General features: G+C 47.1%; 4 protein-coding genes and 1 long non-coding RNA gene across 7 annotated transcripts in view; 3 read left to right on the plus strand and 2 right to left on the minus strand.

The window, feature by feature from the left end:
- Positions 1-25,176, minus strand: part of LOC135819614 (uncharacterized) — a 25,605-nt gene extending 429 nt beyond the window's left edge. The window contains exons 1-4 of one of the 3 annotated variants that reach the window (XR_010553945.1): positions 24,820-25,173; positions 22,295-22,592; positions 18,877-19,008; positions 843-921 (exon numbers count right to left, since the gene is read on the minus strand). Coding sequence is in view for 2 of the 3 variants with exons in the window: in XM_065332850.1 (XP_065188922.1) it covers positions 843-921; positions 18,877-19,008; positions 22,295-22,495; positions 24,820-24,911 (504 nt within the window). In the remaining variant the exon portion in view is untranslated. Of the gene's footprint in view, positions 1-842; positions 922-18,876; positions 19,009-22,294; positions 22,593-24,819 lie in introns of all 3 variants that reach the window. The other 2 variants (XM_065332850.1, XM_065332851.1) reach the window with 2 other exon arrangements.
- Positions 976-4,381, plus strand: LOC135819017 (uncharacterized). Its single transcript, XM_065332167.1, has 4 exons — positions 976-980; positions 1,671-1,964; positions 2,240-2,330; positions 3,584-4,381. Exons 1-4 carry the CDS (start codon positions 976-978, stop codon positions 3,773-3,775), a joined length of 582 nt encoding a protein of 193 aa, XP_065188239.1. The 3' UTR covers positions 3,776-4,381.
- Positions 4,924-15,480, minus strand: LOC135819615 (uncharacterized). The gene is made up of 5 exons (XM_065332852.1): positions 15,245-15,480; positions 13,570-13,767; positions 6,514-6,648; positions 5,936-5,996; positions 4,924-5,659 (listed from the first exon to the last, which is right to left on the minus strand). Exons 1-5 carry the CDS (start codon positions 15,334-15,336, stop codon positions 5,435-5,437), a joined length of 711 nt encoding a protein of 236 aa, XP_065188924.1. The 5' UTR covers positions 15,337-15,480; the 3' UTR covers positions 4,924-5,434.
- Positions 25,177-39,491: 14,315 nt separating the features above from the next.
- LOC135818893 (uncharacterized) lies at positions 39,492-41,690 on the plus strand. The gene is made up of 2 exons (XR_010553805.1): positions 39,492-39,825; positions 40,999-41,690. It is a non-coding gene; the product is annotated as an uncharacterized LOC135818893 (long non-coding RNA).
- Positions 41,691-45,591: 3,901 nt separating this feature from the next.
- LOC135819617 (sushi, von Willebrand factor type A, EGF and pentraxin domain-containing protein 1-like) lies at positions 45,592-59,798 on the plus strand. Its single transcript, XM_065332853.1, has 8 exons — positions 45,592-45,937; positions 47,932-48,237; positions 48,991-49,173; positions 55,411-55,566; positions 55,858-56,031; positions 57,761-57,928; positions 58,592-58,786; positions 59,006-59,798. The coding sequence occupies exons 1-8, from the start codon at positions 45,697-45,699 to the stop codon at positions 59,254-59,256; spliced, it is 1,674 nt and encodes a 557-aa protein (XP_065188925.1). The 5' UTR covers positions 45,592-45,696; the 3' UTR covers positions 59,257-59,798.
- The last annotated feature ends 12,291 nt before the right edge of the window (positions 59,799-72,089 follow it).

A 72,089-nucleotide genomic window follows, 5' to 3' on the forward strand; every position in this document is an offset into this window, starting at 1 on the left:
ATGTGTTAAGCCATGTGAATCTACCCCCAATGTGTGTACTTCTGTTCAACACCAGGCAAAGCACATCGGAGTAGGTGCCAAGGCTGCATCGATGAAACAAGCCTTTTGGTTGGGTTCAGAACGAGGCAGCTGTCTTGAAGCTACACAGTTGGCCTAGTCACTGCCATAGACAAACAAGCATTTCGTACTCGGACCCCCTCCCCTCTCTCAGGGGCATAAGAGCGGCCCGGCAGGTCCGGCGGCCGCCGGAAAAATGTTTCGCCAACAAACAAACAACAAGCCTGCAAACTAGTTTTCACCAATGCAGAGGGTCAATTCCTACTTACGCAGCACAACCTGTCAGGAAATGCTCAATCACCTGATGTTCCTGAATGTCCACAAGAAACTGCTGGACAGCTAGTGCCTGAAGAGTGCCGCACCGGAATTTGTCCGTGGAAAGGAGCATCAGCTCTCCCAATTCGGACAGTTTTTTAAGCGGAATATTGTCAATTCAAAGTCATGCACTTGCTTCTGCATGCACTTCAGGAGTACGTGTATACTACAGCTGTAGTATAGCCTCAAGTCTTCCATGATACCACAGTATTTGTTCATATCAATCCTTTTACAAGTAAAATCACCCTCTTCACTCAGTAGAGATAGAGTCGAGTGAGCAGTATTCCAGGTGCCGAAAAGTGGGCTCACCACCCCTATATGACCACTTCCCCATGTCTAACCCTCAAGACAAAATGAATACTGTAGTAGTCATACTGGGCGGAGTTGAAAATGAAAAAAATGCGACCTGCACGAGCTAAAAATCCGCCGTACCATTGGAAATCGAAAAAACGTTTGGGACAATCCCTTACCTGGGCAATGTTCATTGGTGAGTACCATTCGAAGCCTTCTGTGTCGTCAAGGTCATGGCGAAAAACAAACGTCTCGCAACTGTGTGGGAGGAATTGTTTCAAACACCAACCGAACACATACCCACACATCCACATGCCGTAACATGCGCGCGCACACACACACACACACATGCACATGCACGCACACCAAACACACAATACACATACCTTTAAACATACACACAAACACACACACACATAATTATATACACACTCATACACATACTCGTGCACAAACACACACACACACACACCCACACACACACACAAATGCCTACATGCGCCCCCCCCCCCCCACACACACAGGCACACTCCACTAAGCCATGCACACATCCAGAGCCACCCACCCAAATGCGACCACAATTAGACAATAACACGGTCGAAAAAGAGAATAATTCCAGAGGCCTCATTACACGCCGAAAGCATTCGGAAACACCAATGATAATACTTCATTCCAACACGTTTTCCACCCAAGGGATGGAGAGATAGAGATATGTAAGAGAGAGAGAGAGAGAGAGAGAGAGAGAGAGAGAGAGAGAGAGAGAGAGAGAGAGAGAGAGAGAGAGAGAGAGAGAGAGAGAGAGAGAGAGCGAGAGAGAGCGAGAGAGAGAGAGAGAGAGAGAGAGAGAGAGAGAGAGAGAGAGAGAGAGAGAGGGAGAAAGGGAGAGAGAGAGACAAAGAGAGATAGGTATTGTGAAAGAGAGGGTAAAAGAGACAGAGAGAAAGAGAGAGAGAGAGAGAGAGAGAGAGAGAGAAAGAGAGAGAGAACAGAGAGAGAGAGGGACAGAGAGAGATTACGGATGCCCAGCGAACGCGAGCGCAGGCATCGTTCCGCACACTATCCAGTGTCCTGGATGGCACGTACGCCTGCTCATTGCACCACACAGCAGGAGCAGCAGCAGCAGAAGCAGTAGCAGCAGAAGCAGCAGTAGCAGCCACAGAGGATGCGACTGCCACCGACCAAGATAGTCAGACAGTGAGCAAGGAGCGTGCACTGGACGAATCGGTGCATGACCTGGGCCCTATCGTGGATGGAGCGCAAGCGAAAGAAGAGGATGGTCAACCTGGGAATACGGCTGAGCAGTAAGTGAGATTTGATTTCAGAACATGATTGAGCTGACAGCTGTCCGAATGCTAATTTATTGTGCATCGGAAGAGGTTACTTTGGGCGTAAGAGTTGTGTGTGTGTGTGTGTGTGTGTGTATGTGGTGTGTGTGATGTGCGTGTGTGTGCGTGTGTTTGCTGTTTGTGAAAATTCATGCATGGTTGCCGGCAGTTTGTGAAGTGTAAAATAATCAGATTATGGGTTTCAGACTGTCACACAGCCATTCATTTGTTCTTGAACACGTTTTTGCCAGAGGTGTGCAAGGCCCGAAGCCTTCAGAGCTATCCAAACTGCCTCACTTCGCGCCAATTATGCAGATGCCCGGGCCAGCAACTGATCTGCAGGTGAGTTACGCTGTGCTAGGTTGTACACACACCATCATGGCCACCCAGCCCCCCCCCCCCCCGCACACCCACACACACACACACACCCACAAACACACCATTGGACATTGAACGCCCATCGCCGGAGGCGATGATAGCGATGCTACAGCAGAAGCCATAGCAACCTGTGCTTGGATTGCACCATTCAACAGCTTGCAAGGCTGAAGAATTGGCCGCCACTATTCAGCCTGGTCTACACCGCACAGCTATGAAGTGGCTTTTTTTGGCCAGTGAAACACACACACACACACACACACAAACACATCCCTACCGCCATATCCGCTTCCATTTTATTTCACCTGATGATGGACAAAAAGGAAGAGACAAGCCTACCTAGTGTGGAGGATTTTCTGTGACAAATAAAAGATGGTGAAAAAGGAGAAGGACAAAATGTTACGAGTTATGACTAACTGTCCACCAACGTAACCAGATCTTATGCAGTCAGCGAGTGCGACAAAATGGCACAAAAGTGACAAGGAGTACTGAGACATTCGGCGACCTGACACCTAGCTCCAACACTCCTCCAAGGCGCAAACCAACAACCTTCCAAATTGGAAGGCTCAGGTTCAGAAAGGTCCAAGAGGGGAAGGAAAGCGCAACGAAGAAGAGCATGAGCTACGCATCACGGCAACAAAGAATGCCGAAAGTTACTATGATGACGAAACTAGTAAGACTATTGACATACCGGCCATACTACAACTCGACGGGTTCCCCTCGTAGACCTTTCCGAACCTGAGCCTTCCAAGCTGGAGGGTTGTTGGTTTGCGCCTTGGAGAAGTGTTGGAGCTAGGTGTCAGGTCGTCGAATGTCTCAGTACTCCTAGTCAGTTTTGTGCCATATTGTCGCACTCGCTGACTGTATAAGATCTGGTTACGTTGGTGGACAGTTAGTCATAGCTGGTAGCATTTTGTCCTTATCCTTTTTCACCGTAATCTAATTGGCTCACCGTCCGAGTTGAACAAATAATTATACTAAGACAACACAGGCACACAATGTTACGTGCTTGCATTGCAGGGGTCGGCACAATATACGTTTTACTGAAGTATTACCTCTGGTAAAGCTTATCCCTTTGTGAAGGTCCCTGGTTCGAGTCCTGGTAGTTACAGTCAACGTTTTAGACTTTCCCCTATTCCATTCCCTCAAAATTGAATAGTGAACATCCCTGTATTCGCAGCCATTACAAGGCTCCTGTGTGATGATCTGTATTGCCTCAGGTCGATCGTTCCCCGCTAGAAGCTGTGATTCAGTCAAGCGTGCTGCGTCTACGTGTGGAGCACACATTCAGAGAACTTTGGCCAAGCTTGGCGCAAGACATGGTGCTGGATAAGCTGCTGGAAATGTGGCATGTGGCCGAGTACGAACGTAAGAAGCGAGAGTTCCTGTTCGATGATCGGAAGCCTGACTAGCTTCTGCCAGACTCTACAGTACAGACCTTGAAACGATCCGCTCATTGTCTGTACAAGCATTGCACAGTATCCGTTTGCAGTTGCTAGTCAAGGCTGTGAAGGAACACCATCATAACAATACCCACCATCTCCTAGTGAAAAAACCCACTTGAACATCGTGATCACCAGAAATGTTCAATTTTCAAACTTGATTCATCTCCGTTTTTATAAACCGATTCCACGCAGACTATGGCGTCCCTGCTTCTTGGTCTCCTCGCTAGCCTAGATTTCCATCCAACTATCATAATTATTGAGTTAATATCAGGCAATGTTATTTAAAATACATCTTCGCCTATGTAGACAAAGTGTCTCAGGTCCTTGCTGCAAAATGGTGCTCAATACCCTAATACGGGCAGAGTGTGCTACATAAGGCAGAGCAACAGCCACCAGCATCTTTCCTGTGACTCTGAGGTTATGCGATACACGTCATATAGTACGTTTGCCACACCAAATTCTTCTATATAAGGGTTTCTGTACGCGCTTTGGGCATTTTGCCACCCCAACTGGCTCCTATAATAAATGGCGGATTTGACGTGATCGCATAACCTTTTACACAGTGCTGATCACTAAGTCTGATCATGTGAGTCGATGCCGTGGCCTACGCTGTGCTGCACCTGCAAATGTGAAGACCATGGTGTAAACAGGTGCGTAGTGTAGAGGTAGACTTCTTCAGTCATGTGACAGGATTTCATTTTACATATCCACTCGGTTTATCGCATTCCCAACTCGTCACAACCACGCGCTCTCAGCCGAACCACACAGACACCAGCAACGACACTTCCGTTCAGAGATAATACGGAGGATTAGCAAGACGAAATTCGCGTTCGCGTTCGCACTCCAAGGAAAGTCGAACTCGGTGACGGAATTCGCGTTATGAGAAGGATTAGCAAACAGAATTCGCACATGCATGATGTTGACACGATATACAAGTACAGCGTAGTAAATTTATGACTGCTCTGACACGAATCCGCGATTCGTGTTCCGACTACTTTTCCGAACGAAAACTGCGAAAGTTCGCAATCCAGTTCGCGACCTGAAAAATGTTTGCGAACGCGAACACGAATTTCGTCTTGCTAATCCTCCGTAATATGTCCACGCCTCTAGACAGCTGTTTCGCTCCCTGCCGGAGCTCATCAGTAGAGGATGATAATGATATCCACTGGGGGTAAAAAAGAAACGTGTCCCATTCCAAAGTTTTTAGAATTTCTAATAGTACTAGAATTTTTCTCTATTATAGCTTGCTATATCTTGATTACATGGCAAGTGCTGATAGAAGTACTGAAAATACATGGTTAACGTATGGTGCCTACGTAAAGGCTAAAACTCCACTCCATCCCAGGGAATAATTCAAATGCAATTTGGCGAAAACTTGAAATAGAAAACAGTGCACAAGAACAGGAGAGAATGATAATGCCACTTTCAGTAAGGGCGATCGTTGTTCAAAATATAGCTATGCCTTGCTAAAGGAGCATATGTATAACAGAGAGAAGAACATGTTATACCACCGCCAGGTAAGAAGCATTCGAAAGCTGCGGGCGGTTGAGCGCAGCATTTCAAATTTATGGGGGCATTTCAAATATTTATAATGTATATATCCACCAATACCTGCCAAGCCTGAAATCACACGGCCTGCTTGGCAGTTGGCTTCGGGTCCTTGTCTTCAAACGGTGGCGGGTCGTCCCTGAAAGAGCCCTCGAATGTGGTAGGGTCGGCAAGTATCTGCGCACGGTCACTAGGGGCAGTTATGTCCACGGATCCAGACTTTTGCTTGCGGTAAGCTCGCAGGTCAAGAATGGCGAAGATCAGATGGAGGAGCCAGCAACCTGAAACTATCCAGGATCCTATCTGTAAACACACAGACAAAATCACCAATGTGTGCAAGCTAAGTTCCACATCAGCAGAGAATGCCGACCGTTACAGGGCAATGGCGAGACTAGTTGAGAACTTGACAATACAATCTAACTACCATTCGAAGCAGGAAAGCAACACACAAACCAACTTTGGTGAATCGACTGATATTCACAAGAAAGCATTCCTTAAAGCCATCACACCGTTCTCTGGCCAGCTTTGAAGATAGGAAGTGGGGTCTCTTCAGCCCCTCCCCCTTTCAATTGGACTCACCTGAGCGATGTTCAGTGTTGGGAACCATTTGTAGCCATTTACAGGGATTGTCTTGCAATTCCTGTTGAAAGGAATTTTTGGAGCCACACCACCACATGTTGCCCAACACAAGCACAAACAAGCAGATTACAATCAGGCGACAGATTATAAAGACAGCTTTATCATAATTATTGCAATGAAGCGGGACGGGGGGTTGGAGCATTTTCTGAAACACAAGCGGAGAGAGAGGTAGATCTTATCTAGCTCATGCTGAATGACAGAGTGAACAAGCGAGGGAGAGAGAGAGAGAGAGACAGACAGAGAGAGAGAGAGAGTGACACACACACGCAGAAGCACAGACAGGCAGATATACAGACGATTGGACAGACAGACGGACAGACAGACAGACAGACAGACAGAGACGCAGAGACTTAGATTAACAGAGGAATATAGCTATCAATTTCGATAGATAGACATATTACACCTAGGTAGATAAGTTACACGGTGGATAGATACATAGATGGATACGTTTGATAGAAAAGGTAGAGAAAAAGCCAGAGAGATATACAGACGAACAGACAGTATCCAGATTCACTTACGGGTTTCCCTCGTCGATATCGCTCAGGTTGCCGCAAAACACTAATATGCCACCTGATATGATGATTGTGGCGACGAGTGCCAAAATCAGCAAAACGATAAGGAAGATCACCTCAGCAATGACTCGACTGCTATGGCTGTACAGACACAGAAAACACAACGGAATTGTCCTCTATACACATGAATCCATGTACAACTGTACATTATTATTAGTATTATTATTATTTGAAACTCGGATGTTGAGCCATAAATAAATGTGGAAGAGAAAAGGACATATGGATACGAGTTAAGAGTAACTCTCCATCACTGTAACATGATACTATATACAGTCAGAAAGTGCAATAACTAGGCACAAAACTGACAGAGTACTGAAACATTCGACGTCCTGACACCTAGCTTCAACACATCTCCGTAGCGCTAACCGACAGCCGGTCGGTTAGCGCTACGGAGATGTGTTGAAGCTAGGTGTCAGGACGTCGAATGTTTCAGTACTCTGTCAGTTTTGTGCCTAGTTATTGCACTTTCTGACTGTATATAGTATCATGTTACAGTGATGGAGAGTTACTCTTAACTCGTATCCATATGTCCTTTTCTCTTCCACATTATTATTATTATTATTTGGAAAGGATTGGGAGAACTTCATATTCAAAGGATCAGTCGGGGAAGTGAACTGCCTGAAAAGAGAAAAAAACGCCAGACCCACCAGGACTCGAACCTGGGACCCTGCTTGTCATGAGCAATGCTCTAACCACTGAGCTATGGGACCAGGCTGAACCTAGAAGGCGCTGACAAGTTTTCACTCCAAAGGCAGCTCACAACACGTGCCACACATACTGATGGCACTTGGGTCTTTTTCCCTCCCCCAGGGGACCAACCACGGTCAGTTTCTGGAAACTACCAGAGGTGAAAGAAAGTGATTAAATTTGGAAAGGATTGGGAGAACTTCAAATTCAAAGGATCAGTCGGGGAAGTGAAGAAGTTTTTTTTCTCTTTTCAGGCAGTTCACTTCCCCGACTGATCCTTTGAATTATTATTATCATTATTATTATTTGGAAAGGATTGGGAGAACTTCATATTCAAAGGATCAGTCGGGGAAGTGAACTGCCTGAAAAGAGAAAAAAACGCCAGACCCACCAGGACTCGAACCTGGGACCCTGCTTGTCATGAGCAATGCTCTAACCACTGAGCTATGGGACCAGGCTGAACCTAGAAGGCGCTGACAAGTTTTTCACTCCAAAGGCAGCTCACAACACGTGCCACACATACTGATGGCACTTGGGTCCTTTTCCCTCCCCCAGGGGACCAACCACGGTCAGTTTCTGGAAACTACCAGAGGTGAAAGAAAGTGATTAAATTTGGAAAGGATTGGGAGAACTTCATATTCAAAGGATCAGTCGGGGAAGTGAACTGCCTGAAAAGAGAAAAAAACGCCAGACCCACCAGAGGACTCGAACCTGGGACCCTGCTTGTCATGAGCAATGCTCTAACCACTGAGCTAAAAGAGTGAAAAACTTGTCAGCACCTTCTAGGTTCAGCCTGGTCCTATAGCTCAGTGGTTAGAGCATTGCTCATGACAAGCAGGGTCCCAGGTTCGAGTCCTGGTGGGTCTGGCGTTTTTTTCTCTTTTCAGGCAGTTCACTTCCCCGACTGATCCTTTGAATATGAAGTTCTCCCAATCCTTTCCAAATTTAATCACTTTCTTTCACCTCTGGTAGTTTTCAGAAACTGACCGTGGTTGGTTCTCTGGGGGAGGGAAAAAGACCCAAGTGCCATCAGTATGTGTGGCACGTGTTGTGAGCTGCCTTTGGAGTGAAAAACTTGTCAGCGCCTTCTAGGTTCAGCCTGGTCCCATAGCTCAGTGGTTAGAGCATTGCTCATGACAAGCAGGGTCCCAGGTTCGAGTCCTGGTGGGTCTGGCGTTTTTTTTCTCTTTTCAGGCAGTTCACTTCCCCGACTGATCCTTTGAATATGAAGTTCTCCCAATCCTTTCCAAATTTAATCACTTTCTTTCACCTCTGGTAGTTTCCAGAAACTGACCGTGGTTGGTCCCCTGGGGGAGGGAAAAAGACCCAAGTGCCATCAGTATGTGTGGCACGTGTTGTGAGCTGCCTTTGGAGTGAAAAACTTGTCAGCGCCTTCTAGGTTCAGCCTGGTCCCATAGCTCAGTGGTTAGAGCATTATTATTATTATTATTTTTGAAAGGATTGGGAGAACTTCAAATTCAAAGGAACAGTAGGGGAAGTGAACTGCCGGAAAAGAGAAAAAATCGCCAGACCCACCAGGACTCGAACCCGGGACCTTGCTTGGACCTTGCTGCCTTTGGAATGAAAACCTTGTCAGCGCCTTCTAGGTTCAGCCCGGTCCCATAGCTCAGTGGTTAGAGCATTGCTCATGACAAGCAAGGTCCCGGGTTCGAGTCCTGGTGGGTCTGGCGATTTTTTCTCTTTTCCGGCAGTTCACTTCCCCTACTGTTCCTTTGAATTATTATTATTATTATTATTATTTCAGAATTACAGATGGAGCGGACTCGCTCCCTTCTATTTACACTGCAACGTTCGAACACATTTTCGTAGTTAAAACAACGTTTCAGCATATAGCCCTCATCAGGTTTGCAATGATGTGCACTCTACAAAGGAGCAGCAAATATACTGTGCTGTGCTGGGTTTGCGCCAAATGTGTCAGCTACAAAGGTGGCGAAAGGGATTGGTGATATATTAATATCCAGATACGATAATTATATTCACAGTAGTGCCCAGCCAGCATTAGTGTTTACTTGCGGCCGCAAGTTGCGGATTTCAACAGCTTCTCGCAGTTTTCTGCTTGCTCTGTCGCCTGCCCTTGCCAGGACTGACACAGCCGAGAACACATTGATATATCACCAATCCCTTTCGCCACCTTTGTAGCTGACACATTTGGCGCAAACACAGCACAGCACAGTATATTTGCTGCTCCTTTGTAGAGTGCACATCATTGCAAACCTGATGAGGGCTATATGCCGAAACGTTGTTTTAACTACGAAAATGTGTTCGAACGTTGCAGTGTAAATAGAAGGGAGCGAGTCCGCTCCATCTGTAATTCTGTATGAAACTGCAGGAGGCCTCACCGCCTAATCTATTATTATTTCGTAATAAGTATTCGCATGCAACGACGCAAATCCACACAATTCAGTAGACACTTCTTTTCTATCAAACGTTTTCTTTCCCTTCTCTTCAGGATAGTACAGGGAATGTTGGAAATTTGGAAAAACACATAACTATATAGAAAAATAGAGAAAAAGTCAACACTTCAACATAGGCGATAAAATGACTAAAGTGTGAAAAAAAACTCGAAAACAAAAGCAGCAAGTTGTAGACAAACACGTTGAACACATCAAGAAGCACTTGTCACACTTTCACGAGGTGTGACACCAAACAACTGCAACGATAACACATTCTCCTTCTGTACACATAGTTCTGGATCTAGTTTACGAATATACAGAGCTTCTAACACAGCAAGATGTAACTTAGACCTTCCACGAGTTAAAACCGAAAAGACATCATCACTATACAACTCACGACAATTAGCACTTCCCGACAAATGACGCTTGATGGACGATGTCCGATCATTTAGCTCTGTCACCTTCGATGGGTGGGTGCTGGTTCTGCGCGCGTCGAGAAGGAGGTGCGCAACATTGTCTGTTCATCTTACCCGTGCGTGAAATTGTATTTAGTATTTGGAACGACGCGTGCGTTCAGTGTGAAGAAGGACGTTCTACCTACCCTTAGTAGAAGCAACCTTATCTATTTTTTCAGTGCCGAGAATGTGAAGATCGGTACGTAGGTAGAACCCTTCAACACCTGGGCGCACGCATCCGTCAACATGTGCCGTTAGGTCTTGTCCCTGTTGACGCTCGTGGTACTCGTCCTCGTCGTGGCCGTCCTCCAAAATGTGCTGTGCAGTCCGATACTGGAACGCCTTTTTCTGCGTCCAGTGTAGATGTACGCATGCGCGCCTCCGCCTCGACGGGCGGGGAGCTTGACCCATCTCAGACTAGCGTGAGGAAGCGAGGAAGACCATCCCGAAAACCGCCCAATGTGACACCGGAGCTCACGGACACCGGAAGAGTTACCAGAAGCAAGGTGAAGAGACGAAGTACTGGAGATTTGAATACGTCGGTACTGGAAGTGACAACAACGATCAACAAGAAGAAACGAGGAAGACCGAGGAGTCAAACGAAAACGACCATGAATTCAAAGGACGTTGGAGGTGTCAACAAGCCCAACGGAAGAGAACAACGGCAAACGTCGAAGGTGACAGAGCTAAATGATCGGACATCGTCCATCAAGCGTCATTTTTTTTCTTTTTTTTTCACACTTTAGTCATTTTATCGCCTATGTTGAAGTGTTGACTTTTTCTCTATTTTTCTATATAGTTATGTGTTTTTCCAAATTTCCAACATTCCCTGTACTATCCTGAAGAGAAGGGAAAGAAAACGTTTGATAGAAAAGAAGTGTCTACTGAATTGTGTGGATTTGCGTCGTTGCATGCGAATACTTATTACGAAACTGTTTTCCCACCGCCTCCAAACTACTGTTTGAATTATTATTATTATTATTATTATTATTAACTGGTTTGAGGGAAAGAGATTATTATTATTATTATTATTATTATTAAAAGCATGTCCGCGTAGGTGGCGGAGTGCCACTTTCGCTTATGCCATTCAGGATTGATGTCTGAAGAGTAATACGATACAATGAAATGACAGAAGTGACGTCAACAGAAGCCGTTGGCAACAATACCAATAGGACCAATGGAAAACTTCATCCAAAGCATAAAATAAAATAGAATATGCATACAACATGCCCGGCGGAATCACGTGGATCACGAGAATCAGTCCTGTTAGGTGGGGCGGGCTCCACGCCATGCCTGTCGGTCCGCTGCCATTGTGCGGACTGCGTCAGCATCTAGCGGCTGGTGGAGGGTAAGTCCATGCCATGATGACAGTTCCGTCTGCAAGACCGTTACCAAAGTCGTCTGAGGTCGACCCCTGAAGCGTTCAGTGCCCTCGTCGTTGGCCAAGCGAAGATACGTATCCACTGCCAACTGTGGAGGAGCAGTTGGGGCCAAACGAAAGATATGGCCAGCGAGATAATGGGGACAGCTCCGCAGCGCTTATACAGAGTGTCATTGCTTATTCGTTTAGGGTACCGCATGTCGATGATGCTCCTTAGCTGGGTCCTGTGGAATGAATCCAGTCGCGCGAGCTCCGACATTGGTAGGTCCCAAGTGCCGCAGTTGTAGGTAAGGACTGGGATGACGTAGGCGTTGTAGAGCCTCAGCCGAAGACCTTCACTGATCTGGCGCCTCCGGGTCCAGATCTTGATGAGTGAGTTGAAGGCGGCGGCCAGTTGACGCCTTCGAGCAGCATCTTTGGCGTCACCCAGGAGGGAGCCTAGTTTGCGGATAGTACGCCACGTTTCTTGGTTCCTATCGGAAAATCGGGCGACGGTGGTATGCTCTGTCTTGGAGGGATTAACGTTCAGGTTCCATCTCGCAAGAACTGTTGGAGCGTGTTGTTCAACTTCACTGAGAAACGTCTCATCCCGGCTCACAAAATCAACATCATCCGCGTATGCGATACCCAGCGGCAGGTCATTGTCCACAGCAGGGCGAGATGGCAGCTCCTGTCGTAGGTCTCGGAGAGCAGCCTCCAGGTAAAATTTACCATTTAATGGTGAAAAGCACTGGAGAGAGACTGTCCCCTTGAGGGACTCGGATATTTGTCTTGAAGGAGCTTTTCGATGCACCTTTCACACGAGGTTCAAGCCAGGTTTCAGTCAACAGTATACGGATCATTCGGAGCTCACTTTCTTTGAGGAAGGATTCAAGGATCTTCATCAGGACATCGCGGTGGACAGTGTCGAATGCTTTACTCATGTCAATTCCCAATATGTGGATGGACGTATTGAATCGCTGCGTCATACTGCATAGCCATCTATGGCACCACACCACATCACTTGTGCTGCGGCCACGGCGAAAAGCACTTTGGGATGTAGCCAGGTACTGATCAACCGCTGGCTGTATCCTCTTCAGCACAATCAGGGATAGCGTCTTTCTCAAAGCCGAGAGCAGTACGATAGGGCGCGTACTAGTAAGCGGCCCTAGTGGTTTACCGGGCTTCTGCAGCAGTATTAGGGTTCCTCTGCCAACTTCGAGTGGGTCATGTTTCTCAATAGCTCGGTTCAAGATGTCGGAAGGCATCTCAGCGACAATGGGAGGACTGTACTTGAGTAACTCTCCGGAGAGATGGTCAGGGCCTGCCGCTCTCCCGTTATTCAGGCTTTGGAAGGCCCTCCTAACTTCGGACGATGTGATACGATTGAGGAGAGGGCTGGGATCACCTAGGAATTGTGGAATGTCAGGGAGGGATTTATCATGGAATTGGCTTTGATAATGTTTGATGATGAACGCCTGGTGGTCTGCAGGGTTGATAACGACCCGCTGCTTCTCATCATGAATAATAGGCTGGCTGTACCATTTTCGCTTCAGTAGCTGGACAGCACGGAACATCTTTGCCCCACTATTATGCAGTCGCTCCACTTCCTCTACTTGACGATCCAAGGCTCTCTTGGCATTGTCAGATGCGATATCACGAATGTCATGCATTGAATTGCATGAATTTCATGCATTGTGCGATTGTGCGATTTCTTTGAACTGTACATATATGCAAGAATGCAGATTAAAACTTGCACGCGGCACAAACAAATGGTGATATGGATGCCTCTGTTATGAAGGGTGTCTGGAGGGGGGGGGGGGAGGTGGATTAAAAAAAAAACATAATTATAACTATACACCTTTAAGGAAACAGTCTGAAGGCAGCAGACACAATCACTTTCTGTCACAAGTGCACCCAACAACGAACTCGCTGGCACACACATGCACACAACATTTTTATAACCAGATTCTGGCAGTGGCCTATGCTCTGTTTGGATATTGTCTACATACAAATACCCTGCTTTGAAGAATGCTGCATTCATGACCTAATCAAGAGCGATTGTGGTTGCTGCCGCGAAACTTACTTCTCAGCTGTTGCCGCTGCAATGCTGCGAATGAAAACGATCGTCAAGAGTATGGCAAGGAGGATGGATATACAGGCATACACTACTGTAAAGGTACAGTTGGCTGCTGGTCCGGTATTAAATGTGTTCTCCTTGTCTGCCTTCGTGCCCCAAAGGAGGCATGTGCTGCCTTCGTTGACGTTCTTGCCAAACTCTACCCTGTGAAGGAGCATTTCCAAATTGCAAATGAACGCAAACGCACACATACACCCGCGTACATTCACACACGCACACGCACGCACGCACGCACGCGCACACAGACACACACACATACACATACACACACATACACACACACACATACACACACACACACACAGACACACACACACACACACCTGACCTTGACCTTTGACGCCCATCGCCGGAGGCGATGATAGCAATGCTACGGCAGAAGCCATAGCAACTTGTGCTGGGATTTCACCATTCAACAGCTTGCAAGGCTGAAGAATTGACCGTCACTATTCAGCCTGGTCTACGCCATACAGCTATTTGGAGTGACATTTTCTCCCTATTTTTGGTCTTTTCATTTTTTTCCCCGCACACACATCACACCACATACTCCGGCATGCACTGGCTGTTGGTAACCACCCAGGAGAATGAAAGAAAAGTCAGGAAGAGTCTGAGAAAGAGAAGAAAGACGTGTGTGACCATAATCGTCGGGAATCGAACCCGCAATCTATCGATTGGAAATCGCTGCACATACCACTGCACCATATGGGACACACACACATACACACACACACATACACACACACATACACATAGAAAAAAAACACACACACAGACACACACACACACACACACACACACACACACACACACACACACACACACATAAGTGATTTTACACATAAGAAGAAATATGTGCAATAATCCTGCAATCTCATTACACGATTTTCTTACAATAATGTATAGTTGTAGCGACTTCGGGGCAGTGTCAAGTTAAGTAAACAAAATCTGACAGGTTCGTCTCCACCAGTGCTTGGAGCGATTCTGAAGCTTGTTCTTTTTCGCCCAAGCCATGGAAGGGCTTCCTGGCAACTGCTCTGACTCAACACGATTGTCGGACATCAAGCAGAGCTCCATTCTACTGCTTCTTTCACCTGCATGCATCCATTCCCAAACAAAGTGAACGTGAACTGGGCTTTGCCTGTTCACCGTTGATTCAAACATTTCTCGCACGCGACCCTAAAAAAGTGACCTTTGGTCCAACCTTGAAAAAGCTCAATGTGCGAAAGGCATACATGTACTGCGGGAACCCCCTCCCGGCTCCCCCCCCCCCCTTCTACACACACACACACACACACACACACACACACACACACACACAAACACACACACACACACAAACGCACGCATCCGTACACCGCGGGTTATTACACCCACATGCACACAAAGAAAGACATGCATTTGGTCGGAACAATACACATAACAACCCCCCCAAGTAAGTTGTTCCCGGTGTCTCGTGTTGCGTCTGCCTATCAGCTTGCTCGGTGACACCACGTCGGGACATCATCTCCTTTCTCTCGTCGTGTTCACCTCTGCAATGCCCAGAATCAACTTTCGCAATCCTGAGTGGCGATATAATTCATTCGAAAGTTTATTTACGTTTCTGGAACTTTCACGGACTTACCTCGAAGATGTTATGGCGTATATAACCATCACAGAACCACCTCCAACCGCCAGGTTCAGGACAAGGCGAATTATTAACGAAACAACACCCATCCTCTACGTTCGGTTGAACGGTGGATGCAAATCACAGCCTCACAGAGATGTGCAACAGACGAAGAAGAGAACTGCAGATCCACGAAGCACCCAGGTCTTTCCCGGGTTGATGCTCATCGAGTCTCGTGTTAGATGGATCAAGTACATGTCATGAGTACAGGCTGAAGGTCTATGTGACCCCACGGCTGCAGTCATGTTGTGGTGGGACATGCTACATAGTGTGCAATACGATGGGAGGCTTATGATTTTGTATGTGTCTGTGTTGTATGTGTGCATTTCATAACTCTACAGAGAGCCGAGTCCTCCGGTGTGCTAAGACTAAGACTAAGAGTGCTCACAATGCAGGAGGTGAGCAGGATCACACGAGTCACAGAGTAGATCTACCACGGTGCTCTGCGACTCGTGTTTCACAACTCTATGATTGGAATGTTCATGTGGAAGGCTTTCGAAGGGTACGGATGTTGGTGAAGAGTCCCTTTGGGGGAACAAAACGTCAAGAGCAAGTGGGCAACACGGAACGTAAACAGCGCGAATGGACCCACACGCTCGACTTCCAATGAATGAACTCTTTCCTTGCTCTTTTCAGCGCAGACCTGACCATCCGCCTGACACGAGCAAATGGCGCTGCGTGAGCCCGAAATGAAGACACCCAGCACCGTACCGGATAGCGCTAAATTCTACTTCACCTCTCCGGATCCACTCTCACTGTGCTTGCAGGGTAAATTCCCTGCGCAGTAGCAACAGATTCGAAAAGAAAAGAAACTAAAACAAAGTGTTCGTGGATTCTATATGTACAAGGAGGCTCGTAGAATTCCATTAATTTTGGAGTTTGCAGAGGCTCATCCAATTTATATTATGTTGCGTAAATCGTCCCACTACATTCTCACTTTGCATGCTCAATGATTATGTAACTAACTAATACTTGCCTTCTAATACTTGCCTTCTAATACTTGCCTTCCATAGTTCAGCTGACAGGCTCTCCGGTGCATTCAGACTGCAGAGCTACGAGTACTGGCTCGCCAAACCACAGAGCTACACCAATGACACAGCTTTGACAGTGATTAATGACGTGTTATGACAAAAGCATTTCAAGTGACGTACATAATTACCATGTAAGTAAGAAGTACATGATTGTACGCAGAAGTCACAGGTCTAGGGCTGCGCACCGCCCGGCGCGTACTTGAGTGAAGGTCGAGTGACGGGACTGGATTTCATGGAGGACCACCGAGGTTGGCTAGTCTGTAGACGTGTACATTGTTTAGGATTCATCGTGCGAAACCCCAAACCTGGGGTTAACAATGCGGATTAGACATAGCCATTGTCACTGTAACCCTCATACAGATAATTATTATAATGTAGGCATGGGCAGTTTGGGAGTTGATCATTATTCAATTTATTGTCTGGTGTAGCTCTACGGTCCGGCACAGTGGCAGTGCAGCCCAATACACATGATGCAGATCTGCAATACATGTACCGGTTAATTAATGTCGCCGCAATCACCTCAACGTCTCTGGAAAGCACACTCCAAAACCATTCCTATGGATAATTCTCGTTGCGATGGGATAGTCCGATCCCGAGGCATCGCTATCCTGATAATCCAGTGTGTCTGTCAAGCGTACCTTTCCACAAAGATAGTAGTCTAGTAGATCGTCCTACAATCATCGCCAAAAAACGCGGCCAATGCCGATACAGTGCTACGGAGTCGGTACGCGTAAAAAAATGATCCAGAACCCCATGAATGGTGCTTGGTAGCATGCATACTTTTACCAGTGTTTGCTGTAGATGATCTACCTGCACTGCATGCAATGACCATGCAGCTACGTACAGTCTACAATTATTGTAGCTCTCCATGGTAGGTATGTGCAGTGGTACTTGTAGCGCATGGCGAGTGATTGCACGAATGCTATTAAAGTGTGAGGCTTCCACGGCGAATACTCAAAGTATTCTCATCATCAACGGGAACGAATACAGGCACATTGCAAGTGCTATAGTAAGCGGAGGCAGTGGGTGGGGAACTGCTCGACACATCGCGACACCGCGGAGTGTGTAGAAAACGTGCACCCAGTTTCACTGTCTGTTGGATTCCCACTAGTAGTAGTATGGTTGTGCTGCTGAAACCAGGGAGTAGTAAAGTACCGGTATTTTACTACTCCCTGTCCCTGCAGCACACATTATGTCATTGGCGCATTGGGCAGCCAAGCTGAATAGATGAAAAAAACAAGTCACATCACACTGCTACCAAACAATGTAAGATGCAGTGCATATGAACAGTTCAGAAGGATCCCACTCCGACTGATGTTGGACTTTGTGTGTGATACCCGCCAAGGCTACAGAACCAGACAATGTGTAGTATAAAAGAGAGAGAAAGAGAGAGAGAGGGATAGAGAAATAGATAGATAGATAGAGAGAGAGAGATAGAAAGGGAGAAAGAGAGAGAGAGAGAGAGAGAGAGAGAGAGAGAGAGAGAGAGAGAGAGAGAGAGAGGGAGATAGGAACGTACTGTACTGCAATCGGATAAAAAGCACTTGAATTACGAAGCCGCAGCCGCGTGGGAAAAGCTTGAAGCCATTATTAAAAAAAATTAAAAAAATACCCAATGCCGTATAAGAATAGACTCGGATGGAGAGCCAAGGATTAATTTATACAAAAAATTATTTAAAAAAAGTATAGCTGTACATAGCTGTACATATAATATGCTAGATAAAAAATGTAATACTTGTAAATCCATCAATTCCTGCCAAGGTCTAAATCACACCGCCTGCCTGGGTGTCGCATTCGGATCCTTGTCTTCAAAAGGTGGCGGGGGGTCGTCCCTGTAAGAGCCCTCAAATGTGCTGGGGTCGGCAAGAATATGCACACGGTCACTAGGGTCCGTTATGTCCCCGGATCCAGACTTCTGCTTGCGATAAGCTCGCAGGTCCACAATGGCAAAGATCAGATGGAAGAGCCAGCAACCCGAAACTATCCAGGATCCCATCTGTGTGAACACGAAAAACCCAATCCGCACGGATACATGCGTAAACACACATATAGCAGACACAAACACCCACACGCACACACACGCACACACGTACAATATCTGAATGAAGCAGATCAAGACAATCACAATAATTAATATAGGTGCGTTGTCCACAAACATGTGTTAAGCCATGTGAATCTACCCCCAATGTGTGTACTTCTGTTCAACACCAGGCAAAGCACATCGGAGTAGGTGCCAAGGCTGAGAGAGAGAGAGAGAGAGAGAGAGAGAGAGAGAGAGCGAGAGCGAGAGAGAGAGAGAGAGAGAGAGAGAGAGAGAGAGAGAGAGAGAGGGAGAGAGAGAGAGAGAGAGAGAGAGAGAGAGAGAGAGAGAGAGAGAGGGAGAGAGAGAAAGAAAGATAGGTATTGTGAAAGAGAGGGTAAGAGAGACAGAGAGATAGAGAGAGAGAGAGAGAGAAAGAAAGAGAGAGATTAAAGAGAGAGAGAGGGACAGCCAGGGAGATAGTGACAGAGGAAAATGAAGCCACACGGATGGTCTGGTGATAAGGAAACTCTACTTACGGTACCGTTGTAAGATCCTTAATGTTACGGCAGGATATCAGGACACCTACTGATATAACGATACTAGCAGCAAGAGCCATTATCAGGGAGCAGATGAGGAAGACAAGTCCCATTATCACTAATATTGTGTGCCTGTATTGACCCAGAGAAAACACCAGAGTTTTATAACCTGCATGTGAGTGCATAACGTCTGGTAATATGTGCAATTGCATAATCAGTTTCATATGTGCAATTGAGTCAAATTAAGAAATTGTACAAACTTCCCCACATACGTACACACCACACACATACACACATGTTGCACACTTTTCCACAGTGTGGCATTTCCCTACCCCAATCCATGCATCCAAGAAACCAAGCGCCGTCCAGTTTTACACCTTCCAATACTTAAATAAATACCCGAGGTTGTGAACAGCCACGGTGAAACCTCGCTAGTGAGCGATTCAAACGACAGGAAAATCTACGTGCACCGGACCGTTGCTATGATATTTCACCTGTGAACGAGAAAAGTGGCGTAATGTGGCTGAACAATGCAAGCGAGTTGGGGGGCCCACTTTCACGATAACCGTGCCGTGCACGTGTACGTTTACACCAGAAAGCACAAAACAAGACTTGATTTTTACGCGGTTCTTTTCACCATGATAATTATTGTATGTGTGATATGAAAACTTGAAATACCCATTAGGGATATCAGCGAATGCACTGCGCAGGTGATCACGGGCACATCGAACGCGGCCAACGAGCCGTGACTATCCACAACCGAAAAAATTCGCAAGTAAATCAGGATGGAAAAGAAGGACGGAATGGCGAAGAAGTGTCTGGGGAAGAAGATGAGCTAGAGCCGAGATACTTTGAAGCTACCCTCCACGACACTGGGTGATGGCTACGAAGGTTACTACGAATACATTCATCAATTATTACACTGTTCTCGACTTTGTCCACAGGTTTTCTGAAGCACTTTCTTCCAGCTCAAAAATGGACGAACGTCAGCTAGATTTCGTAGTACGTCGGCTGGTACCTGGCAAGATCTAACCAGGGACGTCCCCTTTTGAAGACGTCACTGAATTGGCCCGACCATGCAAACTACAGGTGCCAAGATTGGAGGAAATCCACGGAGGCATTTGCGCGAAAATACTTGGTCCGCGCGAAAATACTTGGTCCGCGGGAGCAATATTGCCGCCTGTCTTTCAGCTTTGTTTTAATGTCGCCAATGCTCACTTGGCAGCCCATTTCATCCCAATTTTGTTTTGTAAGTTAGTTTACTAGTACCTGAAAGGTCTATCTAGATTTCGAGTGGATTTTGAGAGCGACGGGTGGGTGATTCTGATTGATACAGCGCTGCATCAAATAGATTATCTTGTCACACTGCGCAGACAAAAGCACAAGAAAGTAATCGGCTACCCGGAATCAGTTCCATTTTGCAAACAAACGAGATCGCTCACCTCAGGGATCGCTCGCCCATCTGAGATCGCAGTTCCCTCACCTGCAGCTCAACGCTCGGAGTATCCTGCGCTTCGTGGAGATTTGCAAGTACTGTACGTGTCGTCGTCGTTCAAAATATATCTTGCAAAGAACGGCGACTGATTCGAACCGCACAGGCAGTCGTGCTGCCCACGCGAAGTCCTATAGCTAAGGCGACCGTCAAGATCGACTTCCCTTTAGAAAATAGCTAGGCAGTGGAGAGGAAGAAAGATAAGCTTGCGAAAGCGAGAGTGTCGATCCCGAGCAAAAAATATTTGTCACCAGCGCCGAGAGCTGCGACAAGGAGGACCAAAAAAAAGTATGACCCCCCCCCCCTTCCTTGGACAATAATTTCCTCATGGCCAGTTGTCATTCTGTACCTTACCTTCCATCATACCAAGTTTTATCATCTCAAGTGCACGCGTTAGAGTTCAAAGTCTAAGTTCAAATTGTCGAAAGATAAGCGACAATATTGCTGACGCGGACCAAGTAATTGAAATATTACTTGGGCACCATGTACCATGCACGCGAGGCGCTTTTGAAGTTTTGAATGACAGTGACAATACTACCTGTTCTCGAGTCGAGGACCTTCGCCCAAGACGTTTCTGGTCATGGCTGTCTAGACAAGGGAGTAGGGGCCCAAGTCTTGGAAACTTGCTTGGCATGGCTAGAGCAAAATCAACAAGTAAGTTACAGACGCAACCAAAGGGCACCATGTGGCCTGTTGGCAGAGAAGAACGAGTACTGTTCTTTGGTGCAAACATAGCTCCATCCAGCTACAAACGTCTTCTTCCTTTGTCATGTCTTTGCTTGGGAACGTTTACCAGTCATAGGCACCGAAGAACATTAGCTCCTGATGTCTCCTTTCCTGAATGATTCGAGCTCAGGCAAACAAGCAAACAGGCTTCTTGTCGAGTGTCGAATTTAACTTTTACTCCGGCCTGCGCTGAGCCTGACCCGCGACCTGATTTCTGCGATCGACATTTTTTCTTGTCGACCGTGCGCCTCATAGATTAATTTTTTGTGTGACGTAAGACAAGCGCGAATACGCTGCACAGTTCGTTCGCTGATATTCCTATACCCATGGCAACTGGTGGGGGAATCATACAAAAATGCAAACGTGCCTGTCCTCGAGTGCAGACGTGTGAATCCACGCAGTCACTTTTCTCATGAATCATTCACTGTAAAACTTGCAAGTGCCTGTCGTGTAAATTGCCTATAAGTCGACCGCTCGCGGGACCTTTTTAAAAATAGTGGTACCCGTCTACAGGTGGTCTTCTTATCCAGGGTAGCTTGCCTGCAAATAGCATCCCTCGGTCCCGGCTGTAGTGGTCCACTGAGCCAGGTGGTTTCATTATCAACTAGATCCAACACATTTGGGTAGATCTAAACCAGTGGCTTATATCGTGTTGAACACGGAATACATAACTGCCTTAGTAGTAGTAGTAGTAGTAGCAGCAGCAGCAGCAGCAGCAGCAGCAGTAGTAGATTTTATTATTTCACCGGGGGAGTCCCAACAGGCGTTGCCTTTTTACTGGGAACCCTAGGTGAATTTTTACCATGTTTACATACAGAGTAAGAGACGGGGCCTGACGGCAGGCAGTGGGAAGAGCATTCCATCTGTCTGGCGCCAGGCCTTTCTAACCTCCAGCTCAATACAATGCTGGCTTTCTTCCCCCGATCTTCTCTTCCGTCATACCACAACTATCATGACCGGAGGGCTTACTGTGAGGCCAGTAATGTTAACGAACATTTAATTCTAACGGTTTAACGAATTTAATCAATTCGTTAACACTTGAGTTCATTATGCACAAAACGATGTGGACCTGTACAATTATTTGCCGGTTTTGAGACGGAATCCGTTTAACTTTCACCTCGCTAACCCGCAAATAGCGGGAGAACTATAACTTTAATTGACGTTAGAATATCTGGTCTTGCAGTAAATTAGCAAGCTTACTTGTCGGCTGTGCCGGTCGCAATGCTGCGGAGGAAGATGATTGTCAGCAGTATGGCAAGAAGGATGGAAACAGACGCGAAAGCAATTGCAAAGTTACACATGGCTACCGGCCCAGTAATTAGCTTATCACCATCCGCGGACTTAGAAGTCCAAAGCAGGCATGTACCATCGGCGCCATAGCTGTGCTTGGGAAGCTCCACTCTGTGTAAGGGAACTCCAGAGTTTGTGTTCCCACACACACAAACACAAACACTCACACCCACATGCACACATACATACACACACGTGCACATATACACTACACATCACACACATGCACACACACACACACATACGCACGCGTACATACACATGCAGACATCCATACACACACACACACACACACACACACACACACACACACACACACACACACACACACACACCTCAGACCTCAGACCTGCCCATCGCGGAAGCGATGATAGCGAACAGCAATGTTAGACATAGCAACTTGTGCTGGGATTACACCATTCAACAGCTTGCAAGGCTGATGAATTGACCGCCACTAATTTTAGCCTGGTATTCACACACAAAGACACACACACACACACACACACACACACACACACACACACACACACACTACTACTACTACTACTGTAGCTTGGTTGCCACAAGGGCCACACCACTCCGAAAGGAGCCAGAGTCATTGTCAGGAGCAGAAACGGAGATGACGACTCAGGTCACTCTGTCGACGGAACTGACGGTTGCAGCGAGAACAGCGAACACCATACAACGCTCTATCAGACTTGGTGGGGGGGGGGGGGGGACACACACACACACACACACACACACACATACACACACACATACACAAGCAAGTCTGAATGCAAGCTGCAGTGTTTACATCAATGCCGCAGAGTCGTTTGCATGATCATGCCCATGCAATCAAACTTGACAAGTAAGGACACGCAAGGGACTGAGGTCAAATGTCCGGAATTCTCAGTTGCACCAATTACTATACGTCATTTTGTTCATTGCAATTTTAAAATGCGACAAAAATAATTATACATTTCTCCAATGTGCTTTATGCACCTAAGCCTTAGTCTATCCAGGGGGACACGTACATGTTGTGTACATGTGCACGTACGGTACATGTAGTCATGCAGTTAATAAAAATTAAAAATTAAATAAAGTATTTGAAACTCGGATGTTGAGCCATAAATAAATGTCGAAAGGAAAAGGACAGATGGATACGAGTTAAGATAATTATTTTTCACACATACTAGTACAGAACAACAAGGGGAATTGTGTGTTGCTGCTGCCTGCATGGGAGCTCCCGGTTTTCCCGCCGGCGGCGCCCTCCCATGTAGGGAGCAAAACACAATTCCCCAAGTAACGTCGAAGTCGCACCGACCTCTTCTTTTCAGAATAACAAGGGCGATCAAGGTCTGTTTGTTGCTACTTAAAGTGTCATGCTTTCGCACTCATCAGGCAACAGCCTCCTCCGATGTATTTTGATACATAATGTATCACGGAGTGCGTGACCCCAGTATTCCCAGTCAGCGTGTCCACACTTGTCAGGCTGAGATCACTGAAACACAGTACTGTGGGCCCGCGAGAGTGTCCGCATTTCGCATTTTGCAGGCGGCCGCATTTTCAAGTGTCTGCGCGTACTAAAATGTACATCCAAACTCAAATGTGACTGCTGCGACGAGCTGTCCTCACTACACGGGCGTCCTTTTTTCTCAGGTGTCCGCAAGGACAGGTTTGACTATAACACCATTATATATCATGAAACCATTCCAACCTTCATCAATACACTTGCTCGCCTAGCTCTCACACTTGCGCGCACACAACAGTCCCTGTTTCTGATTATGGCAAGAGTCAACATGATTTTCATGCCAATAAACTTTTTTTTTTCAAGACCATTCATTCATCATTCAGCGCAATCATTACATTGAATAACAAGTGAATGGAGCAATTGCTAGATGATAATTCTCTTCTCTTTGTTTATGCCATTGCGTGAAGTCCATAAACTAACAACAATCCTACGTAAGTCTGCCTGGAACCATAGTTATTTTTCTTTTAGATGTCTGCCTGGAACAAAAAGCAACATACAATTATCTAAGCATCTGGCTGAATGAAGCATCATCCAATCACCATGCTGAACGTTTGCCTAGATCAATGAATGATGAATGGACAGTGCTTAGAATGTCTGGTCGGGCGGAAAATGTAGCATAGATAACCCATGGGCATGCTGACGATAGGCGACACTATCCAAAATTGCATCTGTGTGCCATGAGTTCTTCATTCTTTCGTGTCCTCGATTCGCTTGTGAAGCACCAAGCATGCTTATCGTATTTCGAATTGCGACTAGCTATTACTAGCGACCTTGGGATCGCTAATAGCTAGAACACAAGCATGGCGACCCTCTCCTCTTCATCATCCCCTTCAACTCCACACCGCCGAGAAGCGACTCTGATAGTCTGGAGTTGCGTTATTGTTGAAGTATCTTCACCGCTCTGGAATGTTCATGCACTTACCTGGACGATACTATGCCGTATAGGATCATCACGGAACCAGCTCCCACGGCCAAGTTCAGCACAAGGCGAATTATTAGCGAAACAACACCCATCTCCTGCGTTCGGGCGTTCGATTCTACGCTGAAAACAAATTCCAACCTCAGAGAAGTACAATCAAGTGTGTTTCAGAAGAGCACCAGGCCGGCGAAGAGAAGAAAACTGACTGAACTACCATTTCCCGGGCTTGCGTGTGGCATTTGTTAGCAGTACTTCAAGTACTACTACTAGTACTACTGAGGACTACTACTACAGTACAGTACTAGTAAATATACTAATACTAGTAATATTACTACTACTAGTAGATCTACTGACTCTAGACTAGTAGTAGTAGTGCTAGTACTAGTATGCGTCGCAGACAAGTCGTGTAGCACGTGTGAAATCACTGAATCTCTGGTGTTTGGGTTGCTAACGCATGTGTGTAGATCTACGTGTCTACGTCATGCACATGTGCACACACTGACTACTGACACTGTACTAGTAGTACTGTAGCGGACATGGGAATCCAGTCGATTGACCGGGGCCGGCGCCCTCAGCGCGTTCAGAATCATGAACGCTGCGTGCAGTCTGCATCATGGCCAGCGCACTGGGGCCGTGCGACCGGATTTCCATGTCCACGACAGTACAGGCTAGATGTAGAGGTGCGCAACGTCCGGCGTGTACCTGAGTGGCTCGATCGGATTCCTTTCATTTCCTGTATTGCTGAATCCCTCAGATTGTGATACAGATTGTAAAGAACCACCGTAGAATCCCGCGGATAAGCCCACCCGCGTATAAACCCATGCTCGCGCATAAGCCCAGGGTTCGTTCGAACATCACAAAGCTTCAACGTACAAGCCCATTGGCCTAGGTCATACCGAGAGTCCATAAATTATGGACTATTGGCCATACCAGGTACGTAGTCATGCACATTATAGCTTTTTTCGTACATTTCAGCACAACAATCGGTTGTTTTTGTTTGCACAGCGGTTTTCAGCAATGCACTTCTCACTTCCTTGGTACTTTTCAATAGCACAACTTGGTGTCGGCGTATATGCCCATGCCCGCATATAAGCCCATGTTCTCGTATAAGCCCACTGAAATGTCCTTGTGAAACAGATAAGCCCATGGGCTTATCCGCGGGATTCTACGGCATTCGAGGTAAGAGAAAAGCCATTTTTGCCAGCTAGCTGGCGCCTCTGCGTACACCGCAGACACACCCACACACAACAGAAAGATACAGATCACAGTAGTAGTGTGTACTTTGTTCACTCACTGTGGAAGATGGAAGAGCTTAGCGTAGTGTAGTCATTGGCGGACTACATGTATGCTCGGCCAATCGTCAAATTATGCTTTTGATTATGCCACAATTATGCCAACAAATATAATTATGCTCGGTTCCGCTATGTATTCACGCTGTACATAGAGGATTGAGAAACCACGCATACACACACGGCCATGCCCAAACATTATTTTTGTCTAAACCGAAAGATTATGCCGACCTTACACGTTGGAATCCGTATAATATTATTTTGCCGGAGCATAATTTTTGACGAAATCCCAAGATTATACCAAAATAAAAAATTATGCCGGCATAATCCGCCAAGGGCTATGACAAGGAGTCGTAACTGGGGTATTTAAAAAAAACATCTGCAGGCTTTCTGACAAAGCTGTATTATGGCCTAAGCATAACTTTTGTCTAAACCGAAAGATTATGCCGACCTTACACGTTGGAATCCGTATATTATGCCGGAGCATATTTTTTTATCAAAAAGTATTCTTTCTAGACCAAAGAGTGGTATATTTGATAACATTTAATAACGATAGAAATTTTTACGATACTTCTCCAGACGTTTCGTTGTTCTGAACAACATCGTCAGTGGATAAAGAATGGAGGGCTTTGGGTGGTGGCATGGGTTAATAGTAGTAGTATTTATTATTTTACTAGGGCAATCCCCACAGACTGTGAGTCTTTTTACAGGGTACCCTAAGTAAGTGCGTGAAATAGAGCTGAATGAAGAAAGCCGTAAGTGCGTGAAATAGAGTAAAGAAAAAAGAAAACGGTGGCTGCATACTGTGCCATTATGTGTTGCAAAAGAGGCTGCGAAGAGTACTGTTGAACATTGCAAAGGAGGCTGCCTGGCGGCATGCTGCTGGAAGCGAATTCCACCTGTCAGCAGCCAGGTAAGGCAAAGCATAGAAACCGTACCGTGACGAAGCATTAGACAGGGCTAAAGCCAGGGCGGACTGTCCCCTGGTCAAGGCATTGGTATGGTTGCTATTTGATCTAAGTACAAAAAGCTCGGCAAGTACAGTAGAGGGCTGCGGCGGCCATGCACACATTTATAGACAAGGCAAAATATCTTTAGGTTATAACGGATGGCGACAGGAATAATTTTGTGGCGTTGACAAATGGTGGCGGTTGGGTGGCATGGTGGGTAGCCAAATGTTATCCTGAGGCTACGTTTGAAGCATCGAATGAGTGTGTTGTATAGGGTTGCTGATATCGTGTGAACGTAGCAGTTGCTGGCGTACTCCATGCTGGATTGGATAATGCTTAGGTAAAAGGAACGTTGTGCCTGGGTGGTGATGTGATGTCGTATTCTGCGGAATGCGGCCAGCTTACGGTTGACGTCAGCAACAACTTTCCCGACCTGCTCCTTGAAGGCAAGGTGCTGGTCGACTAGCACTCCAAGGTAACGGACACACTGGGAAGGGGATACTGGGAAGTTACCACAGATCACAGTGAAGGTAGGTGGAAATGGGGTTGTCTTCCGGCGGACGATTAATAGTTGAGTTTTGTCGGGGTTCAGTAGGAGGCCCAGTTCCGTGAGGTGTGATTTAACCGCATCGAAGCTCTCTGATAGTCGGTCCTGTATCGTGTTGATGCAGCTGCTCGATGTGTAGAGTCCTATATCGTCGGCGTAGAGTATGTTAGATGTGTGAGTTGGTGTGACGTCTGTTACGTGTCTTGTGTAGATTGTGAAAAGAACGGGGCCCAGGACAGAGCCTTGAGGTACCCCTCGACTACAGGTCACGGAGTCGCCGGATGTTTTTGTGGAGGGGTTCTCAGTGATGGTGGTGAGATGAGGTGAGGTGAGAAGGTGAAGGTGGGAAATACATGTATCTAAGTTAATGGTGAAGGTTAGGTGCGGGTCGATACAGGTGGGAAGGGGTACACCCTTCGGGTAGAAGTGTAGGTTGGTAGAAGGTGTTGGTGTGCGTAGAAGGTGGAGTGGCGTAATGGAAGTGTCGGGTTGATAAATGTGGGAGAGAGTCTAGGTAGGGTGTGGATCAGCAATAGGTGTTGGTGTATGTGGTGGGTAGAATTGGCAAGAGGTGTGTGTGTGTGTGTGTGTGTGTGTGTGTGCGTGCGTGCGAAAAAGAGTAAGGTAGTGAGTATTGGTATGCGTGGAAGGAAGATGTGACAGAAGGTGTGCGCTATAGGCAAGGGGTGCAGGAATATTTTGAGGTGGTGGGTGGGACTAAAACAGGAGGTTGTGATTCATCTAGTGATATATATAATATCAGCAATAGCAGCAGTATATACAAAGAGGTGTGTGTGTGTGTATGCGTGTGCATTTGCAAGCTTTTTGGTAGTGTAGTGTGTTGGGGGGGGGGGGGGGGGGGGGGGGGGGGGGGGGGAGAGAGCACCGGGTGCGGGTGTTCTTCTTCTATTGCGATCATTTTTGGATGGGTTGGCAGATAGTGGATGGTGGTAGGCAAGTTATGCCAAGAATCCAGTTCCCATATCTTCTTTTCTTCTGTTGATAGTTGGTTTCTTGTCGCGAATGGCATATGCCTCACGGATCCGGAGCCTCAGCTCATCCCTCTCCGTGAGCTGAGCAATCTCGTACATAATCTCTGGGGTGGCGTTCGGGTGTTCCCTAGCGTAGTGCACACCGAATGCAGACTTCTTGTCATGAGATTTTGCAGCATTTGTGTGCTCTTGGGCCCGGGTGTGCACTTACCTCCCAGTCGAGCCGACGTATCTCTCGTGACAAAGGTGGCATGTAGCTTCGTACACGGCAAATCTGCAGGTGCATTTCTTCCTGAACATAGGGCATTCGCGCATTCTGCATTTTTCCGGTTCTCCTTTTTTCTTCGTGAGTTCTTGGATGGTTGGGGGTCGAGGGTTAACGAGGCGTGCCGTTATGCCGTTTTTCTTAAGTGCCTGTGGCGGTTAAGATGGCGGTCATTAACAATGAATACAAACGAGCACAAGACAACAGCACGCCTGAGTTTGCGGAGGAAGCCAGACGCCTCATCTCAGATAAACTTGCAGGGAACGGCTACTCTGCAGAACACATCATCAAAGCGCGAGCCCGAAGAAGAAACACAAGTAAACAAACAAAAGGGAAACAACTGGTATTTAGAATACCGTACATCTCCGACAAGGTTAACGGCCAAGTACGACAGGCACTTAAGAAAAACGGCATAACGGCACGCCTCGTTAACCCTCGACCCCCAACCATCCAAGAACTCACGAAGAAAAAAGGAGAACCGGAAAAATGCAGAATGCGCGAATGCCCTATGTTCAGGAAGAAATGCACCTGCAGATTTGCCGTGTACGAAGCTACATGCCACCTTTGTCACGAGAGATACGTCGGCTTGACTGGGAGGCAAGTGCACACCCGGGCCCAAGAGCACACAAATGCTGCAAAATCTCATGACAAGAAGTCTGCATTCGGTGTGCACTACGCTAGGGAACACCCGAACGCCACCCCAGAGATTATGTACGAGATTGCTCAGCTCACGGAGAGGGATGAGCTGAGGCTCCGGATCCGTGAGGCATATGCCATTCGCGACAAGAAACCAACTATCAACAGAAGAAAAGAAGATATGGGAACTGGATTCTTGGCATAACTTGCCTACCACCATCCACTATCTGCCAACCCATCCAAAAATGATCGCAATAGAAGAAGAACACCCGCACCCGGTGCTCTCTCCCCCCCCCCCCAACACACTACACTACCAAAAAGCTTGCAAATGCACACGCATACACACACACACACACCTCTTTGTATATACTGCTGCTATTGCTGATATTATATATATCACTAGATGAATCACAACCTCCTGTTTTAGTCCCACCCACCACCTCAAAATATTCCTGCACCCCTTGCCTATAGCGCACACCTTCTGTCACATCTTCCTTCCACGCATACCAATACTCACTACCTTACTCTTTTTCGCACGCACGCACACACACACACACACACACACACACACACCTCTTGCCAATTCTACCCACCACATACACCAACACCTATTGCTGATCCACACCCTACCTAGACTCTCTCCCACATTTATCAACCCGACACTTCCATTACGCCACTCCACCTTCTACGCACACCAACACCTTCTACCAACCTACACTTCTACCCGAAGGGTGTACCCCTTCCCACCTGTATCGACCCGCACCTAACCTTCACCATTAACTTAGATACATGTATTTCCCACCTTCACCTTCTCACCTCACCTCATCTCACCACCATCACTCCCTATTAACCCATGCCACCACCCAAAGCCCTCCATTCTTTATCCACTGACGATGTTGTTCAGAACAGCGAAACGTCTGGAGAAGTATCGTAAAAATTTCTATCGTTATTAAATGTTATCAAATATACCACTCTTTGGTCTAGAAAGAATACTTTTTGATATTACAATGAGAGTGAATAATCAACGGCTTGTCCACCAACTCTTTGCATATTTTTTTGACGAAATCCCAAGATTATGCCAAATATTATGCCGGCATAATCCGCTAAGGGCTAGCGTAGTGTATACATGAGCAAGAAGAAGGGCATGCCACCTCACGCATATACATGTACACTTGTGTACGAGACCAACATGATGCAAAAAGTCAACCACTGTGGTGCATGGGGCCGCCGGATAATAAACCAGCCCGAAGCTGGCGGAAAAAACCTCAGGACCCCGGCGGAGGCACAACGCTGAGGAAAAACCGGTTAGAATAACCCCATAAGATAAATGAACAGAACGTAGCCTGCAAGACCTATCCAGAAGTGAGAATAAAGGGGAGGGCGGGTGGAAAACCACAACGAACAGAGAATGACCACGATGAAGAGAAAAGTTTAAGAACACTGCCAAAAAACCAGCTGACGCAATCCTGGTGCCGTAACTATGGTGAAAATGCTGGCAAAAAACACACATTTTTCGTTTCATTCGCTACGCTCAGCCAACGAAAATAAAACACTTATTGAAAAAAAATAAAAAGGAAGAAGATATAATTATGATAGCTATGAAAAGTATGAATGCCGCAGACATCACCACGCAACATGACAATTTGTTCAAGGTTTGGTTTTGTGTGTTTCCAAAATCGATTTTCACGCTCCGATCATCAGTGGAAATACGGGCGGGTGATGACGAGGCGGCGGATGACGACGAGGCGGATGACGATGAGACGGCTGGTGGTGATGGTGATAAAACGGACGAGGAGGAGTCAGGTGGCAGGGAAGGTGATGGAGCTGATGAGGGTGAAATTTGTAAGAAGTCAGCTGTGTACTTGCATTTGTTATCTCGCCCCGAGTGTTTGAGTGTTTATGATGATTCCCACTTCTCTGTACTGTGTCGTGCCCGTTATGTCCAGCAGTTGAAGGTCCTTGAAGCTGTTTGTATTCGTACGCATAAGCCCGATTTGTGTAAGCAAAAAGAACATGTTTTAGCACTTAGGTTATTTTCGTGAGTTTGCACCCCGTGTTCATGAGTTGTTTCTGCACTGTTCATGCCCATTTGTCACACTTACTCTTTATTACCCGTCATGTGTCACACTTCTTTGGATTTTTAACCTTTGTTTTTCCCTTGATCTCTTTAGTTCCGATTTCCACTGATGATCGGAGCGTGAAAATCGATTTTGGAAACACACAAAACCAAACCTTGAACAAATTGTCATGTTGCGTGGTGATGTCTGCGGCATTCATACTTTTCATAGCTATTATTAAACTTTAATCTCCACGTAGATTATTTGTATATAATTATGAAGTGCACTCAATCTGCGGACAGAACTGTTTCGTCCTTTGTGGACACGTCAGCGCAGCACAGAGGAAATGAGGCCGAACCTGATAGCAATGGGAATAAAAATTTCCAATCAGGCCCGAACGTACCTTGCCAGAGTGCTCAAACTGACAAGTCAGTGAGCTCTGCATAACGCAAACAGCAAAGGCACTACCCCTAATTATGAAGTACATGTACTCTAGCTCTCAGTGGACTAGTGGCAGTGCGCTATACAGCGCATACATGTACGTGTATATTATTATTTTATTATTATCATTTAAAATGCATGTGTGTACCGCTTATCCACGGCTGCAACTACCCGTAACTGTAACCATGGTAACACGGCCCTACCGCTAGTAGATCTACCGGCTACCGTACTATCGCTTGTAATCGTGCTGCAGAGGCTCGCTTCGGCTTGGATATCCGTGCAAGGGGCTTTTGGTCGCCACAGCAAGATGCATTCTTTGATGCGTGGGTTACTCACCCCTCGGCGTCTTTGCTGTCGCGACAGGAAGTCCTTGCACAGATTTCCCGGAACGAACATCAGAAGAGGCGGGCCTATCTTCAGCGCGCGTGTTGTCGATGTAGAGAGGGGGGTCATTCACTCCGCTCGTATTTTCGACAAACGGCATGTATGTGGCACGGAGTGCTCCCGTGCATTGAAGAACATTGTCCAGCTGGTGGTTTACAACTAATAATACTTGATAAGCATACATGCACATGTAGTCACCTCCAGAACCCTGCAGTGATGGCGCAGGTACGCTGCAAAATTGCATTTGTTTTTCTGAGGTGGTCAATCTCGTGCCTCCGTAGTTGCAGGGCGTCTTACTTGCGGAAGAGAATAGGCCCATCTTTTCTCGACCGATGTCGCCTTTTGTCCATGCAACCGCCTCCGATATTCATACATTGTACATTGTACATGTACATGTATGTTGGCCTATTTAATATTGGCATGTTCTGCGGATTTGTAGGCATGCTAGGCAATTTTAATAGTACTAGTATCCTGCATACAGTCTAGTATTTTGTAGGTGCGTGACTAATACTTTATCTACTATTATTGTGGACATTAAAATTAATGACCGTCTCAGCCCGTCTGGCATGGTACAATAACCGTTTATTCCTCTTTTTATTTTTTTATTAATGGATTTTTCTTTTACCTCGAATGGTTTGCACTCTGTATCACCGTTTGACCAGTATACCCCGATTCACAATCACAGCTGCATGGCCAGCGCCCTGGGGCCGCAAGACGAGCGACCGGATTTCCATGTCCACGACAGTACATGACGGTGTAGCTCAATGCAATCCAGTCGCGTCACTCAAGTACGCGCCAGGCGTTGCGCAGCCCTCGACCTGCAAACACTGGGCTGCGAAATGATGCAAGGCGCAGACTTGTTACTTGTCTTGACTTGAGTGATGTTACCGGATTTCATTGAGCAGCACTGAGTCTGTACGTTAGGCCTTGACGGATTATGCTAGTATTTTCGTTCAATATTATTATGCTTTTCGCATTGCTGAAAAAACTGCAAAATTATGCTATTTTTATGCTAAAAGTTATCATATTATGCCGCATTATGCTCACATATGCTGCTAATGTATGATGGTTCTGTGCAAAATAACAGGGGAATTTTTTTGTAGAGGGCGCTGTACTGTTGTAGCAAAAGTTCAACGGGGTCAACGCACCGTGTGACCTAGCTACGACCGTCACTGATTGTAGTGGACTGGATATGTTATCAAGGTACAAGTAGTCGTAAACCTACGACTTCCTAGTGCATCTACTTGTACTTGTACTTGTAGAACACTGTACAGCTGTATGGAATTTGATGCGAACAGGCGGATTATTCCAATTTATGCGACTCGTATTCAATTTGCCTCGAATTATGCCATTATTCGATTTTGGTAGGAATTATGCGAAAAATTATGCTAGCATAATCCATCAAAGCCTACTGTACGTGCAGGTCTGTGGCCTGTGGGTGAATGCGGTCGCGCGATCCCATGGCTATCTCCATTCTGCATGGACTTCCTCCGTTGTAACAGGCGATTCATACTACGGACTCTACTTTAAAGGGGAAGTTAAGGAAAAAATTAAAATTTCACCAGTTGTAGTCTTCGGGGTGCTGAGTCGAATGGTCGTGGTCCGAGGAAGCTGAGACGCTCTCTTCCTACTTGAATCCCAATCGAACTCACGCACTTCCACCGAAACTGGGTGACTGCGCCCTACTAGATGGGGATTTGTATGCAAAATGTCACTAAAAGCGCCATTTCGTTCTTATAAAAGCACGGATGACCGCGATTGGCCCATATGTTGTAGTCTTTTGGACGCTGAGTCGACTGGCTTTGGTCCGAAAAGGCTGCGATGCAGCGTTCCTCCTTTATTCCCAATCGAACATGGTTGAAGAAGCGGTCACGTGCTCCTGGGTGCCCAAATCACCTGGTCACCACGCCAGCAGGCGACAACTTTCACACCAAGGTTCAACTCGAGTTCAACTCGAGTGACAGGACTGCACCCAAAAAAGGTCAAACAGGCTAGTAAGTTGTACCCTGCAGGCACGGTGACCAGGTGACTCGCGTACGCAGGAGCACGTGACCGCTTGTTCAACCATGTTCGATTGGGAATAAAGGAGGAACGCTGCATCGCAGCCTTTTCGGACCAAAACCAGTCGACTCAGCGTCCAAAAGACTACAACATATGGGCCAATCGCGGTCATCCATGCTTTTATAAGAACGAAATGGCGCTTTTAGTGACATTTTGCATACAAATCCCCATCTAGTAGGGCGCAGTCACCCAGTTTCGGTGGAAGTGCGCGAGTTCGATTGGGATTCAAGTAGGAAGGGAGCGTCTCAGCTTCCTCGGACCACGACCATTCGACTCAGCACCCCGAAGACTACAACTGGTGAAATTGTAATTTTTGCCTTAACTTCCCCTTTAAAGCGATCATCATGTCTGACCTGATGTACGGATCCAATGCGTTTTCCTCGCTTCTTACTGCCAACCAATTGGATCGGCTACAAGTCATGCAGAATCGGGCGGCAAGGGCGGTTTTCAGACTCTCGCATCACACCTCCGCGCGTACCCTCCTGCTGCAATTGAACACCTACAGAGTATCCGAGATATTCAGGCAGAAGTTCATTAATCTGGTCTGGAGGTCTCGGAATGGGCACGCAAGTTCTGATCTGCAAGCCCTCCTAGTTTCTTCGTCAGCTGGCCCAACTAGGTTGCACTCCACCATGGGTCTGCGCCAACCGCCAGTTTCCACCAGGTTCGGCAAGGGTTGCCTCGCGTTCCGCGGCGCCCAGCTGTGGAACACCTTACCCAGCGATGTACGTGCCATTTCGACGCTCCGCCAGTTCCGCGCCAGCATGATCCCGCACACCCTTAGTACCTAGCGTACCAAACGTCCTGTTTGATGATCAGCTGGCTTAGTTTATCTCCACCTCTATCCTAATAACATCCGTCCCCAATTTCATTTACAGTCGTCCCTCTCTAATCCGGCACCTTTTGCAACGGCATTTTCTGCTGGATAAACAAGGGTGCTGGATTATCAAATCCTGCCCTCCAACCCGGCCCACATGTTATCATACATGTTTATGTCGTACGTCAAAATGTAGGGATTTTCTGTGTCAAACCAAGTACTTTGTGGAATGCATGTCTATAACATACACTTAGGAATATCCTATGTACTGGCATGGGATATTCCCAAGTGTATGTTGCATGTGTTGTGTATGTTACAATGGTCCCTGACAGTCTGCGATGTACAACTGCTGGATTATAAAATCGAATTATGTACAGTTTGAGTGATTTGTTGCAGAAAATCGCTGCTGGAGGCGGAATTCAAGTGCCGGATTAAAGCGCAGAAAATGAACTTAAAAAATCCGTTTTGCCAGAAAGTGTGCTGGTTTGCAAGGGTGCTGGATAAACAAGTGCCGAATTAGAGAGGGACGACTGTATTACTGCTTTCTATCTGCATTCGCCACCTTTTCATTGGGCAGATCTGCCCGTTTGGTTTGCGAATTAAAATAAACACAACAACAAGAGTATATTCAGCGGGCTTTAAACTAATCCAAGGCCCTCGACGCGTCATCAAGAGTAGTAAAATAACGATTGAGCGGGCTTTTATATAAAGGCCCTTGGCAGGAATGTCGCTGATTGGTCGTTTCCTGGACAACGAGACAGACCTCGTTCTAAGGAGCATTAGAAAGAAACAAACCGAGCATTATGTGAGGTTTGAGCGGCATACCGAGTTTCATAGTGGATAATATCGGGGAAATCCCAGGGTTTTGGCAACAATCGGCTACAATCATGATATGAGATGTTGTCTGAGATAGGTTTTTGCCTTGAAACTCTGAGTAACAACGAAACAGCCGGATTTTGCTCCTTTTGTGTACCTCTTGTGTACTACGCTCCGCCCATTCCGGGCATTAGAACACTATGCATTGTACCGGCGCATGACTTTGTGATTGTGTAGACACGTAATACCTTTTGCACTAAACGCTACATAACTATTGCTACATAAAAACGTTATGCTTGTAGCGATGTGGTCAGGTAAATGTATACAAGCCATTTGTGAAGCATGCCCAACCGAGGCCGAGCTAGGCAGTTCAAGTGACACAGATCCGGAGAAATTATTTACGAGGTTTCTTTTGCTTTTAGAATAATGGAGAGTTATTGAGGAGACATACGCGAAGTGAATATCAAACAGACGAAGAAGAGTTTTCTAGTTGTGCCAGAGGCTCTGGCGATAGCATCTCTAGCGATACTGAAGAATCCACTGATGCATTGCTAAATTTGGACCAGGATGTAGGAGCGGCTATAAACAGAAAGTAAAAAAAGAGTAAATTATCGTATCCGTTCCCGAAGGGAACTCACGACGGCCGCTAACACCCGATAAACCCTAGCAGCAGATGCAGCGCCTAACGGTGGAGGTGAGTGGGCAAGTCTCACAACCACTGGCACAAGTGCCGAAAACGACCCCATTAGCTGCATCCATGTACACACACACACACAGACACACAGAACAGAAAGAGCTCGTTCCAAAAGAACTGCCTTTGCTGAGTCCAGCTCAGAAGGCTCGAAAAGAACTAGAATTTCTCATGGACTCAGTACCAAGTCGATTGCTCAGCAGCGCCTGTATTACTTTTCCTGATGAAGCACGTACAGTTAGTTGTGGACGGTTGTAATGCCAGGCCTACAGTCAAATGCTATCAGAAAGGAAGAGTATTGTGGCAAGCCATACGTCTACACACCATCTCAAGGAGAAGATGAGAGCACAAGCAAAGGATGTAGAGTGGCAAAATATCTTCTGACCACGTGTTTTCAGGATTTCCGCAAATGGGAGGGCTCTCCTTCTGAGATCGGATCTCAGGAGCTAGCCTCACGTCTGGTGTTTCAGATGAAGATATTATTCACTGAGTGGACGCAGTGACAGCTTGTCTTCAGGCAGGAATACTATTTGCCAATATTAACTTCATGCCGACAATGAATGACTACCTGCAATAATGGTTTCATCTCTCACTACATGGATAATTAGGGGAAAGATTTGATACACTGACTATTCTGCCACAGCCCTGCATCAAAGTTGGAATGGAGAGCAATCAATGGAGAAGCGATCATGTTCTATAGTGGTAAGAAGTGGTGGAGCACGTGAGAGATAATGTGGCAACTTCAGATGCAGATCGACGATATGCATAATTTCCTGGAAGTTTGACAATGTGCAGACTTTCTTCCTTTTTTTGTCCCCAAGAGCATTATTATCCCTTGCTGAAGCATTATATTCGGCATTATAAGGCAGTTTTTGGAGCATTATGGTTAGCATTATACGAACATTTTCTGAGCATTATCCGCTGGCCCCTATCTGTCAACAGGCGAGACGATTGTTATTGGCGGTTGTTCCTAAATCTCCGCGTACAGTGATGTGTGGTAGTGCCCTTGCTGAACGGGTCAGCACCGTCGACTACATAACCAAGGATGGGACTGAGTTGCTTTCAGTTCTCGTCGACACCCTTCTCCTTACCTTGTGCAGTCTCCATCATCTTCGCTTTCTTCTCTCTCTGCAGGACGTTGGCCACGCGATCTTTGGGCTTGAACTGCGCCCTGCTGCCGCTGTCCTCCTGCAGCCAATGCTCGATCACTTCCATCTCCAGCATACAATCCTGGAACACCTGGGGGTCAAAGTTGCTGGCAGACTGGGCTTCTGTCGCTGAATCATCCTCTCCTGCGAACATATTCATGATCTTGCCGACAGTGGATTTGGACTGCCTAGTTTTCGGTGCGTTCTGCATCAGGAAATAGGAGAGCGTTCGCAAGTGCAGGTAACAGCCATAGGCCGTTTGCAAATCTCTCTTCAGCCTCGATTTCATCTGGCCGTACTCGGCGACTGCGCCAGCGGTGGAGTCCCTCAGGTTGATGGTGCACTGCAGGTTGAGGGCGTTCTGCACGCCATCCACGTAGACCTTGCCCAGCGCAAAGGCCGCCAGCCCCACGCACACAGCAGTCAGCAGGACCGCTAGGCAGGCAGCGAGGCCACATCCACCTCCACCTCCGCCACCGTACGCAACCCTTGGCTGATCACGATAAACATCCACATCCCGGACCTCCTCCCGCGAGGCCCTCCTGTGTCGCCGCGACGGGCTGGTCATCGAGCTACGTGTGTTGTTTCCTCGCAAACTGCTAAGGGGAAACCAGTGAAATTACGAATTATCTCGTCTGAACCCTGGCGACGGCACGCACGCTAGCTTTTGATTAGCGGCTAGTGGCGTAGGTAAGGCAACATATAATAATCTCTCCCGGACTGGCACACAGTGAAGCAGAATGCATGTGCCTCTTCGCTGCGCAACATGAACAACCAGGCTATGGTGCATGAAGAAATATTTCAATGAGCGATTCAACCTTCTCTTTTTTCTCTTGCGTCTTTTCTTGGCTTTACAGTCCATTCAGAAAAGGTTGAGCGCTGGCTCTGGAGAGCTCACTTGTTTGGCGATTTTGTGGTACACTGTGCAGTGCCGCGCGATTCGAAACTTGAAAAGAGGTCCAAAAAGGCACCTCAACTGGGGTTCGAATCGCAGATGTACTGTTATGCAAGTGGAGTGAACGGCCTGGATTTTCATGGTTTTTATCCAATTCAGTGCTTTGGGGGCAAAACCTGGCCGAAATCCTATTCTTGTTATGGCTTGCTTTTTGGAGAAATAGACTTCAAAAACACATTTGGAAGAGCATTCCATGGGGGATTGCCAAAAAAATGAGACGAAAACTCAAAATTTGACCCGTTTATGGCCATCAACCTTTTCCGAATGGACTGTAGCGGGAGTGTAGGCTTTCCTGCCACGCGCGCGAATGCCATGCCTGAGGCATGGTCAGTTTCTGATAGTGATACAGCTTGCATGCAGCTACATGTAGTAGTACAGCTACACGGCATGCATGTGCCCAGGGGCAGTGCAGTGTGCAGCTAGCTACTACATGACTACTGACTGTGTACTAGTCTACAGTGCTGGCAACTGAAATCCGACCCCAGTGGCGAGCCGCGCGCGCCGCCCAGGGGGTCGGATTTCAGTTGCCAGCACTGTAGTGCGCACTACGCAGCGTCAAGTACACTAGACTCGTAGACCTACGCCCAAGCAGTCCGTGCGCCAGGCCACTGAGTTGCCCGTTTTCATTTTCCTGGGTCCGATCCCGCGGGAAAAAGTCTGCACAAAACTGTGTTGGTGAAGATGATGACGACAATGGCAGTTGGGGGAGAAATTTGGCAATTGTTTTGGCCTTTCTCGCGGCCTGTCTTCGCTCCTTTGCCTTTGCAGCAATGGAAGATGATGAGTTCAATGGTGTGCTTTGACGCCGAGTAGAAAATTTGAATCGCAAACGCCATCTTGGCCTTTATTTATGGAAGAAACTGCTCTCCCCGATTTGCTGGTTTCGCCGACTGGCATCGAGAAGTAGACGAGCTGCGCTTTCCAAGAGCCGCGGACACCAAGCTCTCATGGCGGATCTTAGTAAGTACATATTGTTGTGTAGTGAGATGATAATGGTTTGAGCATTCCTGCCTGGAATAACCGATGGCACTAAGTGGAATCTAAAAATTGTTTTTTTTTAGTATTTTTACGAGCACAAGTGTTGCCTTGTTGAAAATAGCACAACAAGAAGAAAGAAGCATCCAAAGGAATACGATGTCATAAATAAATGTGTTCTCTTCCCGTTTAGTGTGCCTGTGCTTAGGATGGTACTGTTGAGGAATCCGAAAGTGCGAAATTTGTATGTCTTTATACTCTGTATATTGTAAAATTTGCATGACATTTTAGTGGGTATGGACTTGTAGTTGTATTCTCTTGAGATGTACCCTCGTTGCTGCTGCTGCATGGCTGCGGATGGACATGCTGGCCTTAATTGCCATGAAAGCTTCTCTTGGTGTCATTGTAATAATGTATTCTTTGTCGCTATTATCGATTGAAACGAACCGAATGCTGTCTCGTTTCATGTACGCCGCTGACGCAGCTCCACTGCATTCATATTTTGGTGGCTGAACCAAGAGTCCATAGCCCCAAGAGCATGCTACTTTGCACGAGGGGTGTGAAGGGGCTTGCTGCCCACATTCCGTAGCGACAAACTGGGGTACCGGCTGGGGCAGTGCGTCAACGATCTGCTGTGGTTTCCAGATTCAAAGCGCGCTTTTTTCTCATAAGAGGCTTATGAAGGTTTGTGTGCATGGTGTATCGCATGCAGACACTGCCTCGAACCTGCTGTGTTTCTGTGTGTAACCGATCCACCAGGGGTTAATTATCCGGGTTACGTCTTCTTGGCAGAACTACCGGCAGTGATGCCCAGCCATGCCAACATTCTAAAGCGATGCATGATATCACTTCTGCGACGTGATGCGCAACGATGCGATTGAGAAATTTTTCTGCAAATTGTTGGAGTGAGTGCTGCTTCACTGGAACCAAAATATGGTTCAAGTGAAGCAGCACCCACTGCAATTATAATAATAGGGACAACCAAATCCACTTCCATGGAGTTCAGTGTATTATCTGTATAACATTGGAAAAGTGTAGTATATAAAGAGCGGAGCACTTCTTTCCATTGAATTACTTTCTGTGTTTCATGCATTATTCCTACTGTCGTTAAAAACTTAAAATACTGCCTTCTCTTGTGCGATATGTGTGTCTTCTCAGGTGGATCGTGCTCCAACGCGTCTTGGCATTGTGTGAGAACAGCACGAAGAGGACCCTGGGTATTAACGCGTCTTGGCATTGTGTGGAAACAGCACGAAGAGGACCTTGGGTATTAACGCGTCTTGGCATTGTGTGAGAACAGCAATAAGAGAACCTTGGGTATTGCAGCCTTTCCGCAGAAGGAGAATGACTCGCTTCTTTGTGCTAGTGTGCAAACATCCATGTGTTCTCCCAGTACTGCTGTTAGCTCAGCCAGAGGATTATCGCAGATCTGAATGTGACAAGCGATCAGCTGTAATAGCTTTGTTGTGAATGCTTGCACTGCTGTCAACTATTATCCATTCTTACTGTGTCTCGTAGCACTTCTTGCAAAAGACATCATTCTATGCTATTGCCATACTCTTAGTCCTTGGAACTGCTGAGACCGTTTCATAGTGGGAACACTTCATCTGTGCCTGTTTGTCCATAACTGTCTTACATGTGCTGCAATGCCGCCTATATTGGCTCGGCGTGCACTTTTGAGCTCGTCCGCTACATTCCGTTTCATACACTTCTGTAGTAACGCAATGAAGATTCTCATTGACACTCCTTTACACGGCCAGCGTATGTGGATATTAGTCTGTACGTGGCTGCAATTTGGGTTTTTGTCTTTCGCCGTTCACTATTTTACCAAAATATTCCAATATTCTGCATTTGTCGGATGTGTGCACTGGTGTCCAGACGAGTTGCTTGGCATAACTCGCAGACAGGAATGCATACACGCCCAGGGTGTAGCTGAGTGGCATTATTACACCGTCCTGATGTGTTCATTGTGAGTGCTACATGCTTGCAGCTGTCCTCCATATACATGTAAATAGCGAGAAAAACAGAGGTTAGAAAATTGGTCCGTGTGGTGTTATTTGGTCTTGGACACCGGCGAGAGACCACATACTAAAAGACTAAGGCGTGTTCTTCTGGATGTTGTAGTAGGTGTTACTACGCGTGCCTGGAATACTTGATAGCACTTAACTAAAGTCCTGCGTAAAGAAAAATTCAAATTTCGACAGTCGGAGAAGACGTGATGCTGCATTGGACAGAAGCACCCAGCGAGAAAACGTTCGAAACTGAGGATAGAAGTTTGCCTTATCCGGCGATGGACGGCGTGTCAGGTCTGAACTCGAACGCAAAAGGGCCTTGTAAGGCCCACCTTGCAATGACTAGAAACTAACAATTCTCAAAAAGTTCAAAGTCCACTGACTCTGGAAAATAAAAAACACGGATAGAGTGCGATATTTTGAATCTGGCGCACGGACTGCAAGAACGCGGTTTCAGAGAGCTAGCAAAGTTCTTATTTTTCAGCGCCCCAGGCTACGAGCCTACGAGGCTACGTTCTTATTTCGCGTTCTAACGCGTCCAACATGTGAACATGACCCGTGACGCTCATGTACTGAAGTACGTACCATAATGCACTTTGCGCTACATCATGTACATGTACCGGTTGTACACTTTACCTGCACGTGTAGTATGTAGCGCTGCACTGGGTAATGTTTTCGCGAGGACCCGACATCGGCGACAAGAGTTTGTGGTTGCGGACTTGTTTTTCGTGTACTCGGACAAGATCATGAAGGAAAAATGTGGCGTTCTTAAAAATCTTGGAGTTCGTTCTTAAATCCAGGCTGGGGCGTTCTTAGATTTCCAGCCTGGACGTTCTTGGGCGTATGAGTCTACTGTAGTAGTCGCGCTAATACAAAAATAATATTGCAGGATATTAATTTTAAGAAAATTGCCCAGCATGCCTAAAAATCCGCAGAACACGCCAATATTGAACATGGAGTAGGTCAACATATGAATACAGTAGTGAAGGCAGTTACATTGATAATAGGCGGCATCAGTTGAGAAATGACGGGCCAATTCTCTTCCGCAAAATAGTAAGACGCCCGAAGATCGGATTCCGTTGAGCCCTCGCCTAGGCCCTAGGAGCATGCTGTACAGTCATGTGAAGTAGTAGGGACAAATGCCTGGCCCTGACTATTGTCACCCGGCCGATATTTCGGCCGATTATGGAATGTGAAGAAGAGGTTGGTGCGACTTCGGCGATACTAGGAGAATTGTGTGTTGCTCCCTACATGGGAGCTCGCGGTTTTCCAGCCGACTTCAATTCACACTTGACTGACTCACGACTGCCATCCAGAGCACACGAGAAATCCATCGAACCGTCCACTCGGCAAACCTGCAAGAAAGCACCACTCCCTCCTCTATACCCAGTGTCTCGGGGAATGCACCCCGGGCCCTTATCAGTTGAGCTTGGGTAGGCTGGGGAAGATTGTGCTTGAAGAGCACCACTTATATAGTGCTCACCAGGGATACAAACTTACAGAGACGCTCCGTTTCCAGCGCGAAAAGCACCTCGCCGAGTGAACACCAGATAGCAGCGTGAGTTAGTGTCGCTCATGGAGGTGCTAAACAAGCGCTGAGGACCACGGGCCATTCACACCGCTGTTGCCTTCAAACCATCTAATTCGCAAGCCCGCCCTGGGGACAACAATGTGAAGAAGAGGTTCGTACGCCATCGGCGATACTAGCTAGGGGAATCGTGCGTTGCTCCCTACATGGGAGCTCACGGTTTTCCTGCCGACTTGAATTCTCACTTGACTGACTCAGGACTGCCATCCAGAGCACACGAGAAGTCCATCGAACCGTCCACTCGGAAAACCTGCAAGAATCTTCTTCACATGCAGGAAAAAAGTTAGGTGAAGCATTCGAATCTGACGTACAGTTGATAGTAGCTAATACTATACAAGAGGAAGTATGTCATGCTAGCGGTATATTCCAGACTATACATAAGCTTAAATCCGGGGTCCGGAACTAAAAAGGGAACACGGTCATTCAGTAGATGAAGAGAGATTGCGCTCGTTCTCTCCTGGTCCGGTCCGCTGCCGTCCTGTAGTGTGCACGTTAGATTGTGCTTGAGTTCCGTTTAGCGACTCTGGCCTACATGTATCATAATCGATCTGTCCGTGGTGCCAGTAGAGCCTACAGTTGAACTGTATGCATGGAACTGCGGGGTATACATTTACAGAAGGTCGGAATACTTCAATCTTCTGATTGCCATGTAAGGATTTTCGCAGTGCAGCTGGACATGGGCGTTCGTCAGAGATTGCGATAGCGCTACAATAGTGACAACGGTGGTATCTCAATCGAATTACCTCCGATCGTGAGATAAAAAAAACGTCCACTTTGTAAGGGTTAGTTCCAAAGCCATCCTGTTACTGCATGAGCTGACAGATTGAAGAAGCAAGCTAGCGTCGCTGCTGGTGCAAAAGCGCTGTCAATCCACCTGTGCAAGCAGCCCGCACCTGCTGTCCTCTCTGGTAACTTCTTTTCCATACCAGTCCCTTCCACAATATTGCAATCACTTCCCATCAATGCAGCTGTAGGGTAAAGACCATCCCTGTAATCCAGGAACATACCAGAAACATGACATCAGCAGCAGGCAAACTTCCGACTGTATTCCTAGGTAAGTACTGTCGGAAGTTTGCCACACGCCAGAAGCACACAATACTAGTAGTACACCTATGTGTGTGTGTGTGTGTGTGTGTGTGTGTGTGTGTGTGCGTGTGTGTGCGTGTGTGTGATCGATTTCCAATCGATAGGTTGCGCCGGGTTCGATTCCCGATGATTATGGTCACACACGTCTTTCTTCTCTTTCTGAGACTCTTCCTGACTTTTCTGTCATTCTCCTGGGTGGTTACCAACAGCCAGTGCATGCCGGAGTGTGTGGTGGGATGTGTGTGCGGGAAAAAATGAAAAGACCAAAAATAGGGATTCACTGGCCAGAAAAAGTCACTTCAAATAGCTGTATGGTGTAGACCAGGCTGAATAGTGACGGTCAATTCTTCAGCCTTGCAAGCTGTTGAATGGTGCAATCCCAGCACAAGTTGCTACGGCTTCTGCCGTAGCATTGCTATCATCGCCTCCGGCGATGGGCGTCAAAAGGTCAAAAGGTGTGTGTGCGCGCTTGTGTGTGTGTGTGTGTGTGTATGTTATAAATCTCACTCCCCTCTTCAGTGGAGACTCGCGTCACCAGGCATGGCAGTGCGCGCAGTGTGTGTGTATGTGTGTGTGTGTGTGTGGCGGTCAATTCTTCAGCCTTGCAAGTTGTTGAATGGTGCAATCCCAGCACAAGCTGCTATGGCTTCTGCTGTAGCATCGCTATCATCGCCTTCGGCGATGGGCGTCCAATGGTCCAATGGTGTGTGTGTGTGTGTGTGTTTTTCGCAAGTGCACTCGTCCTCGGCTGGCTGCGCCAAAGCCTAGAACGTTCATTTACGGCTGTGGCAGGGACTACCTGCAGCTCAACGATCTAACTCGCCACAGGAAATACTGCAACTCCTGATGCTAACATTGCACGGAGCAATAGCATCATTGCACGGTGTGTATTTCATAAATTATGTATGTAGGTGTGAGAGTATATACGTGCTCGCCAGTGTGCAAAGGGGTGTGATGTACATTGTGCACAGCCATAGGGTTTGAGTGCAAGGCTTCCTGGCTCAATTAATGCATCACCGAATTGTTACGACATTCTATCCACATGACTGCGTGCATGTCCTCAGAACTCCGGGAGACTATAGGCGGTTTGTAGGAAAAAAGAATTGACACCTCTCGTCTGACACACTCGTGAGGTCTGCGTTCGCCACTAAGGTGTACAGGCATACACGGATGCGGATGCGAAGGCTAGCAGTTTGTGTTGTTCTGAACATTCAAGCGATGCTGCCGCGGATCTCTCGAATATTATACGATATTACACACTTGCCCATAAAGATTATAATTATTATAATCTGTAGCTGTGGCAGTTCTGGCAAACTCCAAGCAATGATGTATTGTGCATTGATACTGCTTTCGGTGGCATCGCTGATTTGCGAAGGCAGCGAAGCTCGACACATATTCTATGACTATGTTGGTAAGTCTTGGAAACGATGACAAAATTTTTTTAATTCCATATTTCCACGATGGCCCATGGCTAAGAAAGAAGATAATTCCGATTCAAATCAGTGTACAATTCATACTATAAGACCCTAGACAGAGGAACAACCCAGAAAGGATGAACCAAGGGACATATAAACTGTATACAAAAATGCCAATCCCATTGCTGCACGTAGAATTTAACCATTTCAACAATTATTATTACATGTATTATTACTTGCATGTACGCGTTGGAGTCAACCATACAAGCATGATCCACAACTTCGCTTATGCTGAACATGATAAACAGGACTATGACAGGGGAAAGAAATTGAGCTAGAACGATGATATAATGATATAATTATCATATACAATGTAGCTCATGGGTATTGAAGATATGTCATTATGTCATTGAATATTGCAGCCTTAGTGATAATAATAGTGCTATTCCCTGAGTTTGACTGTTTCAGGATCTGTCGGAATATCACGATGCACAGATCTTCATACATAGATCTCGCCATGCGGGTCGGTCATGGGCAATGGCTCGCAGGCTCTGCAGAGCGTCTAGGTTCCCGAGCAATCCGGCATTGGCTTGGCGCAGATCTCCCACCAATGCCTGCGGCAGGGTCGTCCGCGGTCTACCCCTCCAGCATTGCTGTTGCTGATTGGCGAAGTACGCGAACATAGCCATAACAGCTGGGGATTCATCTGCCATCCGCAGGATGTGGCCAAACAGCCTCCAGCGTGATCTCTTGACCATGACACTCAAGGGTTCAGCTTCGCATCTGGCATAGAGAGCATCATTCGGTATTATTTGTGGCCATTTCACACCGATGAGTGACCTTAGCTGACGGCGGTGGAAGGAATCCAGGCGAGACAGAACGGTCACACTGACCCCCCACGTACCCAAGTTGTACGTCAGTACTGGAATAATAAAAGTGTTGTACAGCCGCAGACGCAACTTCTCGCTGATGTGCTGATGCCTCTTCCAGAGGCTCCATAGGGACTGAAATGCTGCAGTCGCCAGCTGTTTTCGTCGCATAATATCCTCTTCGTCGCCCAGTAGCAAATCCAGCTTGCGCGTTGTCCTCCGCTCTTCATCGATCCTGTCCGCACTTCTGAAGATGTCCGTATACTCAGTTTTGTCCCGGTTCATGATCAGGGACCACTGTGGTAGCACCGTGCTGGTAGTCGCCTCCACGTCCGCCAGCCAAGACTTTGAGGTGCTTTGACGTGCTGACAAAGTCTGCATCATCCGCATACACAAGTTCGAGCGGCAGACCGTTGCATAAAATACCATTGTAGCAAAACTTAGACATGTCAGATCAATCCAAAACTTTCAGACAGTGAACATTAGGTGTGTCTGATCACTTTTGAACAAAAAAATGAAAATCGGATTTTTGGTCTGTGGTCATATTTTAGCGTGCTCTGGCTTATGTTACAATAACATGAAGAGAACCAACCTACAGTAACATATGCATGACTGAAAAGAGAAGAAAAAATTCTCCCTCTGGTATTGCTATAAAATACTGAACACAGAACTGTTTGTTATAATAATATATCATGACTTTATGTTCTTGGCGATAAATTACAGCATGCTCCTTACCCACTCCTGACCATGGGAATGTCGTCTCATATTGGCAATAGTATTCATGGAAACAATAGTGATATTAACACAACGAATTGATGTAAGTCACCCGCACCGTTAGGCGCTGCATCAGCCGCTAGGGTTTACCGGGTGTTAGAGGCCGTCGTGAGTTCCCTTCGGGAACGGACATGATAATTTACTTTTTTTTTTAAATAGAGTAAGTTGCGCCCAGAGTACAAACACCATACGGCATAATAAAAACTACTTGTCATGTATAACTACATGTAGTCCTTTTTAACGTTTTCGAGGTACAGACAGTAGTTTTACTTTGTGTTTGCACTGAGTGCGCAGCTAAGTTACTTACTCTATTCAATGGTTATCACTGTTCGTGTGTGCTTTTCAAGCTCACTTCGATTGCCGAACATCTCACGGCCTATACCTGATCAGCGATTCGTACAGATGGATGCATTCTTCAAGGGGCCAGGCGCGGCTGCACTGTACCAGCGTTACGCCTAATCCATACGAACTGGTTCCGATAGCCAAAATGAACGCCACCTGTTACCGGGACTACGTGGAACACATTCGTTCGGTCACTGGAACAGAAAGGACCTACTGGGTTTGGGATGTAAACCAAACAACATGCTATCCACCAAGATCGCCGTGTCCCACCACAGCGACAGTTATCTGCGAAAACACAATTCCTGCAGAAGGTAAGGATCAGATATTCTCATTGATAACAAGTGCAGACCATCTTCCGCTAGACTCTCCAGGAACAGAGACCTGACCTGCCATTTTTTTTAGCATTTTACTGTGTGAAGTAGTGGTTGCGACCTCGGCGATGATTTGTAAGAAAAGGGTTTGCTCCCCACACCGGAGCTCGCGCTATTCCGCCGACTTTACTTGACACTTGACTGACTCACGACTGCCATCCAGAGCACACGAGAAGTCCATCGAACCTTCGACTCGGCAAACCTGCAAGGAGCTATTGAGCAGGGAGTGGTGCTTTCTTGCAGGTTTGCCGAGTCGAAGGTTCGATGGACTTCTCGTGTGCTCTGGATGGCAGTCGTGAGTCAGTCAAGTGTCAAGTAAAGTCGGCGGAATAGCGCGAGCTCCGGTGTGGGGAGCAAACCCTTTTCTTATTTTACTGTGTACAAATAGTATCGTTAGTGCTATCACTTTGTACATTTTAGTCTGGAAATCCAACCACAAACTTGCACTTATTGGAGTGTTTTAAGAGCACAGATTTCATCAGCCATCTCAGGCTCACTTGATGAGCAATGAATTCTCTGCAACACTGTTCCTCGAGCAGGAGGTGGAACCTTCTTGCAGGGTTGACGTGTGGACTTCTCGTGTACGCGGAATGGCGTTCGAGCAGGATCGTTCTTTAAGGATAGGGCCTAGATCCTGATCGACCTAGTATCTCTGACGCCAACGTTTCCTTTTTCTGTAAATTTAATCTTCAGTGGGTGCTCCAGAATGTGGGGAGACATTGGGAGTTAATAATGGGATCGTCACGTACCCGTCGGGGACCAAGTTTCCAAGTTGGGCGTACTTTGAATGCAACACGGGATACACTTTCCTATCTGCAAATACTGCAGAGTGTGATAAGCAGGGTTACTGGCACATTCCTCCTATACTCTGTAAAGGTAAGTTGTACTAATCATTGATGTAAGTCCTGGTGGTGACAGTAAACTGTTTTCTCGAGAAACTTTACCGCTTGCATCTTTCCCTCAAACCAATGAAAAATGTACTAGCATTGATATCGGTATTTTTCTAACAAAGGTAGACTCCATTAACGCAATCTTTACACATCCAGTGAACAAGACACTTCTCATAATTTCGGTATCGAACGTTTTCATTCCCTTCACGCTTTATAGGTGTTAGTCTTTCCATATTGAGCCATTCCCTGTACTATCCTTGATGAGAAGGGAACGAAACCGTTCGATACCGAAATAATGAGAAGTGCCTTGTAGACTGAGTGTGTAAATATTATGTGAATGCTTGCGAACCTACCTTTGTAAGAAACTAATGGTACTATCCTCCTCCGACTTTTGTTAGAATCATATTGGTATCTTATATGTAGGACTCAGTGAGCAGTCACGTCTCGATGACCGATCACGATCCCCGTGACCAATCAAACAGTCACAAACCCCCGAAGAGCAGTCATAAAGTCACACACCAGTTTGAATCCCGATGACCAGTCAGAAACAGCCGCGACTTTCTCTGTGAACGGTCACAGGATCCACGTCAAAATATTACGACTCAACTGTAGGCATTCACGCGTTCAGCATACTTTTTTCCTTCACAGGTTTCAGAAGTGAGCAAGAAAGATTTCGATCAACTCTCGATCTCCGCGTAGTTTACTTGTAGCTCGAGTCTGGTGTGTGTGGGCTCCTCTCCAAAACGAAGGATGGTCGAAAATCTTGCAGGCTTCAGATAGAATCTCTTTTGAGAGGACGTTCTGGCTAGTAGGTTGTGCTATTCATCATATTTGAAGAACAAACTTCGTCGTTCAGAAAAGCTATTTCGGAATATTTTCAGTCATGTAATTTTTGCATGCCGATCTTGCTAGAGCAGAGACTGACTTCAACTGATCCAGCATGCAAGCAGCACTCGATTTGTGTTTTTGGAGAGGATGGGTGACAAGATTACGGAGTCAGAAGTGGACATCGTCGACGATGCAGAGACGAAAATATAATGAAGATGGAAATGAAAATATGTTCATTTCCAAGAAGGTACTGAGTACATCAAGCACCTTCGTGTGTGTAGCTCTGTCTTTCTTGTGGAAGACTCCACAGAAAAACAATGTCCAGCTTGTTGAAACTGAAACTGCCTCTCAGTTGAAGTCGTTCAGGAAGACATCTATTCAAGACATCATTGTCATTGATCCATTCTCAAGAACCATCGTAAGAAATTAAATCAAGTCATGTTTATCGATAAGAATGACGAACTAGACCAGAGAAGTGTGAGTGTCTTGTTTTGACTGCAGGAAACTGTATTTCAATATTCTGGCTCAACGTAGTGCTTACGCAGTTTACTGCTTCGAACACATCTTCATTTCTACTCCCAAAATAACTCTAAAATTTATTGATGCAACATTATGCATCATGGTCTTTCTCGTTGTGCTGCTATAACGTGTATAAGTACATGCATACGAGTACTGTGTACCGTTTACTGTCTCCTTGTCAGTGTTTTTGGGCGATCCTCCACACCTTCATTTGTCTTCCAATTATTAATTTTATAGAAATATTCACTCACTTCAACTTCTTTTGATTGCTGGTGCGAATGTAGCCTGCGATGCCTGCTTGTTAGTGAGAGTGCACCAGACATGTATCGATATGTATGTCTGACGAGATGTTCTTGAACTGGCATGCTGCTTTGCTTAGATAAGGTTTAGAATTGGGTGCTCAATGGCCTGGAGGAATTAATCATGTTTGCGATCAGTATCACCAAGAGTACGGTTCTTCCGTCTACGCATCTCTTCTTGGCTTGTGGATTGGTTGAAAAGAGATAAAATAATAATACAGAAGTACTTGTGTCCAAGTGTCGTCATGAAAACAAGTTCTACCTCCGTAACTTTGTCCGCAAGGTCACATGAATCTAACTGGTAGTCCCGCTGCCTATTTGTGTGTGTGTGTGTGTGTGTGAGTAAGTGTGCGCGCGCATGTGTGAGTGTGTGTGTGTGTGTGTGTGTGCCTGCGTGCGTGAGAAAGAGAGTGTGTGTGTGTGAGAGAGAGAGAATGTGTGTGTGTGTGTGAGATTTAGAGAATGTGTGTGTGTGTGTGTGGATGTGTGTGTGTGTGTGTGTGTGTGTGTGTGTGTGTGTGTGTGTGTGTGTGTGTGTGTGTGTGTGTGTGTGTGTGGATGTCCAGAAGAATTTGCCACTCCATGTCCAAACGGGCCACGCACGTAACTCCAGTCATCGTCAGCATGTAAACGTGTACCCACACGCGCGTTGAAATCTCCCAGTAGGATGTACTGTTCAGTTGCTGGGACGCCAGTGATAGCTTGTTGAAGGGCGCCATAGAAGGACTCCTTCAGGGTCTTCGAGCTACTGAAAGTTGGAGCATACGCACTCATCACTGTCACCCAGACGCTGTCACCGTCCTGGAGAGTAAATAGTAGTCGAGCTGACACCAAACGTGATCCGTGGGCTGTCCATTGACAGCCGCCAGCACGCCACGCTTCGATCGCGTCGCCGTTCAAAACAATACAAACAATGAGGCAAATCATTGCCTCATTTGTGAGCAAGAAACTCATCAGCTCCTGTCTGAGTCGCTGCGATAATTGGCGAGGCATTTCCCTCTTGGATGTTGCCGGTAAAGTACTTGCCCGCATTGTGCAGACTCGCCTGCAATCTATGGCTGAGTCCTTCTTACCAGACACTCAGTGTGGTTTTCGACGAGGGCGATCCTGTACGGATATGATATTTGTGGTCCGCCAGATGGTGGAGAAGGCATTTGAACATCGAGGGAAAGCTTTCCTCCTGTTCATCGACCTCCGCAAGGCTTATGACTCTGTCAGTCGGGATTGCCTGTGGCGCGTACTGGAGAAAGCTGGTGTTCCTCCCCGTCTCCTATCCATTGTTCAGTCCTTCCACACCTCTATGCAGGCTACAATTTGCGTTGATGGTGATAGACTCGATCCATTTGCTGTGAGGAATGGCCTCCGTCAAGGTTGCTCCATGGCTCCCACATTATTTAACATCTTCATGTGGGCAGTCTTCCAACGGTGGTATGCCCGCGTCGCAGATATCCCCGGAGCTGGTGTTCCGATTCATACTAATGCAAGGCAACGTCTGTTCTTCCGACGACACCGCACAGACACTAGACGTTCCATCCTTGACTGCCAATTTGCAGATGACTCTGCCCTGATGGCCACGCGTCGGGAGGCAATAGAGACTTGCCTAACGGCATTTGTTGAGGTGGCAGGTGCATTCGGTCTCAAAGTTAACCTAGAGAAAACCAAGCTCATGGTCACCGGTCATCATGTTACTGAAGAGGATGTGCGCCCGCTGATGTTGAATGGCCATGCGGTGGAGGTGGTCTCTGAGTTTCGCTACCTCGGAACTAATATCCACGCTGATGGCCGCTGCTCCCGGGATATCGAGTCCAGGATAGCTGCTGCATCACGTGCCTTTGGCGTTCTGAGTCGCCCAGTGTTTCGGGATAACAATCTAACGCTGGCCACCAAGCGAACAGTGTTTGAGGCGTGTGTGCTGAGCTTGCTGCTGTATGCGTCTGAGTGCTGGGTACCACTCCAAGCCGATATTGCCAAGCTGTCATCTTTTTACATGAGATGCCTCCGCACCATCATGGGTGTGTCACGCTCTGACGTCTGGGACTTCCACATCAGCAACACCACCATCCTGGAGCAGTGGAATGATGCCAGACCCCTGCCCATCAAGGACCGGATTGTGCAACGCCGTTTGGAATGGTTTGGCCACGTTATGCGCATGGATATGGAACGGACACCCCGGGTTGTTCTGTTCGGCTGCCGACCGGAGACCCGACCTGCATGCGGCCCACGAAAGCGCTGGCGAGACGCTCTGGGTCCGGATCTACAGCGATGTGACGTACAGGACTCTTGGCCAGAAGATACCCAGTCACGACCAGGGTGGAGGAACATCTACCGTGAGCTGGAACCAGCTTCGTCACCAGTGCGTAATGTGCAATGTCTTGTCTGCCGACGCGTATTTAGCAGGCCTTCGGACAAGCGCCGTCACAAGTGCTTGGATGAAAGGGCCAAGCCCATAGCAGAGCAGCGCGGTGCAGTGCAATGTCCCCAATGTCAACGGTGGCTACGCAGCCGTGGTGGGCTATCGCGGCATAAATGCACACCCCATGATCCTCAGCCCCGTGAAGACCATCCCCAAGCTATTGCAAGGGACTGTTGCGCAGCTCACTGCCCCACATGTGACCGCTGTTTCGCCAGACCGTCTGACAGATCACGACACAAATGCCACCGTAGTACGCATCGCCCGACTGCAGCAACACGATTGACATTTGAATGGTCCTGCCCCGACTGTGGCCGCCGTTTTCGCCGCGGGAGCGACCTCACCCGACACAGATGCCAGCGGCCTCCCTCCTCCCCGGTTCTCTCTTAAGGAGAGCCACGTGGCCCTTGTGGCAGTGCTGAACAGGAACAGGAACAGGTGTGGATGTGTGTGTGTGTCCCATATGGTGCAGTGGTATGTGCAGCGATTTCCAATCGATAGGTTGCGGGTTCGATTCCCGACGATCATGGTCACACACGTCTTTCTTCTCTTTCTAAGACTCTTCCTGACTTTTCTTTCATTCTCCTGGGTGGTTACCAACAGCCAGTGCATGCCGGAGTATGTGGTGTGATGTGTGTGCGGGAAAAAAATGAAAAGACCAAAAATAGGGATTCACTGGCCAGAAAAAGTCACTTCAAAATAGCTGTATGGTGTAGACCAGGCTGAATAGTGACGGTCAATTCTTCAGCCTTGCAAGCTGTTGAATGGTGCAATCCCAGCACAAGTTGCTATGGCATCTGCCGTAGCATTGCTATCAGCGCCTCCGGCGATGGGCGTCAAAGGTCAAGGTCAAGGTGTGTGTGTGTGTGTTTGTGTGTGTGTGTGTGTGTGTGTGTGTCTCAAACTCTCTCTTCCACTCTCCCCCTGTCTCGGGGGCGGCGTGGCCAAGCATTTGGCAGCTGTACACCAGGCCAGGTGTGTGTGTGTGTGTGTGTGTGTGTGTGTGTGTGTGTGTGTGGATGTGTGTGTGTGTGTGTGTGTGTGTGGATGTGTGTGTGTGTCTCAAACTCTCTCTTCTACTCTCCCCCTGTCTCGGGGGCGGCGTGGCTAAGCATTTGGCAGCTGTACACCAGGCCAGGTGTGTGTGTGTGTGTGTGGTGTAGAGAATGAATGCCATATGTGCGTGTGTGTGTGTGAGAGAGAGAGATTTAGAGAATGAGTGTGTGTGTGTGTGCGTGCGCGCGCGCGTGTGAGTGTATGTGAGAAAAGGGAGAGAGTGTGGGTGTATGTGTGTGTAATGGTGTGGGCATGTGTGGTCCCCAGCTCTATTCTATGTCATTCACGCTGGAACTGCTGCTGCATAGCCCCAAGTCTGAAGACTTGGCAACTTCACGCCTGCACCTGACTCTTGCACTATAATACCCGTCGCCTATGATACCCCTCAGAATTTCCCACCTTGCTCCCCCTTATGTTCAGGCTGCCCGTTTAGGAGCCATCAGTTGCCTGACGATCGTAGTAATACGTGAAACTCAGAGTTGTGACAAAGCCTCCAATCTCTCTTGTAATACAGAAATACCTATATTCTGCCTGTGACTACTCACAGAGAAAGAGTGGTCACAACTGTACATTCCGCATGTAACTGTTCGCATGGAATTATAGTGGTCACAACTGTATTCTGTGACCGGTCATAGGGAATTATAGTTTCCACAACAAATCCTGCAGTACGAAGCACCCTGCGAGCAGTCACGAACTGTGTACTTTACACATGTACATGTATGGTGATTTGTGACTGGTCATGGGGCATTGTGACTGGTAAACTAATTTGTGACTGGTCATGGGGGGTTTGTGACTGTTTGACTGGTCACGGGGACCGTGATTGGTCACGGGGCCTTGACTGGTCACTGAGTCCTACATATATGTTTGGGCGAACTTCAAAATTCAACGGATCATTCGGGGAGGTAAACTGCCTGAAAAGATTAAAAAAATGCTAGACCCACCAGGACTCGAACCCGGGGTAGTTTGCTTGTCATGAGCAATACCCTAACAATCTGAGCTTTTGTACCAGGCCAAACGTATTCTTTTACTTCAACTGCAATCAGCTTCTTTGGATCTCTCTTCCTCTTACGAACCGATCCTCCCCACGCGTTTGACTGGGATGGCATAACAGCTTACAACTGCACTCCACCAGTGATCTTTCACGGAAGCACATCCGGAGACGGACCAATATACACTGCTAAATGTCACTCCGGGTTTGAGCTCCGTGGTGACCCAATCGTCACGTGCACCAGTGACACAACTACCACGTCGCTTCCTACGTGTACCCGTGAGTCAGGCACAATCAGACATTGGTGTTTTTATTGCCCTCTGATAGCAGAACAGATTTACTCCTAGCTACAACGAAATGTATTTGAGTGAAGCCAACAGCAACAATCTTAACACTACATTATTCCTTTTGTCTGTTTGCATACAATTTTTCTATTAAAATGGGATATCAAAAGTGAGAATGCCCTTCGTGCACCTCGCGTTAAAGAAATTCATCGAACGTGCATTTCAGTACATGAAGTAGCTGAACAACGTCCTTGTACATGTAATTTATGCGTTTCGGTGTTTCTAGGTTACTTGTGTGCCTCCCCGCTGACAGTGGCGAATGGTCACGCCATCGTGCAGAGTTACCTACAAGGCGGAAAAGCGCATATAGCATGCACGGTAGGATACAATCTACATGGAGCCAACACCACGACCTGTCTCAGCAATGGTTCCTGGTCTCACACACTGGGCAACTGTCATTGTGAGTAACATCAAACATCAAAATATTCATAACTCGAGCTTCCGGGTTAAAGGGGAAGTTAAGGCAAAAATTAAAATTTCACCAGTTGTAGTCTTCCGGGTGCTGAGTCGAATGGTCGTGGTCCGAGGAAGCGGAGACGCTCCCTTCCTACTTGAATCCCAATCGAACTCGCGCACCTCCACCGAAACTGGGTGACTGCGCCCTACTAGATGGGGATTTGTATGCAAAATGTCACTAAAAGCGCCATTTCGTTCTTATAAAAGCATGGATGACCGCGATTGGCCCATATGTTGTGATCATTTGGACGCTGAGTCGATTGGTTTTGGTCCGAAAAGGCTGCGATGCAGCGTTCCTCCTTTATTCCCAATCGAACATGGTTGAACAAGCGGTCACGTGCTCCTGCGTACGCCAGTCACCTGGTCACCGTGCCTGAAGGGTACAACTTACTAGCCTGTTTGACCTTTTTTGGGTGCAGTCCTGTCACTCGAGTTGAACTCGAGTTGAACCTTGGTGTGAAAGTTGTCGCCTGCTGGCGTGGTGACCAGGTGATTTGGGCACCCAGGAGCACGTGACCGCTTGTTCAACCATGTTCGATTGGGAATAAAGGAGGAACGCTGCATCGCAGCCTTTTCGGACCAAAACCAGTCGACTCAGCGTCCAAAAGACTACAACATATGGGCCAATCGCGGTCATCCGTGCTTTTATAAGAACGAAATGGCGCTTTTAGTGACATTTTGCATACAAATCCCCATCGAGTAGGGCGCAGTCACCCAGTTTCGGTGGAAGTGCGCGAGTTCGATTGGGATTCAAGTAGGAAGGGAGCGTCTCAGCTTTCTCGGACCACGACCATTCGACTCAGCACCCCGAAGACTGCAACTGGTGAAATTTTAATTTTTGCCTTAACTTCCCCTTTAAGGATAGCTTTTTGTCACGTCAAATGCATCCTGACTATGAAGGAAAGAAGCAGGGGAAATAATGTTTGAGAAGCTGCTTACACTAAGAAAGTATTTCGAGGGACAGTATCTTAAGGAACTGGAGTTGAAACGCGCATTTCCACAGCACTGCAAAGAACCGAAACCAATCACTGGAAAAAGTTGGTTCCGTTCTTTGCAGTATCTTGTGAGTGATTATGGCAACCTACCTACTTTCTATGGATCTGGTAACTCAGCCGAGCAGAATATCATTTACAGTCAACTTCGCTAATAACGACTGTGAATGTAACGACAATTCGCGAATAACGACATAATTTTCATGCCCAGAGCAAAATCCCATCCAACTGTGACACATATCATGAGACTTCGGGTACAACGACACTTCGCGAATAAGGACACTTTTCTGATGCCCCGCAGAGTGTCGTTATAAGCGAAGTTGACTGTACCCCGGACTTGGGATATGCCCAGAAATTTGGCTATACATGTACCACGGAGGTGCTAAACCCCGCTGAAGCTAATACGACAACTATCCGTAATCCCAGGGCGGTGATTCTAGTCGATACGAGGATATACAGTATTCGGTTTTTGATTATAGGGTATTTAGCCAAAACCAGGACTTCAATTATAGTGATATTCACAGGCTGATAAAATTTTACCCAGACTTTTGGCATTGTTCGTATCCTTTTTTGAACGCAATGAATATTTGAACCAAACACTGTGTTCAGAACTGTGCAGTGGGAACTTGTGATGTTCATAATGATAATCATTTGTACCTTCTTCGTTCATTCCTTCATCAGCTATTACCTGTACCAGTGATTGGAACATTTCCAACGGTGTCGTTATTCATGGCACTCCACCCTATCTGGTTGGATCAAGCATATACGTGCAATGCAAAAGTGGGTACACAGGTGGTGGCATCGTCTCGTGCGCAGCCAGTGGGACTTGGCCGACTACGACATGTACTCGTGAGTTACATTGGTTGTTCGTGTGCCAAATCAGTGCTTACTGATTCGTCAGGATGCATTTTATTGACAGCATCAAAGCGGGTCACAGTGCTCAATACACGGCATACGGAGCTTAGTACGATCGAAAATCCGGTGGAACAAAAAGTGATTAAAATTAATGTTTCTCGTCACGAGCTTCATGCTGAAAATCAATCATCAGGAGACACATACTTGCTTATAACGCGTTTCCTGTGGAACACATTCACTCAGGTTTAGGTTTCTAGTGTGAGGTCTAGGCAAGAGGCAGTAGCAGTTGTTTTCAGCAACCTGATCAAGAAGTCGGTGGTCCATTCTTGTGGGCGATTCAGCTTATACTTTAGCTCTATTCTAGCAGTGGTTGCTACATTCCGTCCCATTGAATGATACGTACGTAGCTTGACGGCATTGTTTTGGTTGGCTCGAAAGAGCATCATTTCAAATGCCTATTACATGTATACCTCGTATACCAGTTACCTCCAGTTGTATAAATACACACATCTTTACCTCTCACCGAATACAAGGCCAATGCCCGCATACAGGTGTTAAAGTGCAAAACATCCTGGATGATGCGTGGCAGTTCAGGAACCACCCCATCGAATAATCAGATTTTGTGCACCATCCTCTTCTATGCGTCATCTTTCCCAGGTATTCCATGTGAAGTACTTCCGAGCGTAGAGAATGGGGTGGCACTCCTCAACGACATACAGGCTCCAACTCTTGCCATCCTGGCATGTGACAACGGTTATCATCTGATGGGAACTGCATTACTGCACTGCTCAACCACTGGTGTCTGGTCTGCACCTATTCCTATGTGCAAACAAGGATCAGCAGCAGCAGCCGGTTAGTGCAGCTTAGCTAGTGCGTACATTGTTGTATACTGCAGTCTTGTCCTTTATCGTTTCATTAAGCCTTGATGCAAATAATGCTTATCGGAAACGGAAGGGATGTCGGCGGCATGAACATGGACTTGACCGATAACTACCATCTTGTGCGAACTGATAGTGTTTTCTTCCTTCTTCCAACCCCACCCCCTTCTCGCACCCATCCTTCCATTTCCAGGCTCGTCCAACTCAAGCGGTGCATCGTCAAGCACAAGTATCATTGTCGGTGTTGCAAGCTTCTTTGCTGGGTTTCTCATGCCCACGGTGGTATTGGTTTGCATTCTCAAGCGTCGTGCACGGGAGCACAGGATAGAGACTACCAAAGCTCCAGGGCAGTTCTCCAACAAGATTGACTTGCCCGACCTGAAGGAGAATGATGCGTACGGTGTCGGAACAAGCTCCGAAGAGACCCACTATGACACAATTTGATATGCAGCTCCTTTCATCCCATCCAATACCCATGCATAGCTTTGGATTTTATTTTTACCCTACGGCCAGGGGCTCCAAGTAGACGTCATTTATGGCTTGTAATTATACCGCAAAGTGTAATATTTTGGTGGCTTTGCAGATGCATTCATCTAATCCGCAATATGTTTTATCGTCTTTCCAACACTTTACATTCACACGCATCGCTCTTCATTGAGATATCAACCATTCTCTCTTCATTTTTCTCATTATGTTCTCCCCAACCCTCCTTCCCTTCTCCCCAACCCACAATAACGCATTCGCTGCCTTGTCATTGAGCATATGTGCTAATTAGGATTAGCGAATTCAAATAAAGTATACAAACAAATAAACATTCAGTGCTAATTATTTGCTTTAGGTGTACTTTTATTGTTTGATTTTCTCATCCTTACCCACATTCAACCCAACACACACACACACACACACACACACACACACTTGTACTTGTACTTGTTGCTCACTGCCAAAACTGGTCACGTGGGTCTCCCCAGGAGAGCGGAGAGAGACTCAAAAGGAATCTTGCAAAGATGATTCAATTGGCTATTGAACCGCCCAACGGCCGTAACCCCCTGAAATCCCCAAAGCTCGGGGTGGACTTGAAAATGATCCCACTTATGGGCTCACCACACCTCTGTAAGTGGGTGAGGACAAGGTGCAGAAAAAGGATTGACGGCATCAGGGTATCCGTCCAGGGATCCAACTGCAGCTACCCCTGCCCCCAGTGAAGGTAATACTTGCTACTAGTGTGGGTGGCTAAATCAGAGTGGATCTGATACAAGCATCGCGAGCACCATGATTACACAAGAGTTAATCTAGCCAGAAGTAGTCCATGGTTAACAGGTATGTATACTTCAAATAGAAAGTATATGAACCCTGAAACCAACAAAGGTGCTAGGTACAACATTACACCTTCAAGCAGCCGAGCCCGTTGGCAACAGACCCAACACTCCCCGGCACAAGTGTACCCACCAACCGAACGAGCTGGCACCACACACACACACATGCACACACACACACCATTGGACCATTGGACGCCCATCGCCGGAGGCGATGATAGCGATGCTACAGCAGAAGCCATAGCAGCTTGTGCTGGGATTGCACCATTCAACAGCTTGCAAGGCTGAACAATTGACCGCCACTATTCAGCCTGGTCTACACCACACAGTTATGAAGTTTCTTTTCTCCTTCACACACACACACACACATATACACATACACACACACACACACACACACACACACACACATACACACGCAGACACAGACAGTCATCGGCTACACCACATAACCAGATTTTCTCCGAATTTAATATCAACCAAGAGGGCACCATCATTATCTTATTCTTTTATCCAAGCTCGCCCTGCGTTGTGGCTCTGACAATTTCCTTCACGCAAGCAGCGAATGACCTGTCAAATACTCCTCCTGAGCGAAGGTAAATAAGGAACAGGATATTATCACTATCCCAAGCATAGCAGTAACACAGTTGAACCAATGAATCAGATGCACCAAGTTATGATTGTTTTTGTGGTATTCTGTAGCTTCTCTCTGTTTTATTCCTATGATTGTAAAATCGAGAATGGCGCGGTCTTGCCATCAGCACACGGTGCCACACAGTATCACAGGCTTTAGATAAATCGAAGAAGCAGACTGTACTCGCTGCGATGGCGATTGTCATGCAGGGATTGAACAACTAGCTGCCAGGCTGTTGAATCACCTCGACAGATTCCTACCATCCTATCCTGCCCCTCTCCACTGGAACGAGGAGGCTAATCAAGCTGGCTCTTAGGACAGCATGTTCGTTCTCCCAGGCCAGGAACCTAGGAAGCACTCTGCTAGACTAGCGTGGCGCTGCTCTGCTGATTCCACGCTCACTGCTAAACACACACGTACACAGCTGTCCCACTCAGCTTGGGTTCTGAAAAGCACCTGCTCATCTTATCACTGCTGGGTTCGAGACGACGAGCGACGGGATTTTACGACTACTTCTACGAAGGATACAACTGGCCTGTGTACATGTTCACGTACCTTGCCAAAACGTATCGTTCGTGGTTGAAAATTGCAGTGATATGCGTATTGTCTTACTGTAGCGTGCAGGCACAGTGGGTTGGTCAAAGACCATGATTGAGATACGAGAGGTACCTGGTTCTAGTCCTGCCTGGGAGCGGTTTTTCCAGCAGTGCTGCTACCCACAGTCAGCTGGGAACTTGTGGCCAGGCACAAGGGGTACATAGATGCAGCTAATGGGGTCGTTCTCGGCACTTGTGCCAGTGGTTGTAAGACTTATCCAATCACCCCCACCGTTAGGCGCTGCATCTGCCGCTAGGGTTTACCAGGTGTTTGCGGCCGTCGTGAGTTCCCTTCGGGAACGGACACGATAATTATTTACTTTTTGTAGATTTTTTTAGTGTGAACAGCACCCCCCCCCCCCCCTGTCTTGAGTACTAGTAATCCTGATGTTCTGTACATGCCGAGGCTAGCTGTATGCTCAGTGTCCGGCTAGCTGTATGCTCAGTCTATACATTCTTGATCTTATATTTTCTTAAAAAGGCGACGTGGAGACAATAATCTTAATAATGCAATGAATATAACTAAATGCGCACTCATATCACAACCATGGGGACGAATCATGTATTCCAGAACGTTTTCTTGTCACAATTATCAATGGAATTCGTGACTAAAGAGAATGATGAAACTACAATAGGATTTATACACTTGCAGTGGAACAGCGAGGATACAAGCATAGTAAGACACAGGTAATAAACCTATAGTTTATTACCTGTGCAAATTGTTCCTAGGTTTGTGCTATTTTTCTTACTATGCTTGTATCCTCGCTGTTCCACTGCAAGTGTATAAATCCTATTGTAGTTTCATCATTCTCTTTAGTCACGAATTCCATTGATAATTGTGACAAGAAAACGTTCTGGAATACATGATTCGTCCCCATGGTTGTGATATGAGTGCGCATTTAGTTATATTCATTGCATTTATATTTTCTTTTTTTTCTTTTCTCTTTTTTCTTTTTAAATGTTATACTGCCAGAAGTCGTCTTCATAATAAGGAGGCATATATGTTGGACTCAGTAGAGCGTCCAGCCCCTATATGATGTCCAACCCCTATATAGAGTCCATTGGTCCAAAATCCACTGTACAGAGTCCAAACTTGAAATCAACTGTGAGCTCAAAGTTTCGATGGACATCACTCCCTGTATAGAGTCCAGCCAATTGGCATCACCCCTATATAGAGTCCATTGGTCCAAAATCAACTGTACGGAGTCCAAACTTTGAAATCAACTATAAAGAGTCTTTATGTGGACAACACCCCCTGTATAAAGTCCAGCCAATTAGGCATCCCCTATCGAGTTCGAAAATAGACATAGGATCTGCTGTAAGCAGTGAATATTAACCAGAATGCGGCCTCTCCCTTTAATCCTTTACATCATTCACTTCTCAAGATAAAAAATATGTATTGAGGCGCCACTGCAGCCACTTCATTACATGAAAAACCCTACAAACACCATCCTCAAATCAAGTGGTCTCTTCGCAGACGCTGCAAATTACAATATCTCAATCATGTAGTGTTGCCAAATTATTGTGCACGCACACACACACATGCACACACCCACACAACGCCAAGAAAATACCTAGAAAAAAACCAAGAATCGAAAGAGAATAATGGAGAGCCCAGGATTAATTATTTGTTTTCAAATTATTGTGCGCGCGCGCGCGCACACACACACACACTACTACTACTACTACTACTACTACTACTACTAGCAGCATGACTGCCCAGAGGGGCAAGTGTCACCCCTATGGAAAGGGGACCAGAAAACGGGACACGGATCACAAGCAGGACCGCAAATGTCTGGCTAGGTCCTGCTGCCGGCACACACACACACACACACACACACACACACACAAACTTATACAACGCCAAGAAAACACCAAGAAAAGAGTAGAGACACAATACACACGCAACTCCAACAGCCATGCAAACGTCCAGCCATTTACATGTAAAGTCAAGAGGGATAACAAATAATTATACGAAACGAATGCGTACGGGGACGGGTACACGCACGTTTACATACACGTAGTAGTGTAAGAGAGTAACATAGTGCAGTGGTCAGCATAATACTAGCACATGCTGAGAGTGCAATAGTAAGCTTCACCATTGCTCATGGCCATGCAAATGTTCAGCAGCACTCAGTTCCGCAAGCTTCTGAAGATCAGCACACCTGCAACAAATAGATAGCACAAGGATACGCTTATTACCGTAATGATGCATGGGAGCACACAACTACCAAGTTCTCAACGAATGTGATGCTCAATGAAAATCAATCCACTCAAAGACCTGTGAACAGGTGATGGTGGGGACAATAATCTATTAGTAATACGAAGAATAAGATTGTTTGTGCACACTCAAGACGCACAGACACACCAACATACATGTAGTGTACACAGTGTTTCACTTCATTGCAACTAAATTGAAATGAGATGATTTGAACAATCTGTACAGCGTTGCTGTCAGTCAGTCTTCCCCAAGATGGAAATGCAATGATTTGTTGTCACGAGGCAGTTTCACTGACACAATGTCATGTTCGTGACATCAAAACGGTTACTTCAGGGAATACGAGTATTAGCTTGAGAAGCTTTTTCTTGTCATTGGCATACAAGCAATCCTCCTAGTCCTACTACTACTAGTACACTGGCACTGCGTTTGTGGATCCCATTGTATTTGACATCATACTACAGGAAGAGTGTCGTGGAGTACGAGTTCACATAATTATCACAGGGATAAAAATACATTTCTCATGAAATAAAATAATAATTGATGATAGCTAGACGATCATTATACGATTGATGCAAAGTCCTTGCAGTCCTTGAGGACTATTACGAAGTGGTTGATTACTTTTAGGGCATTCATTTAAGCAACATCAAACAAACGCGATACGCTCCTTGAAAATGGAAAAAAAAATTCAAGCATAACGACAGAACAGCTCAGCAGACCAATCGAAACCGTCGGAGTAAAAGCTTCCTTACCTCAGTCATCGTCCTGCCATGTACAGCCTTTTGACACGGTGGTACAGGCAGCTCTTGTCCAGTCAAACAGGGGTATCCTTGTGGCGTCGAACGGAAGAGAGTGTCAGTGTATCTGACTCGTCAGATTGCAACTGTGCTGAACTTTTCTCTTTCTCCGCTTTCTGCTTTCATCCCTCGCTCTGATGAAACCGAACGTCTTTACTGGCAGCAATGGCCAGCCAAACAGGGGATCCTTGTGGCGTCGAACGAAAGAGAGCGTCAGTGTACCTGACTCGTCAGATTTGAACTGTGCTGAACTTTTCTCGTTCTGCAATTTCTGCTTTCATCCCGCGCACTGATGAAACGTCTTCAGAGAACCACAAGACGCTTTCCAGATTTGATTTTGAACGTCTCCTTATCCTCCTTGGTTAGCTCGAGACAGATTACTGTCAGCAACTGCACAGCAGAATTGGCAGCCATGGCTGAAGTGAAGAAAGGAATGCGCTGCCACGAGGCAAGCAAAACTGAAAATGTGTTCTCTTTCGGGCACAACACACAGGACGGCGTGACTGGATAAACTGGACTCCTGGACCGTGAATAGGGGACTTGTAGAAAAAGTGTACTCCTTATAGGGGATTGCGCGGCAGGATGAAGCTGATCAAAACTGAGTGGACTCCTGGACTCTGTATAGTGGATTTTGGACCAATGGACTCTATATAGGGTGCTGGACATCATATAGTGCATGGACTCTATACTGAGCCCTACATATATGCTGGTTGTTGTACGACTTTAAATAAATCCAACCAACCAACCAATAATAATAATAATAATAATAAACAAAATGGCTATAGTTGTTATGAACCCTCTAAGATTCTCTAAATTGTCAGGATCGTACGACCACACGGCACGAGGACAACACTTTTCCTTTAGACAGTATATTTCACTTCATCGAATAATTAACAATGAACACTAATAACACCAGCTATTTATAGCATGCAAAACAGCGTACATGCAAAACATAAGCATATAAAACTGGACATAACAGCGTATACAGCAAAACACACACAGCGCATATAGCGTATGCCATGCAGCAACATCAGCGGTACGGCGGAGTCGAAATACAACATTTCAACGAATACAATGCCATAAGCGCGAAGGCCTTTCCCAATTGAGAACTGGTGGTTTGCAACATTCTCCCCACCAAAGGGCTTCTCACCGCCGTACAACAATGCACACAAGTCAAAAACGATCCGGGGCTCTGACTATGCGCCCAGAACGTGTCATCTCCTGCTGCCGTGGTGGTGGTAACGGTGCTGACGGTTCATACGCTGGCTGCTGAGGGACGATAGCAGGTTGAGCGGTATCTGCAAGCCCAGGAGCCACGTCCTGTGACGATACTTCTAACGGCACTAACCTTTGGATCGGCCTCAACAGGGTACTGGTACTCAACTTAACCTTGGCAACACGACGCTTACCATCTCGACCAGGGAATAACTCGATGATCCGTCCCAAACGCCAGAACTGTTTGCGCTTGGTATCATCGAGAACAAAGACAACATCACCCACAGCTAAAGGGCGCGACATGGTCTGTTGGTGTTTGTTCAGCTGACTTAGGTACTCCACCTCCCAACGATTCTTGACATGCTCCAGTGTCCGACTGAGGTAACGCAATCTCGATGACATCTGCGCAGCGTCCAGGGTACCTGCTGGCTTCTCTGACGACATCCAGATGTCACCCATCATCATTGCAGGGGTTACTGGTGGCTCATCCAGGCTATCAGACACATAAGTTAGCGGACGACTATTCACCACTGCTTCAACCTCATACAAGAGGGTCTCAAGCTCCTGGACCTTCAGAAACGCTGTTCCCATTACCTTTTTCAAGGCACTCTTCACTGTACCAACCATTCTCTCATAGAAGCCTCCATGCCATGGTGCAGCTGGAGGATTGAACATCCATGGCACACTCAGTTTGTCAGATGCCGCCTTGAACGTTGTAGCGTTGTCAGACCTGATCCGAGACGGCAAACTACGTCTCGCGACAAACTTCCGAAATGCTATCAAGAATGACTCAGTACTTAAACTATCGACCACCTCCAAGTGAACTGCTCTGGTGGTGGCACACACAAACAATGCTATCCATACCTTCGGAGATGACTCACCACGGCGCACGTACAACGGACCAGCATAGTCGATGCCGGTAGTTGCGAACGGCCTCTCGTGAACAACTCGGTCTTCCGGCAGCGGCGGGCAGACTTCTGAGGCAGCCTTAGCCTTGTAGCGGCGGCATGTAACACATCGCTGAGTAATGTTGCGTAGCGCCCGTCGACCACCGATAATCCAAAATTTCTGACGGATGAACGACAAGACTCCTTCTACACCTTGGTGCATCCTTTCAACATGCATTTTCTCCAACAGCAACTCGGTCAGATGATGTTTGCCTAACAGGACTGGGTGCTTGGCTCCATACGCCAACTCGCTGTGCTGAAGTCGTCCCCCGGCTCTGAGCACTCCATGCTCATCCAGAAACGGTGCAAGCTGATACACCTTCGACCCAGGCTTCACTGGTTGACCTTGCTTGATCAGCTCAAGATCCTCAGCGAAACATGCGGCTTGAACGATGCGGTACAATACGTTGTCTGCTGCAAAATAGAGTTCAGCACGAGGCTCAGTGTGCTTCCATTGCAACATCCGAGTCACCATGCCCTGTGCCCTCGACCATTTACTGAATCGGAGCCACCATTCCTTATCAGATTCTCGACTACAGGTGGTGGCTGACACTCGTACCTCTACACTGGACTCATCTGTAGCTGCGGTTGAGGATGCGGTGGGCCAGTCATTGGGCTCCGTGATCCAGGTTGGTCCGCCCCTCCAGAACGGACTACGGATCTGCTGTGCACTACTCCCACGCGACGGTAAATCTGCTGGGTTGTGAAGGCCACAGTGACTTCATGTGCACCAACTAACGACATGGCGTCCTTTCATGCGGTTTACCGCACGGATTTATGAAGTCGGACATATTCCGATTTATTTGCATCAATCGCACAAAATTAGGTACATTTCTCTTGTAAACCCTGTCAGTTTGAGAATTTAGACAAACACCGAACAAATTTTAGCCGCGACGAGGATCGGGAGGAATCCATCATAATTATTTTACATAGCTACTACCATCACGTCGACCGAGTGAAGATCGAAATGATAATGGAGTGGAGAGAAGAAGACCTGAACTAGAGTGCTTGAGAGACTATGTAGTGTCACATGAGAATTGCTTCGTTAGGAAGGCTCTCCTTTTGAATGGAGAAGCCCAACGTCGCTGATTTGCATCGCCGTTTTCAAGCGCTGATCTGCAGTAGGAATGTTTCTGTAAATTATTCGTAGTTGTGGACGTGGATGGATTCAGCGCTCTGTTCTCTCAGCAAGCCTACTCAGTCCAACACGAAGGACTTCCATGAGCGAAACAACGTGCTCCTCGAGCAAGTGCAGCTCAGGGTAATATGGCCAATGCCACGGGAGACCACCTCGTGCCTGCATAAGGCCAAGAATTGATGGCAAGAAATCTTTGATGAGCGCCTTCGACTTCAAGGACGCAATATTATATCTCCTCAGCAGTAACTGCAGCGCTCTTGCTGAAAATATCACTGCAAGCATGCACTAGGCATGATTTAGTGAAGAGCTACTTGTACTAGCGATTGGAGATTTGGTGTTGGCATATCTGCTCCATCATGGTAACTGGTGCGCTTGTCAAGGCAGTGCAGTTTCTGCTGCTGATTCACAAGCCATATGCGCAGTGAGTAGGAATTTGTTGTATGATAGCTGAGGATCACCAGCCTTCATGGACAAACCTATATTGGGACTGGTTGCTGAACAGTGCGCACCTAAATCTCTCAGCAAGCTCTCTTGCTCAGCTGGTGACGAACACTATATACCCGCTGCTTTGGGCTTGCAGCCCCGTCTCCCGACCGTAGACCGATCGAAAGGCTGTCACGGTCCTGTGACCATCGGCGTACAGTTGACACTGATGGGGCATCGGATAAAGTGCTGGCGTCAGTAATTCTCTGGTATACCTGGAATCTACATCTACAGCTGGTTTCGACTTCCAGCCATCCTTCCCTAGTTATGCTTGTGACTATCATGCCAGCAAGTCGATCAGCAGCATCACCTCGCATCTTTGATGGTGAGGCCTGCAAAACGTCACCGACCAGTGACGATGCTCAAATAGGGCACCCTACCAGAGCTGGCGCAGTCACGGTATGGTGCAGTCTTTCATGAATCCATAAACTATGCTGTTTGGCTGCTGTAGCTCTGACGCTTGCGTGTGTGCCTTACATTAAGGACAGCGGGCCGTCTGCTCTAGCCATTTGCCAATGCATGCACGGCTGAACGTCTACCAGCAAGCTGCAAACACTTCTCTCCCTACCCGTGACATAGTGGACATTGTGCGTGTGTTATTGCATTCCTATCTGAACTGTTCTGGATGCAGAGATTTACCCACTAAGCCCTAGAGAAATATGAATAAATACTATACTACTACTACTACTATTACTAAACTTGGTATGCGGGTGTGACGTGCTGCTGCTCATCAGATTCGGTCCATGCGACGCTCGTGTTTTTAGTTTTGTTATTTTGTCTTCCTTTTTTCAATTCGTAAACTCAACAGACTAAACTGTCCAGTGATCAGGTACTGGTGTGGTGGGGCGAGGTTTTGTTGGTGATGCTGCTGTCAGTGGTGGCGGCGTGCATGTGCTCGTGCTTGCGGGCGATGGCCCGCGTTTTCTCCTATGCCGCAAGTTTGTCTTGCGTTTGTGTTTTGCATTTGGACTTCCTGCCAGGCTTGGAAGACTTGCATTTCAAACAGTTTGTCCCACTGTGTAGCTCCCAGTCTTTGAACGGTGTACATCCACCTCTGGAGCTCCAGAGAATGTTGGGCCCCTGGCAGTAGCAGAGCATTCCATGGCCAATTAATTTGCAAGTGTGGCAAAAAAGTTCAGGGTGTATTTGGTTTCATCCACATTGAGATGAAACACTGCCAAAATGGATTGAGTATGATCTGCCACACGATACTTCGTCCGTCCACTCCTTGACGCGAATTTCTCCCCTCCAATACGACAACACGACGACAGGAAGCTAACATGAGCCTCCATTTCTGAACAAAATAACGTCTCTAACATGGCCACGAAAAGCTACAGTGATGCACGTCAAGCTTAGGAATACACAAAATCGAAAGGCTAGGACATCGAGGTACACTAGAAAATTGTCTGCGAGGCGGAGAAAATTCGCTGACGAGGTTGGTGAGCCCTTGAAATCGAGCGACGATCCAAAAATAATTGCACCCACGTCGAGAAAGAAACCATGCGTAGCGCGTGGGTAACCCAAAAAGATCGCTCGAGCGGCGGCACAGTCGAAGGCAAGGCCAGTCCAAGCTCTAAACTCTATCGAATGACCTGGCAAACACCCGTGGTTTCGGTTGACCTTGCCCGTTTGAGATGGAAGTCGAGCGAAATTGCAAACATACGACTAGGCCAGATCGCGTAAAAAATGAAAAAGATTAAAATTTGGCCGCCATATTAAATGAACGCGCTTCGCATGCATGGGACAGCCGTGAGGCCCGGGCAATGGTTCCACACAATGCCGACCTTCTTCGATATCTCTTGGACTTGACTGACGCGGTTAGCCACAAATGTTTTCCATTTGTACGATGGATTACTGATCCAATGAACGGTAGTGAGACTGTCAGTCCAGCCATAGACTTGCGTGACGGTCACACGCAGCTCCTTCACCACAAACTCAGCGTAGCGAGCCGCTAGACATACTGCTTGTAACTAAAGGCGGGCTAACGTGGGCGGAGACACAGGTGCCACTTTGGCCTTGGCAAATACCAAGTGCGACTGTCCATTGACGACGGCATACAAACAACATCCAAACGCTTTCTCACTGGCATCGGCGAAGGCATGAAGCGCAATCGGCGTGTCAAGATTGCAGCAAATCCAACGTGGTATGTCAATGCTCACCACTTCGGCCAACTCTCCCCACCATTGCGCACATGCGGCTGCGATGCCATCAGGCAACATATCATCCCAGTCGCCTCCGACTTTCCAGGCTTGCTGTAGCAGTATCTTTCCCGGCACAACTGCCGGTGCTGCTAGACCTAGCGGATCAAACACTGATGCAACACACTTGAGGAGGGATCGCCGGGTCCAAACAGACGGCCTATCGGACTCGCCTAGCGCTGCTATGCTGAGCAAGTCATCACTGGTTTTCCATTTCAGACCGAGGACTTTATCTCCGGCCTCTGGATCGCACGGGATTTCGTTGCCTCGGCACTTGCGTAACTCCATGCCAGCATCCGTAAGCACACGCACGCTGAACTCTTGCATCTCCTTGGCTTCCGAGGCATTTGAGACACTAGAGACCAAATCGTCAACGTAGAAACTCGTGAGCAAGAGATCAATACGATCTCGCTCTTTGGGTGCAGACAACGCCCGTAGCTCCTTCAAGTGATGCTGAATCACCGCAGTAAGCATGTACGGCGAGCAGTTTACGCCAAATGGCAGTTTCGTTAGCCTCCAGGTTAACAGTTCATCGCTGTCGCTTCGACCGGGCCACAAGAAACGCAGGTACGGACGGTCTTCGGGATTAACCGCGACCATGAAGAAAGCCTTGCGGATGTCCGCTTGCAGCGCGCTCTTATATTCACGGAACCGTAATAGCATACCTGCGAGACTCGGCAATAGCGACGGTCCAGGGTCAACCATGTCGTTCAACGACTTGCCATCTGGAGCCGTCGCCGAGGCATTGAACACCACTCTTAACTTCGTGGTTGCAGCGTGCTCGCGGAATACACCATGATGCGGTACATAGTACCCGGCATCGCTCTCACATGGCTCCAGCTCAATTGCTCTAAGCTCGCGGTACTCCCTGATCAGCACATCATCATAGAGCGCACGCTTGCCATTCCTCTTCAGCTTTTCAAGAAGCCGCGTTGCGATGACTCTAGCTTGAGCAAAGTTATCCGTTGGGCGACGCTCATTTCGCCACAAGAGACCCACTTGGTACCCGCTGCCCTGGCGACATAGCGGGAACGATGGCAGGTGCTGATGTTGTTCTGGAGGTTCATCCAACTGCCATAGTTGTTCAATGTGGGCTGTGACACATGACACGGTCACCGGCTGACTGTTTCGACTTGGTGCAGACGCTGGACCAGATAATACATTACCTATCTCTGTGTTCCACACCGTCTCACCATTAACTTCCTTCTTGCTGTGCAGTACCGCGTTGATATAGTCTGCACCAATCAGCATATGTATTTCGTCTGATGTCCCTTGTTGAGGCTTGTCACTCAGCTCTACTCCCCAACTGTGCCACTGCGCAATGGTCTGCGGACTTGCGCACTTCAGGTCCAGCTCAAGCGTTGGTTTCACGAACGCGCGTACCCGAATGCTAGCGGAGCTACCCTGGATCGTGATGGCGTACTTATCCATGCGCTGTTGGGTTGGTTCCGCGCCGAACGGCTTCACCTCTACATTTTCAACCCCAACGTGTTCTGCATCGATTGCTGACACCAACGCTGCAGTCACGAATGACGCCTCAGCACCCGAGTCCAGGAACACTCGAACCTTCGCGTTTCGAGTTCTTCCCTCAACTCGTGCCACTCCGGTCATCAGCCGCACACTTGGCGAGTGTAGACAGCACGACCCAACATTCTTCTCCGTAACTATCTCAGTCGGTTTCTCCCGGCTGTAACCTGCTCTCTCCAACACATCATGTATTAGCAGGTGGTGTTTC

The sequence above is a fragment of the Sycon ciliatum genome, chromosome 6 (genome assembly GCF_964019385.1).
Source record: "Sycon ciliatum chromosome 6, ocSycCili1.1, whole genome shotgun sequence".
Taxonomy (NCBI): domain Eukaryota; kingdom Metazoa; phylum Porifera; class Calcarea; order Leucosolenida; family Sycettidae; genus Sycon; species Sycon ciliatum.

Coding starts and splice junctions, on each gene's coding strand:
- LOC135819017 (XM_065332167.1), top strand. Junction 1,965..2,239: donor CCTGGGAATACGGCTGAGCA/GTAAGTGAGATT, acceptor CGTTTTTGCCAG/AGGTGTGCAAGGCCCGAAGC. Junction 2,331..3,583: donor GGCCAGCAACTGATCTGCAG/GTGAGTTACGCT, acceptor GTATTGCCTCAG/GTCGATCGTTCCCCGCTAGA.
- LOC135819615 (XM_065332852.1), bottom strand. CDS start 15,336: ATGGGTGTTGTTTCGTTAATAATTCGCCTTGTCCTGAACCTGGCGGTT. Junction 13,768..15,244: donor TACGCCATAACATCTTCGAG/GTAAGTCCGTGA, acceptor GCTCCTTCACAG/GGTAGAGTTTGGCAAGAACG. Junction 6,649..13,569: donor GCAGCGGCAACAGCTGAGAA/GTAAGTTTCGCG, acceptor GTGTCTGTACAG/CCATAGCAGTCGAGTCATTG.
- LOC135819617 (XM_065332853.1), top strand. CDS start 45,697: ATGCGGATGCGAAGGCTAGCAGTTTGTGTTGTTCTGAACATTCAAGCG. Junction 45,938..47,931: donor CATATTCTATGACTATGTTG/GTAAGTCTTGGA, acceptor GTGCTTTTCAAG/CTCACTTCGATTGCCGAACA. Junction 49,174..55,410: donor TCCTCCTATACTCTGTAAAG/GTAAGTTGTACT, acceptor ATGGCATAACAG/CTTACAACTGCACTCCACCA.